At 45.5% G+C, this 72089-nt stretch overlaps 1 protein-coding gene across 1 annotated transcript; it reads left to right on the forward strand.

Annotated features, from left to right (window-relative positions):
• Positions 1–3592: 3592 nt before the first annotated feature.
• On the forward strand, positions 3593–33378 carry LOC146058750 (myeloperoxidase-like). The gene is made up of 13 exons (XM_083170983.1): positions 3593–3697; positions 9131–9224; positions 10213–10391; positions 12989–13109; positions 14421–14550; positions 15748–15954; positions 16374–16689; positions 18257–18417; positions 19767–20019; positions 26115–26285; positions 29024–29261; positions 31949–32162; positions 33064–33378. The coding sequence occupies exons 1-12, from the start codon at positions 3631–3633 to the stop codon at positions 32145–32147; spliced, it is 2136 nt and encodes a 711-aa protein (XP_083027109.1). The 5' UTR covers positions 3593–3630; the 3' UTR covers positions 32148–32162; positions 33064–33378.
• The last annotated feature ends 38711 nt before the right edge of the window (positions 33379–72089 follow it).

The following is a 72089-nucleotide window of genomic DNA, read 5'->3' on the forward strand; positions in this document are numbered from 1 at the left end:
AGGTCAAAACTCTCTATATACTGTTTTTATATATGTTTAGCAAATGCAAATGAGCTATTGTCCAGTATATTCAATTATATTGCAGACTAGAGCTAATGACAACAGTAATAAAAGTGGTCTCCACTTGTATTACTACAAACAAGTCACAATTGGTGGGTAATTAAGTACAATTACATTTCAACTAAGTATTTGATGAACAAATAGCTACCAAATCCTATCACCATTGTAAATGAGGAAATATAAATTTACAGCCGTATATGTCTATGAATTTGGGCATTCGTATCCATTTGTATTTTAGTAAATTTCCCCCACAGTGACAGATGAACCGAGATGAGAGTCACAAACGTCAATCTTGTAAGGAGCCAAAGACAACACCAGGGCCTAACACTACCTAGTGTGACACACAGCTAAGCTATAAAACAGAGGGGGAAATTTACTAAGGTGGGGATAAGATTTCACATGTGATGTTGCTATGGGCAACCACTCAGAATCTACTTCTTATTTATTTAGCACCCTCTAGAAGATAATAGACAGGATCTGATTGGTTGCCCATAGCAACATCAAATGTGAAGTCTTAGTAAATTTCCCCTAGAAATTTCCCCCAGAGCCGTTAAACTGACAGTGTGTGTAGTGCTGCACAAATGCTAACAATTCTAAAACAACCTCTGCCCTGCACGGGAAACATACACCATAACATCACAGTACAAGAACAACCATCTCTATAAGTTTGGTATCCAGCTCTGTGCTTGTATCCCTAGGTGGCGCTGCTTAGCCAAAAAAACAATTATTCATTCAAATACCAGATTTGGATAAGCATAAATTTATTAAAAAACACAATTCATCATAAATATAAAAAAGGTTCTCCTAGACATACATAACATACAACATGAAACACATAATAGTATATATTAGCTTTAAGTGTCTATATAATGAGGCTTAGGTTATGGAATGACTGGTTATCATATCATAGAGGCTTTTTTATATATTGTAGAGGCTTTTGTATTAATAGTTACCAGTCCCAAGGGCCGTATATATAGGATGGGTCTCACAAGTTTTTGCTGTAGTATCCTATTGGACTTCCTCCCTTTATCTGAGCCAGAAATAGATTTGTAATCCTTTTTGGATGGTCAACCTTTTTTCAAAGGGACCGGCTTCAGGTGGTGTCCGTCCAGTGGATCTAACCTGCTGCACAATCACCCAGCTGATGAAGCCGCTGATCTATTAACAGGCGGAGAAACGCGTATTGAGAGCCCCGCGACAGCCCGGAAACAGCACAGCGCCGTTACTACACTGGCACACAGCCTTCACCGTATTTTGCAGCAGGTTAGATCCACTGGACGGACACCACCTGGAGCCGGTCCCTTTGAAAAAAAGTTTGACCATCCAAAAAGGATTACAAATCTATTTCTGGCTCAGATAAAGGGAGGAAGTCCAATAGGATACTACAGCAAAAACCTGTGAGACCCATCCTATATATACGGCCCTTGGGACTGGTAACTATTAATACAAAAGCCTCTACAATATATAAAAAAGCCTCTATGATATGATAACCAGTCATTCCATAACCTAAGCCTCATTATATAGACACTTAAAGCTAAATCAGCTTCGCCTATACTATTATGTGTTTCATGTTGTATGTTATGTATGTCTAGGAGAACCTTTTTTATATTTATGATGAATTGTGTTTTTTAATAAATTTATGCTTATCCAAATCTGGTATTTGAATGAATAATAGTTTTTTTGCCTAAGCAGCGCCACCTAGGGATACAAGCACAGAGCTGGATAACAAATTTTTATTTTTTTGATCTATAAGAGGTACACAATTCCTCTGAATAGGAGGCTGCAGCTTGGTCAAAAAAGACCATCATCCTTGCTATTGCACTATAGAAACCAGCGCTTTTGGGTGACCTTAGTGGCCACAAACGTGTCATCTCTATAAGTGCCTACCTAACTACCTGGCTAGAGCTGGCCAGCTCACACACTCCCCTGTATGTTCCTGTTAAGCCTACTTGGGGACTGGAAAGGTGACAGCTGCATATCCCAATTACCCATGGGGAAATACATGCTCCTTCACCTGGTGGGTATGCTTTGCTGAACCTAGTAGGGGGGGGGGGGCCTTTGTCAGTTGTGCATTCTACCCCTGCTGGCCTCTCCTGCAGCCCTCTTCAATCTTCTGCCGATGGCCGCCCTGGCCGCACTTCTACTCCACCAGCCAGTGACAGAGATCTTCATTCTTGATCCTGGCATCTTTTGGCCTCTTTGGCAGCCACCGGAACTCTTCAGTCCACCTCTGCTGACTTTGGGTCTTCCGCATTCTGTCTTTGCCATTGGACTCTCTTCTTTCAATTTCAGGCGGCGTCTGACATCATGCCGCCAGGGGCCCGAAATAACGCCAATTTCAAAACATGGTTTAATCTGTCGCACTACTCCCCACAATCGCATCCAGTCTAACACCAGGAACTAAAGGCTGGACCAGGCCCTGGACTCCAGACGCTGCACCACTGTCGGCACGGGGATCAGTTAAATTGTGGAACTCTCTTACTGGAGAGATGGTGTCAGCAGACACAATACCAGGGGCGTAACTATAGCACCGCAGCCCCCGAGACCACGGGGGGGCGCTGTGCATGTGCGGGCGCCAGGGGCTGCAGTGCTATAGTTACACCCCGCCGCCATCCCCCACAGTCTTACCTGTCAGTCTTCAGTACGCGCTGGTCCCGGCTCCCTTCTTCTGCTATGAGGACCACAACAAAATGTCCGCCCCCATGTAGCAGATAGTTCTCTGAAACTGTCTGCTGCATGGGGGCAGACATTTTGTGGTGGTCCTCATAGCAGAAGAAGGGAGCCGGGACCAGCGCGTAATGAGCGTAGCCAGGTAAGACTGGGGGGGATTGCATGGGCGGCGAGGCGGGGGTTGGTGCGGCGGGCGGGCGAGGGTTGGTGCGGCGGGGCGGGCGGGGGTTGGTGCGGCGGGGTGCGTGGGTGGGTGGTGCGGCGGGGTGCGTGGGTGGGCGCCCTCCCTTTAACGGCGGGGTGGCGCCCGAAAGCTAGTTACGCCACTGCACAATACATACATTTCACATTACATTTGGACAAATATCTATTGGGTAAGAACATCCAGGGGTACAACCAACTATGAAAAATGATCTAAAATTAAATCGGAATAAGCACCTCATATAAAGGGATGTAGCACATAGATCATACACTCTAACCAAAGATTGAACTTGATGGACGTAAATCTTTATTAATCCTTATCTACTACAGTATGTATCTAGGTAACTTTGTTTTGTTAGTTGATGTTAAGTTTTGTACAGTATGTAAATACTCTCCTTGGGAGTTTACACAGGTACATTAACTACCTATCTCCATTTGCTGACTGCCTTTCATGAATGCTTTATTTGTTTTATCAATTGCTTGCTTCAGGAACTCCAGGAACCAAACTTTAGGTACTGTCCCCGTCCCAGCCATCACTATAGATGTCACTGAGCTGTGGACCCGCCCACAGGGTGTGTCTTTCACAACACCCTGGACCCTTGCATATAAAATGTGCTTAGCATCTGCTGATGTACAGTAGTGCATGTACCAGTGTATTCCCTTCAGCCACTTACTGCATTTCTTCTGAGATATTTCAGAATGAAAGTTCTACATATCTGTGCCGTGGTCCTGTTATCCAGTCTGCTCCAGGCAAATGCCTCATCTGGTAATTTTACACCTATTATTTTACTGTATTTCAGCATTGTAATAGCGGACCAATTATGTTTACTGTAGATGGAATATATGTTTTTTTAGACTAAAACACATAGGCAAAACAATGTAATTAGTATTTTTATTTAATTCATTTGATAACTTGTTCAATATTATTGCAGCCATTTGTATGTCTTAGGTAAATATTATATTTTCACTCAATTGTAGCTTTGATGCCAAGATTATAGAGAATAGCAATGAGTAAGTAATGATGAAGTCATTTGATAATGTTATTGAAGTAATAGGCTATTTGGTAAATGCAGTTACATAATTACATGCATAACTATAACATTCATGTTAATTCTTATTGTACAGTAACTACCATTTTCTAGGAATCAATAGAGAAATGATGACTAGAATCTGATTGGTTGCTATTGGCAACATCACTTCTTTTCATTTTTAGAACCTTTCGTAAATTGACCCCTTAGTATTTACATAGTTTGCAACATATTTATTGTTTATTACCAGTTATTTCTATAGCGCATACATTCTCCACAGCGCTTCACAGAGAATATTTGGCCATTCATATCAGTTCCTGCCACAGCTGAGCTTACAATCTACCGAATGGTACACACACACACACACACACTAAAGGGGCATACACACGGTGCAATTTTCACCCCATCCTTCACCGCTCTGACTAGATCACTTAGAATTGGAGCACTGATCACTCTGTGTTTATAGCACTGGGCGACAGCGATGAGCGGTTTCACACTTCGCCATCACTGTCTTTCCTGCTAGATCCTGGGACTTTGTTTATAAACAATAGGCAAAGCCCTGCTCTACACACATGTAGGTGTGCATCGCAGGTGTACCACGATGTGTGGTGAGCGATCGTGCTTAAGTCCATCGCTCTGCAGGAGGCACCAGTTTCCCTGTGTGTTACCCTCCAACATGACCCATTCTATTAGGTCCGACATGGTCCTCCAGCTGTTGTGAAACTACACATCCCAGCATGCTCTGCAATAGTATTAGCATTCCATAATAGCAAAACTGTGGCAAGACATGATGGGACTTGTAGTTTCACAAAAGCTGGAGGGCCACAGTTTGGACATGCCTGCATTAGGTACAAAATGCTCTGCTCCTGGACTACCGACATTACTGCATGATTGCCATCACCTGTGTTAAACTAGTTAATTTCTGAGAATGGTGTTTCATCACAGGTGACGGCAATCATGCAGTAAGAACAGAGTATTTTGTACCTAATGGAATGGGTCATGTTGGAGAGTATGCCACCAGGGTTAATTATTTTAGTTGTGAGCCAATTAATCTACCAGTATATTTTTTGGTTGTCGGGGGAAACATACATGCCTACTTGACCCTCTCCATGAGGGAGAAAACGCTCTGTTCCTGGACTTCCCTGGTAATGTATGATTGCCATCACCTGTGGTGAAACACCTTTCTTATCAATTACCTATTTGACCACAGGTGATGGCAATCATACATTACCAGGGAAGTCCAGGAACAGAGCATTTTCTCCCTGAAGGAGAGGGTCAGGTAGGCAAGTATACATAACATGCAGCTCTCCTGCTGTGCTAGTACTACACTTTGGGCCAGATTCTCTAAGCTTCAAAAGTGATAAAATGGAGAGTGATAAACAGCCAGCCAATCAGCTAGCAGTTGACAAATGCAGCTGCCAAGGCATACTGGGATTTGTAGTTCCACCCCAGTCAGAGAAATAAATGTTGCCTAGTTATATGTGCGTTCAGGAAAATAGACATAACGGTACTTGTTTCCTAGCACGGCGCCCACAATTTATTACTTATTACATCTTTTTGATCGCATCGATCGCATCGCATGCGACCAGATTGCATGCGATGCGATCGATGCGATCAAAATGATGATTTCATGATTACTATGTTATATGCACCCCCATTGTTAACTCCAACGCCACTATTAACGCCAACCCGAAGCATGGCGAGCGCAGTGAGCCCACGAGGGGTGGCGGTACGCGTCCTACGACCTTTTCATACCCCCACTATCCACGTCGGCGTGGAGTTGATGTTATATAGTGTGGCGAGCGGACGTGGATAACTTCACATGTATTCTGCATTCGCTCGCCACGCTTCGGGCTCGGTAGCTTGCTGCGCTCGCCACACTATATAAAATCAAATCCACGCCGGTGTGGATAGTGGGGGTATGAAAAGGTCGACATACCGCCGCCCCGCGCGGGCTCGCTGCGCTCGCTTCGGGTTGGCGTTAATAGCGGCGGTGGCGTTAACAATGGGGATGCATTTAACATACTAATCACCCATCAGGGTGTCTGTACAATTAAATCATCATTATGATCGATGCGATGCGCATGCTATTTTAATGGCATGCGATGCGATTTTAAAATTGTACAGTGCGGCTCTTACAATTTTAGCCACATTTAGCCACTAATTAAGGCATGAGATGGTATGCGATGGGCGCTGTGCTAGGAAACAAGTCCGACATAACAGATAACAAATACATATCTCCCAACATGACCCCCTCCAGGAGGGACACAATGCTCTGTTCTGGACTTCCCTCTTAATATATGATTACCATCACCTGTATTAAACAGGTTAATGCTAACAAAGGTGCTTCAACACAGATGATATTAATCACAAATTGAGGGGAAGTCCAGGAATAGAGCATTGTGTCCCTCCCGGAGAGGGTCATTTTGGGAGGTATGCAAATATATCTGAACACGTATGCTGGAATTTGTAGTTCCACAATAGCAGAGGGTAAATTGTGGCTAATCTAGCACATTCCAGAAGCTTTGTAGTGTGCTTTGTGTGAATGTTTTCAAATGTTTAAGTACCATACCTCCCAACATGACCCTCTCCAGGAGGGACACAATGCTCTGCTTCTGGACTTCCCTCATAATGTATGATTGCCATCACCTGTTTTAAACAGGTTAATTGATAAGAAAGGTGTTTCAACACAGGTGACGGCAATCATAGATTAAGAGGAACTCCAGAAACAAAACAATGTGTCCCTCCTGGAGAGGGTCATGATGGGAGGTATGAAGTACATCAATTATTTTTGGGGGACAGAATCAGTAACCAGACAACTGCACTCGTATTTACATACCTGTCAGTCAAAGATAGACAGTACTCTGCAGTTCCTCCAACAAACATTCACTGGTAATGTAGACATACTTGTCTATTTTGATTGTCTCCTCTCCGGAAGAAGCCCAGAGAGGAGACTCTGCACAGTCTTTTTCCAGGGGCAGGGCTTTCTGTCATTAAACCCTGCCCCATTAAGCCCCACCCCCATTTTGGTAAATGCTGCTAATTGCGGCTCTTTGAGAAGGGGTGGTACTAAATAATGCGATTTGCATCATTTTAGCCCCATCCCCTTCTCAAAGAGCTGCAAATGCTTGTATTTGACCGTCAGAGGGAGGGTGTCCGGGGCTGGAGGGTAGGTAAATATGGAAATAGGCATAGGCGTGCGCACATTGAGTGTTAAGGGCGCACAGGCACCCCCTAATGCTGTGACCTCCATTATGAACACCTCTGCCGCTAGCAATACCAGAAATATCTTTTTCCATTGTTAATTGTACTAGACCATTGTCATATCACTACACACCTGTGTCATCCATATATGTCTTTTACTTTATTTGCATGGAGTAAATGAGAAGATTAACCCTGAAATAGGCAGGGGATTATGGTGTGGCTGAGAGATGTTATATATTGTAGCGAGTGCCAATTGATGATTGTAGACACGCCTGATTGGTGGTGTTAGACAGACCCAATGGGCAGTAATAGATATGCCCAATAGGTGGTGCTAGGGACACCCCTTTGACGGTGCACCCCCTAATAAAATGTGCTGCGCACGCCGAAGGATATAGGACAGGGATTATGTTACAGCAGAGCAAGTAATCGGGTATCTGCTGTGCATTCCCATTACACAGGATCCCACATGATTCAGGGGAGTAGAATAGGAGTAGATAGGGGTTTTCGGTACTTATGTAGTAACTGGGCTGCCGATTTTTTGATTGTATGCCTTAAGTTAAGGCATACAATCAGATGCGATGCGATGCGATATCGCATCGCATCGCATCCGATATCGCATCCGATATCGGATGCGATGACCCGATTTTTCCATAGGAATCAATGTTAAAATGATTCCTATGGAAAAATGGGTCCTTTTCATACCCCTACTATCCAAGTGGGCATGGAGTTGGATATAAACCTGTGGCGAGCGTAGCGAGCCACCGAGCCCGAAGCGTGGCGAGCGAAGCGAGCCCCGCGAGGGGACGGTATTCGTCCCCTCGCGGGGCTCGCTTCGCTCGCCACGCTTCGGGCTCGGTGGCTCGCTACGCTCGCCACAGGTTTATATCCAACTCCATGCCCACTTGGATAGTAGGGGTATGAAAAGGACCCATTTTTCCCATTGAATTCCATGTTAAAATGGACTCAGTCCATTTTAACATTGATTCCTATGGAAAAATCGGGTCATCGCATCGCATCGCATCGCATCGAATCGCATGGTCGCATGCGATGCGATGCGATCTCCCGATCCGACCCGATTTAGAAATCGGCAGCCCAGTTACTACATAAGTACCGGGTTTTCTTTTTTTTTATATTTTTCGTTGAATTTCAAGATTTGAAGATGCTCAAATTAAGACATTTACAATATTGATAAATAATGTCATTCTCCAGGGAAAATGTATTTCTATAGGTTTTACCACATTATTACCATACCTCCCAACTGTCCTGTACAGTCCCGCTAATTGGAGACTGTCCCGCTGTCCCTCCTGCAGGCTGGGAGGCAGTTATATGCTTTGTAGACACATGCTATTAGAAAATGGTTACCAATGTATCCCCCCCAACTCCTTTCTTATTGTACACTTTTATAATGTTTTCCATGTGCTTCACATGCTACTTAAACTATTTATTGTACTGATAGTTGTGCATAAGAACTGAGCCATACATGTGGCACAAATCCCTGGGCATGCCCTCACAACGGTGAAAAAATGGGGGAGTGACTTGCCCCTGTTAAGCCACACCCCTCAAATGAGGACACACCCCTTTTTTTGCAAATCCATTTTATATAGTCTGGGACCCCTCATTAGCATATTTCTAGATTCGCCTATGGCTGTCAATGCAATACATAATGCATCCAACCCTTAGTGGCCCAGCATTCTGTACTTTGGTGTAGCTTGACAGAGGCAGAATCACAATCAGCAGCAATGCTAAATAATTCCTGTAAGTAGAAGAGAAAGGGCGGGATGTTCTAACATCCGCACCCCAGCTCTGCCCCCCTTCGCATAACTAAGGAATGTACCTCATTAGTGATTTGGGGGGATATTCTCTAAACTAAATATGCGTTAAAAACCAGTTATGCTTTACAATATATGTTAGTTTTGCTTGTCTGGCTTCACAATTTTATGATCTTTTGTGCTATTTTTTTTTACAAGATGGACCGGTAGAGTTGGATAGTGGCATTATTCCAGACTGCGTAAGAGAAGCAAAACGCCTCGTCGATAAGGCCTATACGAAGACCAGAATCACGTAAGCTCATTGTAGGCACAACAGGGTCCCCATGGCAAAGAGCTATGGGTGATCTGATGGCTGAACATCTGGAAAGTGATAAATCATAGGGCAAGAATAACCTGAATGCAGATGTAGCCGTTATCTGTTATGTTTTCTGATGTTCTGATATCCTGCTATCTAATTTGCTGCCCTAGACTGTTTTTGGCATCTGCATAAGACCTCATTAAAGAATTCCATGGTTACTACCTTAGGGCTCTGAGAAAATTGCGGGAGACTTGCCCCCGGTGGGCTGGGAGGGGGACCCGATTTTCAGGAGACTCTCGGCCATTCCGGGAGGGTAGGCAAGCCTGCTGGATGCTATACAGAGTAGCTGGGTGTGGTATGGGGGTCCGACAGTCGGGATTCCGACTGTCATTAGACGGACTTCGGAATCCCGACTTCCAGTACTCCGAAAGCGGGGCAAGCGTGGACCCCCATGAGGGAGAATAGCCGGTGGCTGTTGGGAACCCGTCTGTCGGTGTTTTAACAGTCGGGATCCCGACGTCGGGTAAATGACTGTCGGGATCCCGACTGTCGGGACCCCGTCCGTCACCCACACAGTTCTGTGCATGGTGATATATTATGTTATTATTTGTGGATTTAAATTGCCTGCAGGGCTTTGGATAATAAAAAAAACTTATTCTGGTTCACTCGCAAAGGCAAGGGGGCAGATGTAACATGTGCAGAGAGATTTAGATTTGGGGGAGTTATTTTGTTTCTGTGCAGGGAAAATACTGACTGCATTATTTTTACACTGCAATATAGATCTCACTTTGAAGTAAAACCCCACCCAAATGTAATTCTCTCTGCACAAGTTACATCAGCCCCACCTGCAGTGCACATGGTTTTGTCTATTTGAGAAGGAATTTGCCTTTGCGAATAAACCAGAATAAGGGCCTTTATATACAGTACATTGTGCTAAGTAGTATTTATCAACAAATAGATAATATGTAGCCTGTCACTATAGGTTGAAGTCTCGTGTGAAGAGAGACAATGTAAATCCAAGAGATCTATTCGCATTCTTCAAACAACCTGTTGCAATAAGCAGAAATGCAATCCGTGCGGCTGACTACATGGACCTCACTCTCCAGCTTGCAACTGAGAAATTGAAACTGATCTATCCACGGCGCCCCTTCAATATCTCAGGTACTAACAAATAACAGAGTAAAGCAAAGTGAAACAATACTGCCCTCTTGTGACAGAAAACCGCTAAAGCATAATTGCAAATAGCCATATAATAATATCAGCAATGGTCTGTCCTGTCTCCATCAGTGCACAGTGGGAGCTGCAGCACCCAAACTACTACAATGTTCATAGTGAAATAATTGCTTTATGTGGGTATTTGCAGAAATTGAAGTATGAATGTAAGGCTCAAACTCTGCGTGTTGTGTAACTACAACGTGGCAACTTTGTTTTAAGGAGGAAAAAGTTTATGAGTTTATGAAACAGCTACCCTGTTTCTATCAGAAACCTCTACTCCCTGTTATTCAGGGAACATCTATATCAGACCTGGACAACCTGCCTGTGGCTCTCAGCTGTTGTGAACTACACATAAATCAGCACTCTGTGAATAGAGCCAAGTTGGAGCTACCGGGTCTATTCAAATCAGCGTGCTTTTATATTGGAGAATGCAGGTACACGCAGACATTCTCTGACTGAACTGCGCACCATGGTGCCAGGGCACAAAACAACATCCCTGACCTAGTTTTGTCAGAAATCCACTAGCCAGACTTCAGCAAGCTGATTTGAATAGCTCTGGGAGCTCCCTACTGGCACTATTCAAAGAGCGCTGAACTGAATCAACTTCAAGGAGGATGTCGGGATAAGTGAAAGAGAGAGTAAAAGAGAGAGGAGCTAGAGATGGAGAGAGGGGTGGTCAGTGAAAGAGAGCTTAATGGAAAAAGAGGGAATGAGAGAAAGAAGGTATTAGAGAACGAAAGGGGTAAGAAAAATAGAGAGAGGGGTGAGAAATAGAATGTTAAGGACGCAAAGGAGAAATAAAAGAGGGGAGCAAGATAGAGGGGGAGATTCTCTAAGAATCTCCACCCCCCTTCGCCGCCCATCGCATATTTAATTATCGCATATGCTGTAACATAAGCGATAATTAAGGCAAAGCACAGCTCTTGCGTTAAGAGCTGACCTTTGCGGTGAGAGTCGCCGGGTCCCAGCAGGTCCCGGCGGCTCCCCCCTCCCTCCCACACCCAGCACTGCTGCTGCTGCGCTGGGCTCTCCTCCTCCCTGCACCCGGAAGAGGATCAGTGCAGGGAGGAGGTCACAGGTCCGGGCAGCACTGCGCTGTGCTGCCCGGACACAGGTGAGGGGGGAGGGGGCGATGCGGGGGGTCGGCGCGGGGCGGCGGAGGGTTGCGATAGAAGCCCATTGGCTTCTATGGGGCATCGGCAGATTTTTCTGGCGATGCCCCCCGCCGGGTTACCCGATAACGGGGTTTTTACCGCATTTTTAACTTAGAGAATCTCCCCCAGAGTGAGAGTGTCGGGGATACAAAAGGGGGAGAGACAAGAAGTGAGAGTGGTAGAGGGTGTCATGGAAAGAAAGGGAAAAAACAAGGAGTGGGAGGTGGGCGTAAGGGAGACAGGAAGTGGGAGAGGTCATCTGATTAAAGGGAAGAGACGTGAAGAGAGAGAGGGTGTGAGGGTGTCAGGGAGCGAAAGGGGAAGATGCAAGGAATGGGCCAGTGGGAAGAGTGAACACAAGAGAGAAAAAGAGGAGAGGAGGGGAGGAAGAGGATATGGTGGGGGATGAGGAGCGTGTTAAAGGGGGTGGGAGAATGAGAAGGGGACAAGGATGAGGAGGGTGGTCAAGGTGGGTGCAGATTGAGGGGGGAGAGGAGACAAGAAGGAGGGCTAAGAACAAGTAAGGGGGACAAGAAGGGGGATGAGGGGGGCACGGAGAAAGAGGCAGGACAAGAAGGGGGAATGACAGAGATGGAAGATGGTGGTAGGACAAGGATGGGGAGGGTGACCGGAGGGGGTTGAGGAGGACAAGAAGTGGATGGAGGATGAAGGGGGATGTGGATGAGAAAGACAAGGGGATGAGGGAGGGGCAGAGGAGGGGGGACAAAGAAGACCAGGGAGGGGTTGAGGAGGAGGGATGAGGAGGTAGAAAGAGGAGGCTGGACAAGGAGGAGGAGGTTGGAAGGTGAGCGGGGCGGAGAAGTTCAGCCTGGTACTGAGTCCTCTGCACCCTCTGTCCGGTGCCGGGTCCCCTGCTCCCCTACATTTTCTGCAAGGTTTCCTGCTTCCTAGCAAGATTCAGGATCATTATTTGGTAAATTGTACATTCACCTAATAACTAATAAGGCTACTTTTTCCAGCATCAATAATTGACTTGGATGTTTTTCTTTATATACAGTATGCTAGGTCTTTATTATAGGTCTTTCTTAATAAATATTGATTTATTTATGCTAAATGTGCTCTTTCTATTGATAATATAGATAATATAATACAGCATGATAATATATTATATTATTCCTAGCACAGAAGTGGCAGGTCTCCCTTTCAAAAGTGCCAGGCTCTCTCTCTCAGTGGCCCACCTGCTCCCACCCTCACCAGCGTTGCAGGGCCCTTTAATTGCATGGCACTAATGAGAAAAAAATCGGCCCCATAGCAGCTGAATCCTCTGCTCCCACAGTTATGCCACTACATCTAAGCATGCCCTGCCACCGTTTTTGCCATGACATTGTGACAAAGTAATAATTGTGATGTCTACATGTTGTTCTTCAGATATACTCACAGCTGAACAGAAGGGAATTATCTCCATGCTAAGTGGATGTGCCTACCAGTACCTGCCTAAGATTTGTGATCCCTCACCTTACCGCAGCATTACTGGAGAGTGCAACAACATGTAAGAGACTTCCTCAGAGACATACACATTGGGGAAAATCATAGATGTGTACAGATGGGTTCTCATGAAATGTTGCCTCAGTCTCACCACACAGCCCCTCTCAGCGGGTTGGGATCATTTGGTCTACAGCATGATGGTCGACAGTCATTAGGCCAACACCATTGGGTCGACATGGGAAAAGGTCAACATGGGTGTAGGTCGAAATGGGAAACGGTCAACATTTTTCTAGGTCGAAAGGTCATTAGTTCGACAGGTCATTAGTTCGACAATGTCTAGGTCGACAGTCAAAAGGTCGACATGGGGTTTTCCACTGTTAATTGAGGATGGGATACTCTAAAATGCGACTTAATTAAAATAGAAAGGTGGCCAGAAAGCTGGAAAATGTGGTTTAACGCGGCAAAATGAAAAGTAATAAATTATGAGAATAAAAATGAATGAGCTACTTCCAAAGTAAATAAAGATAATAAAGAAATAGGTGGTACGCTACACCTCTTGGAGCGACAAATGAAATGAAACCAGCATGCTGAGAAATGTGTGTGTTAAATAACTGAGGGGCAGATATATTAAGCTCGGTGAAGTGATAAAGTGTCTGGTTTTTATCACCGGCTAATCAGCTCTTAACTATGAAGTTACAGGCTTGGTTTGAAAAATGACAGGTAGGAGCTGATTGGCCAGTGATAAAAACCAGACACTTTATCGCTTTACCGAGCTTAATAAATCTACCCCAGAATGACAAATGACACTTAAATTATGATGATAACAGTTGGAAGACACCTGCCGGCAGCTCTGATTGTCATTGTACATTGGAGTGGCCGGGCAGCATACTAGTTCCCTCTTAGAGGCAAATTCCTTCTTAGCTGGACAAAACCATGTACACTGCAGGTGGGGCAGATGTAACTTGTGCAGATATAATTAGATGTGGGTGGGGTTTTCCTTCAAATTGAGATCTACATTGCAGTGTAAAAATAAAGCAGTCAGTATTTTCCCTGCACGGAAACAAAAGAACTCACCCAAAGCTAAATCTCTCTGCACATGTTACATCTGCCCCCTGCAGTGCACATGGTCTTGTCCAGCTAAGAAGGAATTTGCCTCTAAGAGTGAACTAGAATAAGGCCCTCTGTCTCCAATTCCTGATTACATCACATTTTTCAAAAGACCTGCAGGAACAGCATTCACCTAAATAGCCCCGGTTACACTATAGTGTATTTATTTGAATCAATGTTTAGTTTTTTAGTTGCTACTTTTCTTCTTCTTATATGTGATATTCCCTAATTTGCCTGGTGACACACTACCCATTGTTGCTGTTTACAGAAAGAATCCCACCCTTGGGGCATCCAACACAGCTGCTAAACGTATGCTGCCGCCAGAATATGAAGATGGAGTCTCACTTCCTAAGGGTTGGACTCCAAACCTGCTCGTCAATGGATTCCCTCTACCTTTGGTAAGAAGTGATTTAGTACCATGAACTATATTCATGGGGGGAAAACTTAGAATTAATGCTTATTCCTACTCATTGTTCATACAAGTTACATATTTATTAATGGACTGGCAATAGGCACTGCAATTGTCATTTACACTGATAGGGTTCAGCTATACTTATCAACCTTTGATGTCAGCCAGAGGATTAATTTTCTAAGTGACGGACAGAAATCAGTTGAAATGACACACAAACACACACATACGCACACACCAATGGAGTATGCTAGTCAGACAGTGATCTGAAGTTTATTCTCAAGGTGCTCATAGTTATACCCAAAATGTGGAATGCAATCCACATCAGTGCTCATTATATATTTATTTAGAAGTTTTAAGCTGAAGCAATAAATTTATACTTTTTAATGAGATATCAAAACAAAAGTTTGTTTATAATTTAAATAATTGGATCAATGTTAATACCCCTTTTACACCAAAATCCCTGGTCGGACCCTGGTCTTTGAACAATGCTTTACTGTATTGTAAGGGTTGGTACCCCTAATTGCTCTCCAGCTGCATTCTGGGGCACAGGAGGTTATTGTAATTGTGTTTCCATGCTGCAGCTACTGCATTAGATCAAAACACCAGGAAAATGGCCACAGCGCCTTTTTTCCAGCAACTTGTGGATAAGTATTTAAGACACTGTTTTGCTGAACCCAGAGGCCTGTGTACACCGCACACCTTGCACCCATTATAGAGAATTATATCCGAATGACCGGTTGGTGGGTCTATACTATGACCGCCGGCATTCTGTCTGAATGAGAATATCCCAACAGGGGCCCTCCCCGCCACCCCTCACTCTGCCTTCGTACAGCATAAACATAAGCTTCCCAATCCACACCTTAATACTAACCCTCCTACGACATAACCTAAACCTATCCCCCTATTAAGTGCCTAAACCCACAGCATAATTCTAATGTGGGGAAGTAAGAAATTCGGGAGATGCAGGGCAACCATAGTAGTGCATGTCAGAGGTGTGACCTCTCTAGCTGAGCTCAGGCAGGTTCTAGTGACTGCTGCAATTGTCATACCACCGTGGATGTTGGAGGGAGGCATTATAGAAGTTTAATACGTACTTCAAAGACAGTGAATTTGTAGGATGAAATTTAGAATATAATTTTTTTGCCACTCAATTCTAATATCTTTATTTTAATTTTTTTTCCAGCCACGTAAGGTGTCAAATGAAATTGTAAGGGTCAAAGTGAACACCCTGACTCTAGATGATGATAGATCCCTCATGTTCATGCAGTGGGGTCAGTTCACGGATCACGATGTTGGCCTTGCTCCAGACACCCCCGCAACAACAACTTTCTTAGAAGGCACGGACTGCGAGACCAGTTGTGCCCGCTCACACCCCTGCTTTCCCCTGATGGTAAGAACATTTTTCACAAATCAATTCACTAGTCAGAAGTCTTACTTCTTGGAAAACTAAATATGTGTGTTTCGTTTCATCTCATTAAGAGCCATAATTATTAGTGTACAGAGAATTACACAGCCGGAGCCCTGCTGCCAGCATCACCCTAAAACATCAACATATTGTAGAACATCATCGTCCCTTATTATTATTATACTTTATTTCTATGATGCCACAAGTGGTCAGTGGTGCCATACAGAGGGGCATGTACAGCATATGTGCATTCAAAGTGAAGTCAGAGATTGTGTATTGGAATAAGTTACATGGGCTGTCAGGAAAACGTATATCAGATCACTATCATTTTTGAGTACTGACCATAGATATACAGTTACACGTCTTATATTAGTAATGCTATTCTATTATTTTTCTATTTGCAGATCCCACCAAATGATACTCGGGTTACAAACACGAATGACTGTTTGCCAATGTTTAGATCGGCACCAGTGTGCAATTTAGTAACTCCTTTACGTGAGCAGATCAATGTCCTGACCTCATTCGTTGACGGAAGCCAGGTCTATGGCAGTGATGCTGTAGTTGCTAACAAGCTTCGGAACAACACAAACCAGCTGGGCCTGTTGGCCATTAATCAGAACTTCACAGACAATGGGTATCCATTTCTGCCATTTACTGGGGATCGGGAGGACACGTGTACCACTACAAACAAATCGCTTGGAATCCCTTGTTTCTTGGCAGGTGAGGTTTATACATGCAGTAAAATTGTGGTTTGGGAATCTTTTTCCATAATTCAGGCATCCCCACACAAGTGCTTCTATTTCTTGAACAGTGTTTTTGTTGATTTGCTTGTTTTTTTTTCTTCCAATGGCTATTTATGAAGGGGCAGGTTCTAGGACACCTTGGGTGGATCTAAGATTTAGTCCGGGGAAGAGTAGCAAATAATGGGATAAAAACTGCTGGTCATCATGCCGCTGTGTACAACGCAAATCACTAACAATGTGCCGCAGGAAAAGTGAGCTAATGCTGGCCATACACTATACTTTTATCCAAATTGCTGGTAGGTTGGACTGAAAATCTGGTATTGTAGACAGATTCAACTACAGTACCTTGTCTGAATGACAGTTTTTGTCCGTTTCCAGATTTTGGCAGAAAAATTACTTAATTACAAATGACATTTTCTTCCATTCAGTACCAGATGTTTATTCCATCCAGCCAGATAGTTAGATGTTTGGATGAAAGTTGGTCTAGTGTGTATCCAGCATAACTCTATCTTCTGCTCATCATTCATCATTTCAGAGCTCGATAAATAGTCCCGTATTGATGTCCCCATGGAGATCTATATAGATGCTGTTATGAATGCAGGAGATATTTATATCTTCTGCATTAGTCTTCTGAATAGCATGTCTGGCTTGTGGAAACAGACGTTTACATCTACATATACGTATAGTAAGAAAATAATTACTTTGAAAAATAAGCTTCAAAGGGTAGAGCACATCTGGAAGCTATGCCATTTGTAACTCATAATGATGACTTTTATTAGAACTTGTTGTGGCACAGCAACCCAGCTATTTGCAAAAAAGGTATGTTATTGTGAAATATTATAAGGTCTATCAATAACGCTCAACAACCATCAAAGCATACATCTAGTATACTATATATAGTGTATATATATATATTTTGACCCTGTCGATCTTTCCCACGTCGAAATGTTGACCCAGTTGACCTATTGCATGTCGACTTTTTTAAGATCGACCTATTGTTTATCTAGACACTGTCTATGTAATAATATACACACAATAGAAAGTTCACAAAGGGGGCCATTGGCAATACCAATGCCTTTCTTGCCAGCACTTTTTGGCCTTGACTGAAGCAACACATACTGGAAAGGAGGTACAACAGGAATGCAAGAAAGCAATACTGTAGTTTAACTTAGTAAGCTCCAATGAAAACAACCTACAGTATATTTACAGTACTATTATACCATAAGGGCTATTTCTCACACTTCGGCTACTGCCGGACGGCGAAACGTGCCGCACTCAGCAGTTTACAATGGTGGGGATGGCCACAGCCCAGCAGCCGTCCCTTCCAGTGGTGGGATCCGGCTGCAACGGGGGGGGGGGGGGGGGTAGGGGTAGGGGGGGCATGGCCGTCCCGTGTGAATGGACACATTTGTGTCCATTATTAACTACGGTGTGTGACACGACTTTCTGGCCGTGCGGGTTTTCGCCGTCCGGCCGTAGCGTGTGAAATAGCCCTTAAGCTTACTGAATGTTGGTGTAGTTGTCTGATGTTTGATCTGTTTTAGGGGATACCCGCGTCAGTGAACAGCCTGGTCTCACCGCATTCCACACGCTCCTCGTGAGAGAACACAATCGGATTGCGAAAGAGCTGCACGTCTTAAACCCATATTGGTCAGGGGAAACGCTGTACCAAGAAGCCCGGAAGATTGTAGGAAGCATCATACAGGTACAATATAATGTCTTCTCTACAAAGTGCATGTTGGGCGCTTGCCAAGGGACCCCCACACCCCGGGCTACATCACCAGCATGGGTAAAGGCCTACATTCACTATGCAATTCAGGCTCTTTTCCTACAATTGCAGCCATCAATTGCAGAAAAAGAGCCCAAATTGCAGGTGAATGACAGTAGGCAGGCTTGGCTAGGATCGCATGTGATATATGGTGGAGCTCGGGACCACCTGTAAAACATTTTTTTCCAGAACTGGCAGGTTAGTTGACACCTGGATATCTGACAAATGGTACAATAATCTAAGATGCAAAAATCTTGAAATGACTCTAAAAAGCATAGGTTCTGAAATACAGTCCTTGGGACCCCAAACAGTTTAGGGGCCAGATGTACTAAGCTTGAAAGTTGATCAAATGGAGAGTGATAAACCAACAGCTAATCAGCTCATAACTGTCATGTCACAGGCTGTGTTTGAAAAATGATAGGTAGGAGCTGATTGGTTGGTAGTTTATCACTCTCTATTTTATCACTTTTCAATGCTTATTGCATTACTTGTGATTCTTTTAGCAGGTATGGGATGAGATGTACTAAGTTCTACCTGTGGATCTTTCAAAATGTATCAGTGAATAATGAGTACACCGGTGCACCTGCTGGGTGACCTGGAAAACATGACCTGTTTGGGCTCCTGGGTTTGAATGAAAGATTTATCTTTACACTGGTTAGTTAATTTGCAATTGGGCAATTGGCTTGTATTATTGTGCTTTATGTAGGCATGATCATTTTGCTCTCTAAACCAATAAAAAAATGACTACAAACACTCTGATTATCATATTGGTCAGACTTGGCAAATTATATTAGTGGAAAAAAAGGACTTGATATCCTGCAGTGTGTGGGCATTCTGGGTAATATGACTGTATTTATCCTGAATTTCCCTCCTCCTTGTGGGTGGACATATGCAAATTATAGATCCATTATCCAGAAATAGGGCAAATTTGTAAATAAAATTGTACAGTGTGCAGCACAAATATTGGGAACGTGTCCATTTGACCGAAAAATTGCATTGTGTGCACCTAGTTTAAGAGCTTTGTCTAGATTCTCATCAAACCAAATTCATACATATTTGCTGACATGTCTAGCCCAAAAGCAGAAAAACTACAGTACAAACACCAACACATCTGTGGTAGGTCAGCTAAAAAAATCTGCTTACAAGTAGATATGTGCATGCATATTTTTTCACAAAAAAGTTAATGTACTGTACATTATTCTATTGTCCATTAGGTACTTTGAAAAAAAATGTTTTTACTTGGCGTTGCATTTTGAGTTAAGCATCCTTTCTTTTTTTGTTTATAGAAAATTACATACAAAGACTGGCTGCCACTGCTGTTGGGCAATGAGTTGCCACGAGTTCTTCCTGCATATACGTCTTACAATGAGAATGAGGACCCACGGGGGTCCGGTGTCTTCACTCTTGCCTTCAGGATGGGTCATACTCTGATACAGCCATTTATTTACAGATTAGCAGATGGTTACCGTCCCTACAGCCCAGAACCAATTGTTCCACTGCATCAGACATTCTTTGCCAGCTGGAAAGTGGTGAAGCAAGGTAACAACCTGTTATTATCATGCAGTTTATGTGTGAAATACATATGGTCCTGCAAACTGTCAGCACTTACCCCAGTTAATTCACAGTCATCACCTAAGTGCCCTAGTTATAGACAATACATTCTGTGAAATGTAAAAGGCAGACGAGAACGATATCATTAACACTGTTATTGTGTATATTGTTTAGTGTGTAGGACCGATAATGATACACGCTTATGCTGGTTGTTATTTACCTCCGTCTATCTAGATTTTGCCTTTTTGTGCTAAAGATCTGAGTGGGCGATGGCGACCAGCTGGACAGCGCATCACCATCGCTATGGGGTGTACACACGGAGCTATTTGTGCTTAATTTCGAAGCAATCTAGAAAGATCGCTTAGAAAATAGGCAAGAGTCATGCTATGTGTATGCATGACACTTGGATAGTACACATACACATTGTGCCTGTGGTAAGGCATTTCCCACAATGTGGCATACAGTATACTGTAGTTATCCTTTGTAATATTTGAGAAATGCATTTTTGCTTTGAGTAGATTGTGTCAGACACAGCCACACACACAGGCCGAGAAGCAGCAATCATCGCAAAAAAACTTGCGATTCTTGCCGTCAGTCTGCTCATGCCATATGCATGAATAATTCTGAAAGGACAGCTCTTGCGGTAAGTGCCGTCCTTTGCGATGGTAGGACTTCTGGGTTCTGTACCCGGAGTCCTACAGTATCTGCACGTGTCCAGTTGGATCCCTCATAGCAGGGGAAGTGCAAAAGAAGCCCATATGGGCACCGCTGCTTTTAAAATTGCATTGCCCACCACATCCAAGCCCCAGAATGTACCGCAACGAGGCTGGGGCAAATGGGAGCTGCAGCCAAACATCCAAAAATGGCATTTTAAGAGGTTTGGTCGCATTTTTTAGTTTGCTGCATCCAGTCCACTGACTCTTCTACAGTAATTGTATTTTGTTCCTACTACTTTTACTCTACAGTACCTCCATTATTCAAACATATTTTTATTTTATTTTTGTACTTGCAGTAGTTGTGTAAATGTAGTTGTAGATAATAGATTTACAGGGGGGAATTTACTAAGATACTGGGTGACATTCTATGCTATGCGCTAAATGCGCATGTTTAATTCGCACACCACATCGCCGCAAATCGCCTATTTTGAAATCGCATTTTTCAGCCTAAATGCGCATATTTAATGTGATGCGCATTGGAGGCTGAAAAGTGCGAATAGGGGCGATTTGCAGCGAAGTGGTGCGCTGTTTTTAGTCCTGAAAATGTGCGATTTTCATGTCTGAAAATCGCACATTTGCAGGACAGCGCAAGGTTGTAAAAAAAAGAACCGAGCGCGGGGTCCCCCGCCCGAGTGTAACCAGCCCCGGGCTCACTGAGCCGGTGCTGGTGACATAAAATCAGGGTCCCCGACAAATAGGGGTCCCCTTGATTTTATGAAACCAGCACCGGGCTCAAGGTCCGGCGCTGGTTCCCAAAATACGGGGGACAAAGTGACTAGGGGTCCCCCGTATTTTAAGAACCAGCACCGGACACAACCAGCCAGCAGGGTAATGCCACAGCTGGGGGGAGACTTTTTATACAAGTCCCCCCGGCCAAAGCATTAACCCCCTGGCTGGTCAGCATGGGCAGGGGTCCTGGGGAAGTGGGGACCCCCCCAATGAAGGGGTCCCCCCCCTCCAGGACTTACCAGCCCATGCTGATAGTCCGGGGCTGTCCTCCATGCCCCTGGGCTGTGGGCATGGAGCTGATGCTTTGTGTAAAAAAAAGAATAACTATTGTTTTACACTGGCGAACTATGAGTCCCAGCAAGCCTACCCCGCATGCTGGGACTTGGGGAACCACAAGTCCCAGCATGCGGGGCATTAAAGGGCCCGCTGGCACTTGTAGTTCTGCAGTGTAAAAAATAGTGCACAAAATCACACTGACACCCTGTAAAATAAAACTTTAATACACACAAAACACACACACACTGATACTTACCTACCTTGAGCCCGTAGGTCGGTCCCTGGATCCTGGATTCTTCCTCCGGGGCTCCAGGGCAGAAGAGTCCGGTTCCGGGGCCTTGGTCCTGGTTCCGGGGCTGGTCCTGGGGTTCCGGGGCTCCTGGCGTGAAGAATCCGGGGTCCGGGATCCGTGGTAGTCCAGAGGGGTACCTAAGGAGGAAAATCCAACTCACCTGCTCCCCGGCGGCGACCTCCGGTGACAGCGCTGCTCCAGACTGGTACCCGGCTTGCAGGAGGTTGTCCGGCGCTGAGATGTTTCCTCCTCGCCGTCTCTGAACAGAATGATTTCTCGGCCAATCAGGAGCCGAGAAAGTCGGCTCCTGATTGGCCAGAAATCATTCTGAATATAGACGCCGAGGGAGTAACATCTCAGCGCATCCAGAAGAATCCAGGATCCAGGGACCGACCTACGGGCTTAGGGTAGGTAAGTATCAGTGTGTGTGTGTTTTGTGTGTATTAAAGTTTTATTTTACAGGGTGTCAGTGTGATTTTGTGCACTATTTTTTACACTGCAGAACTACAAGTGCCAGCGGGCCCTTTAATGCCCCGCATGCTGGGACTTGTGGTTCCCCAAGTCCCAGCATGCGGGGTAGGCTTGCTGGGACTCATAGTTCGCCAGTGTAAAACAATAGTTATCATTCTTTTTTTTACACAAAGCATCAGCTCCATGCCCACAGCCCAGGGGCATGGAGGACAGCCCCGGACTATCAGCATGGGCTGGTAAGTCCTGGAGGGGGGGGACCCCTTCATTGGGGGGGTCCCCACTTCCCCAGGACCCCTGCCCATGCTGACCAGCCAGGGGGTTAATGCTTTGGCCGGGGGGACTTGTATAAAAAGTCTCCCCCCGGCTGTGGCATTACCCTGCTGGCTGGTTGTGTCCGGTGCTGGTTCTTAAAATACGGGGGACCCCTAGTCACTTTGTCCCCCGTATTTTGGGAACCAGCGCCGGACCTTGAGCCCGGTGCTGGTTTCATAAAATCAAGGGGACCCCTATTTGTCGGGGACCCTGATTTTATGTCACCAGCACCGGCTCAGTGAGCCCGGGGCTGGTTACACTCGGGCGGGGGTCCCCGCGCTCGTTTTTTTTTTTATTTAACCATTTGTTTTATTTTTTTACAGCAGAACCCTGCACGGAACATTGCGATCTGTGCAGGGTTCTGGCTAATTCGCCTAACAGACCCAGGTCTGAAATTAGTGCGAAAATTAGTCACTTAAAAAATGCGATGTGCAAATGCGCATAGCATTAAATAAGCGACTTGTATACTTTTCTGTGCGCAAACATCTGGATGCGATAAAAATGCGAATTAATCTCGCATTTTTATTCACCAGACCTTAACGCACAAAATATGCGATTTCAGCTCCTATGCGCATCCCATTAAATCAACGATTTAATGGGAAAATGCGATATCGCCATTTTGTGGTCTAATTACCGCAAAATAACGAAAATCGCATAGCATAGAATGTCACCCGTGTATTCTACTTCACATGTGCTGTTGCTATAGGCAACCAATCAGATCCTGTCTACTATCTTCTGGGTGCTAAATAAATGAGACGTAGATTCTGATTGGGTGCCCATAGCAACATCACATGTGATGTAGAATACACATCTTAGTAAATTCCCCCCACAGTGTCTAGATAGGCAGTCAATAGGTCTACCCTAATTGGTCCACATGCAATAATGTAGGGTACACACCAGGACGACCCGCTCACGATGCACATCGTGAGCGGGTCGTCAGTGTCTCGTCCGACCCGCTCACGGTGACGTGGGGGGGGCATGACCCGCTCACGATGTGCACCGTGAGCGGGTCCGATCCGATGGCGACCCGCACCCGGCTGTATGGTCGTCATTGAGATCCTACCTGCAGCAGGTAGGATCTCAATAACGACCGACTGACCCGCGGGACAGCGCATCGGATCGGTATCGGTCCACACCAGGACAGAAAAGGGCCCAATCAGCACACAATCTACATCCAATTGGTCGGAATTGGATCTAGATTGAGGGGATCGGGCCCTAGTCGTCCTGGTGTGTACCCAGCATTAGTCAACATGTTCAAAAGATCGTCAGGGTCAAAATGTCATCAAGGTCAAAATGTAGACACTTGACCAGGTCGAAAGAGTTTTTCTTGAGTTTTCTTTAAAACGACTTGCTCTTACTTCACCATCCATGTCGGCATAGAGGGTGAAAATTCTAATGTGCAGAATGCAGAGAGGCACCAAGCCCGAAGCACGGCAACTGAAGCGATACACGTTACACTATTTGGGGGTCTGTGTCGACATTGAAACCAAAAAAATGGGGAATATCCACATTAACCTTTTCATGTCTACATTTTCATGTTGACCTTTTCGCTTTGCCCAACCGGTACTTATACTGTATGTTAGTTGGGCGCCCGCTAAGCTATTTGCTTAGTTTTACGCATCCCCTTGCGGGGCTCGCTACACTCGCCACACTATATGAGATCAACTCCATGCCGACATGGATAGTGGGGGTATGAGCGTACTAACTATAGTGAGCGCCCAACTAACATATAAATACCGCCCAACCTTTTGACGTCAACCTTTTGGGGTCGACCTATTGATTGTCTATATAGGGGGGAATTCTCTAAGATGGGAGTTCTATTTCACATGGCATGGCAACTCATCAGCTATTATCTTCTAGAACAGGGGTTCTCAAACTCGGTCTTCAAGACCCCACACAGTTCAAGTTTTCCAGGTTACCTGCCAGGTGCACTGCTGCCTCCATTACTCATTGACATGTTTTATAAGATCCACAGGTGGAGCTAATTATTTCACTCGTGATTCTATGAGGACACCTGCAAAACATGCACTGCGTGGGGGTCCTGAGGACCGAGTTTGAAAACCTGTGTTCTAGAAGTTGCTAATGCTAAATAAATAAGAAGTTGGGTACTTGTGAGTTATCCGGGCTGCCGATTTTTTCATCGCGCCCGAAATCGTGGGCATCGCGTCGGTCGTGGCCGTTATAAGGAGCCGCGACGCGATGCCCACGATTTCCCATAGACAGTAATGTTAAAAGACACGATGGACCCGATTTCCGACACGATTTCCCATAGACAGTAATGTTAAAAGACGCGATGGACCCGATTTCCCATAGACAGCAATGTTAAAATAAAATGACAATGTGAAATTGGCCAATATGGCCATTTCACATTGGATATGTTTTAAAAAAAAATGTTTCATGTCCCCCCACCACCGTTAACGCCACCCCGCTATTGACGCCAACCCGAAGCGTGGCGAGCGCAGCGAGCCCGCGAGGGGCGGCAGTACGCGTCCTCCGACCTTTTCATGCCCTACTATCCACTAGGGCGTGGAGTGAGAATAGAATAGTGTGGCGAGCGCAGCGAGCCACCGAGCCCGAAGCGTGGCGAGCGCAGCGAGCCCCGCGAGGGGACGCTGCGCTCGCCACGCTTCGGGCTCGGTGGCTCGCTGCGCTCGCCACACTATTCTATTCTCACTCCACGCCCTAGTGGATAGTAGGGCATGAAAAGGTCGGAGGACGCGTACCGCCGCCCCTTGCGGGCTCGGTGCGCTCGCCACGCTTCGGATTGGCGTCAATAGCGGGGTGGCGTTAACGGTGGTGGGGGGCCATGAAACATTTTTTTTAAAAACATATTGGCCAATTTCACATTGTCATTTTATTTTAACATTGCTGTCTATGGGAAATCGGGTCCATCGCGTCTTTTAACATTACTGTCTATGGGAAATCGGGTCCATCGTGTCTTTCAACATTACTGTCTATGGGAAATCGTGGGCATCGCGTCGCGGCCCCTTATAACGGCCACGACCGACGCGATGCCCCCGATTTGGGGCTAAATCGCGGGCATCGCGTCGGTCGGGTGTCCTTAAGTTAACCAAACTTAAGGACAAAATCGGCAGCCCGGATAACTCACAAGTACCAGAAGTGGATTCTGATTGGTTGCCCATAGCAACATCCCATGCAAAATAGAACTCCCATCTTAGTATTCTCCCCATCTAATTATCCACACGCATGTAAATGATGGTCACTGGTTTATTGCTGAGCCTTGTACATTACAATCTTATTTACAATACACTAAATGCTTTTTGCAGGTGGAATTGATCCTCTGCTCCGGGGCTTGATGGCCAATCATGCCAAATTAAACCGCCAGAACCAGATTGTTGTTGACGAGTTGAGGGAACGACTCTTCCTTTTGATCAAGCGTATCGGATTTGATCTAACTTCTCTCAATATACAACGAGGACGAGAAAAAGGATTGCCAGGTAACATAAACAGTTAGCTTTACCAGGTCCGGCCCAGGTCGAAGTGCTGTGTAAATGGGGTACAAAGCACGGTCAGATCCTGGAAACTCCAGTGTTCAAAGACCAGGGTCCGACCAGGGTTTTTGGTGGAAAAGGGGTATAAATTGGGCTATACCCATTCTTTATGATACCACACCCTTTATTTGTGTGTGCTGTCCCTTTAGCAGAGGGAAGGCGCAAATATAGATTTTGCAGGAGGACGCCGAACACCCTAGCACCGGCCCTGCTAGGCAGGGGCATTTTAAGAAAGGAGGAGGCCCAAGTTCAGCCTCCTCCAGCCAGACCCCCTCCCCTCTGCCAGGAGAAGTAGGGTCTGAGCACTAGAGCGCTCAGACCCTACTGCTCATGCACAAACCTGCGGATAAATGGAGAAGCGGGCGTTTTTCCAGCAATTTTCATAGCACAGCAGCACTGCATTGTGAGAAAAGGAGAGCACAGACTGGAGGGCAAGTATTACAAAGATGGGTGCAATGTGTATGGTGTGGATCCTCCCGGGACACAGGGGCTCGTGTGCACAGAGTACACTGTCCCCATTATAGATACGCCACTGTATATAGGTTTCAGAAGGAGTAAGGGAAACTGAATTGCCTATGTATTTATTAACAGTTTCTTATATATAAACACATATTCCGCAGCGCTTTAGAGAGAATATTTAAACACTCACATCAGTCCCTGCCCCAGGGGAGCTTACAATCTATATTCCCTACCACATGTACAGGCACACACACACATTCTAGGGTTCATTTTGTTGGAAGCCAATTAATCTGCCAGTGTATTTGTGAATTGTGGGAGGAAACTGGAGTACCCGGAGGAAACCCATTCAAGCATGGGGAGAATATACAAACTCTGCACAGTTAGAGCCATGGTGGGAATCAAACCCATGACCTCAGGGCTGTGAGGCAGTAATGCTAACCATCACACCATCTGTACTGCCCTATTAACTATTCTATCAACTATTTTAAAAGTAGTGCTCATCCAAGTGATATTTCTTTTAAACTATAATTTGTGAAACCAACTCCTACAGCTAAATACCATTAGTGCTAATACACAAGACCGCTACAGGTTTTGGGGGAGATTCTCTAAGCAAGAAATGCGGTAAAAACCCCGTTATCTGGGTTTTTACCGCATTTTGGGATGCTGTAAGCATCCCCCGCCGGGTTAACGCGGGGGGGGGCATCGCCAGAAAAATGTGGCAATGCCCCATAGAAGCCATTGGGCTTCTACCGCATCCCTCCGCTGCCCCGCAACGACCCCCGCCGCCCCGCACGAACCCCCGCCACCCCGCATCGCCCCCTCACCTGTGTCCGGCCAGCACAGAGCTGTGCTGCCCGGACCTGTGACCTCCTCCCTGCACTGATCCTCTTCCGGGTGCAGGGAGGAGGAGAGCCCGGCGCAGCAGCAGCAGCGCCGGGTGTGGGAGGGAGGGGGGAGCCGCCGGGACCTGCTGGGACCCGGCGACTCTCACCGCAAAGGACAGCTCTTAACGCAAGAGCTGTCCTTTGCTATAATTATCGCATATGTTAGAACTGTTCCATATGTTATGGATCATTCATTACTATCCAAGTGGACATAGAGTAAGAATAGAATAGTGTGCCGAGCATAGTGATGCACTGCACCCGAAGCATGGAACCCAGTAGTGCCATTTACAGATGTGCCCAGTAGTGCCAGTTACATATCATGTCCTCTGTATTGCCAGTTACATATTTACAGAGTAGTGGCAGTTACATGTCATGTCCCCAGTAGTGCCAGTTACATGTCATGTACCCAATAGTGCCAGTTTCATATCATGTCCCTAGTAGTGCCAGTTACATATCATGCCCAGTAGTGCCAGTTTCATATCATGTCCCGAGTAGTGCCAGTTACATATCATGTACCCAGTAGTGTCAGTTACATGTCATTTACCCAGTATTGCCAGTTACATATCATGTCCTTAGTAGTGCCATTTACATATGTCTCCAGTAGTGCCAGTTACATATCATGTACCCAATATTGGCAGTTACATATTATGTCCCCAGTATTGCCAGTTACAGATGTCTCCAGTAGTGCCAGTTACATATCATGTACCTAGTAGTGCCAGTTACATATCATGCACCCAGTAGTGCCAGTTACATATCATGTCCTCTGTATTGCCAGTTACATATCATTTACCGAGTAGTGGCAGTTACATATCATGTCCCCAGTAGTACCAGTTACATATCATGTCCCTAGTAGTGCCAGTTACATATCTAGTACCCAGTAGTGCCAGTTACATGTCATGTACCCAGTATTGCCAATTACATATCATGTCCCTAGTGGTGCCATTTACAGATGTCTCCAGTAGGTCCAGTTACATATCATGTACCCAGTAGTGCCAGTTACATATCATGTACACAGTATTGCCAGTTACATATCATGTCCCCAGTAGTGCCAGTTACAGATGTCTCCAGTAGTGCCAGTTACATATCATGTATCCAGTAGTGCCAGTTACATATCATATACCTAGTAGTGCCAGTTACAGTACATATCATGTACCCAGTAGTTCCAGTTCCAGTACATATCATGTAAACAGAAGTGCATTCTGGAAACTATGGTTTTCGGAATCATTTGGATAACGGATATCAGGATAAAGGATACTCAACCTGTAATGTGTTCTCTCTGTCTTATGCTTGTAGTGTATTAGTTAGTTAAGGTATATCTTGGTTTTGTTCTTTTCAATAAAGGATACAACTCATGGAGGAGGTTCTGTGGCCTTTCTGCACCACGTAATGTTCAGGAATTGGCCACTGTGCTGAATAATAGGACACTTGCAGAAAAATTTATCAGTTTATACGGAACACCTGAAAACATTGATATCTGGGTTGGAGGAGTCTCTGAGCCCCTGGTTCCCAATGGAAGAATTGGAAAGCTGCTATCTTGCCTGATTGGAGATCAGTTCCGTAGAGCCCGAGATGGAGACAGGTAACTTTTGTCATATAAAGGAAAACAATATACAGCCATGCATTCTCCTGAAAGATCTGTTACAGTGTCCAGTAGCTGATATGGTATTCATATCAAGGAGAGATACTACAGTATAATAGGGACTTCATTATTTGTCACTCCAGACCCCTCATACTGTACAGTATGTCCCTCTAGGCCAGCCCTATGTGTCACTCCAACCTTGGGCCCCCCATGTGTCACGTCTCTACAGCCAGCCCCCCCCCCCCTCCCCGCCCTCATGTGTTACTCCTCTACAGCCTGCCCCTGTCATCTGTCACTTTGGACCTACTTTTTTTTTTATTTCAGCTTCTCTTTTAAGCAACCCAGTGACTTTGTTGGAGCTAAACATTTGTTACCAATAAATCTGTGCTGTCTGGTTCCTTTAATATGGGGTTACATCCAGGTCTGGTGCATGTGTAACCTGCTGGAGAATAGTTACCCGCTCCCTGCATCCCCTAATTGCATTGCAATTACCGGTGGCACAGCAGGTTGCAGGGAGTCCCCATGGGTTTCCTTGGGCCCTAGATGTCTGTATGTACTCCTATAAGTGCCATGGTGTCCATGTTAGCTGTATGATGGTGTATGTAAGACAGGCCTGTTGGTCTGCTTGGGAACAGCTTGGTGCTAAGCTCACATCTCTCAGCCCCAAGGCTTTACCATGAAATCACAACACATTTGTTGGTAAGCTGCTCAATCAGAGGTGTGTCACTCAGGTGCCAAAAGGGAGGGGTAATTCTGGCTAGGAAAAAACATTTTGTATCCCAATTGCACACTGAGTGAAAAATATCTACATAATAATCAGATAATACAGAGATCTTGGTTGCATATATCTGCAGATATAGGGCTAAACCCCCAGGCCATACATTAAGGCGTCTCTGTGTCACTGGGGGTTCCTAATACTGGGTGTGGGCCCCCAACATGCCGACACAGGTACTCCAGGGCAGCACACAAATGAAAATTAGTAAGGGTTAATAATAAGCACATAAGTGCTATGTAAGGAAGTGAAGGTGGGATTAAAATAAATACAATGTGATAGGGAAAACATAAGTGTTAATAAAGTGTTAGGGTGTGCTAACCTGGAGCAGACGAGCCATACCAACATAAAGGGGACCACACTCCCAATCCCATACCATAAGCAGTAACATATATGTCTGGGCTTAATAGCCCAGTGTAAGGCCACATGATAATGGCGTATAACATCTGAGAGACAGCTTACCTGGAGATACCCCTGGCTTCTCCAATGGCATATCATGTAGCCTTACATTGGCTACCAGGTAGGATCTGAAAATGACCATACACCCGGGTGCGGGTCGCGATCGGATTGGAACCCGCTCAAGGTGCACATCGTGAGCGGGTCGTGCGCTCCGCGTGATTGTGAGCGGGTTGGAGGACCCGCTCACGATGTGCACCGTGAGCGTGTCGCCCTGGTGTGTACTGGGCATTAGTACTCAATCTCCCATACTGGGCTCCTTGCCAATCGTCACTTGTTACATTTTATTATGCTTTGTTACTATTTGCATTGCAGAGATGTGTGCATGAATGCATTGCCCCATAGAGATTAATTGGAGGGATATATCTGAAATGCAAATAGAAACAACGCAGAATAAAATATAACAAGTGACGATTGGCAAGGAGCCCAGTATGGGAGAGTGAGGAAAGGTATCCAGCTAAAGTAACAATAAGCCAGACACTGATATCTCTGTCAGTGGTTAATTGCTGAGTTTGTATGTAGGAAATGTGCGTGTCAGGGCATTGGGGGTTATTCTGGTTCACTCAGAAAGGCACAATCATTCTCTAATGGACAAGACCATATGCACTGCAGGTGGGGCTGATGTTTAGAGAGAGTTAGATATGGATGTTTAATTGTTTCTGTGCAGGGACAATACTGGCTGCTATACTCTTACACTGCAATATATATATATATATATATATATATATATATATATATATATATATATATATATATATATATATATATACACAGTTTTTTGGAAAAATGCAGCACACCTAATTAAGCAGTACTAATGAGGGGGCGGCACTTAAGACCCTATCCCTGGTATATATACAACCCTAGTCATTCTGTCCCTCACCCCTGACGAAGTCCTGTTGGACGAAACATGTTGGGATAACTTCTGACTCCTGCTCCTCACCGCACTGCTATAAGATAAGCTAACCCCTGGTTTTACTGCATTGTCTCTCTTTTTATTTTTTTGTAGTAAATTGAAACCTTTATATGCCTTTTTGTCAGGTAGCACAGTGTTCTTTTGCTTTTAGAATGCAGTTTTAGTGCACACGTTGTGTTCTTTTAGTTTGGTCAGTTTGCTGCACTGACAGGACCGCCATCCCATTCTTTTATAGTGTACATAGCCGAATTTTACCATTGTATATCCCCTTTTTCATGTATAACTCTTTTTATTGTATACCCATTTTTATCCATATATTTTGTTACCATTTTTTTCTCTGCTGTGTTCAATAAATTGTTTTTCTTTATAAACTCTGTCCCATGTGAAATACGTGCATATTAGTCGCTATTCAAGTCCAAACCAAACTCTTTTCACACACACACACACACACACACACACACACATATATATAAAAGGAATTTTACTTTTCATAATGAAACTGTACACAAAAACAGATGAATAATCGTTCATTACTTTTCTATTTAGGTTTTACTATGAAAATCCAACGGTGCTTAGTCCAGCTCAAAAAGCATCAATAGAAAAAGTGACTCTGGCCAGTGTCATATGCAAAAATACTAACATCAAACAAGTCCCACTAAATGTCTTCAAGGGGAACACATACCCTCAAGATTTCATCAGCTGTTCCAATATCCCGTCCCTAGACCTGCGTCCTTGGAGAGCTTAAGATAGAGAATATACTGTAAGTACAGAAAACAACTAAACTTGTCATTAATGTAACATGGTTTGGTACTTATGTAATATCTGGGCTCCCGTTTTTCTTATGAGACCGCATCCCCTCGCGGGGCACGCTGCGCACGCCACGCTTCGGGCACGGTGGCTCGCTGCGCTCGCCACACTATATAAAATCAACTCCATGCGTAGTTGGATAGTAGGGGTATGAAAAAATGTGGTGCATTTAACATGGGAGCACAGATAATACATAAGTACCCATGGTTTTTATATAAGGTTACATGTGCAGCTTGGTTTCAAACATTTACTGAAGACTGATATTTTTAAAACGGCTTCTTCCCTAATAATACCCAACCAGAGCTGCCTACCTTTAGGGTCTTCTTACTGGGAGGAGAACCTGTTTGCATCACCAGGGGGTGGGGCTGGGCTATCATTCACTCGGGTCCACCCCAAAAACGCCATGATTTGCGTGCCTATTAGGAGAGTTGGGCTAAACGGCACAAATATGGATCATTGAGCCCCGCTCCTCACATTGCAGACCCGAAATTCCCTGTAAAATCTCCTCATCCTGCTTCACCAGGAAGCCGGCGGAATGTGAGAGATTTGGCCACTCTTCTGTGAGGGTGGGTGACTGCAGGGGCAGAGGGAAGTATGATTTAGGCTACAGTAATACAGATCAGCTCACAGGCTAGAACATTCTGCCCTTTTAGGTCTTTGAATAATAGAAATAAAGACTTGGTTTTTACTTGTAAAATGCACCGACAGCTTATAAAGGGGCCCATATGCACAAAAGGAATACTACTAATACAATGCTTATTAGAAAAACAAAACAGAACAGGGAAAGTACTTTACTAAAAAGAAAAAAATACTTTTTTATTAATTGTTAATTCGTTTTTTTATCTGCATTCTAGGTCCTGGATTCTTTTTGAAAACACTAAGATAACCTGACATATCCAACATGGAGAGATAAAGAAGATGCCTGTAAATGTTCATGCTAATCCTACAAAAACCTTATACTCAGGGGTTAAAGTGAGGGGGAACTGGGTCGAACTGAGTTCCACCACCTCTAATGGTGAGGTGGAACATTTTAACCTCCACATTGGCTCTGCACAGTAATTCTTACAGAAAAGCATTGTAGTTTGCAGGGGTATGCTAAAAACCCTACCACTGGCCCTGTCTCTGCCTAATGTGGGGAGGGGAGGGGGTGTAATTAGGTGGCATAGAGAAATGAGTTCCCCCACCTCTGCATAACCACTTTAAGCGTTGCTTATACTGTACATGTTCTGAATTTCAAATATTATTTTTTTTTATTAATAAAATTGTTATTGCTTATAGTGTTATCATGTGTCTGAATACTGTATGTTGATGTAAAACTGTATTTTATTTAATGTTTATGTTAACAATATGCATAACAGGTCAGAGTCAGAGTGAACTACTCAGGGGTGCCATGAGCCCCTCAGCCAGGAGCAAATCTGTTGGTGTGGGTGATCAGTGTGATCACTCCCCCACCACACAGGCAGAGGTGACTACTGATCTCTCTGGTCCCACTTCAACACAGCACACAGCAGTATGTTCTGGGCTAGGGAGAGAGGCTTCTGCCATTACTGTCAGGTAACCAGGGAATGGTTACCTGACAATCTCCAATGAGGGGGCAAACGTGTCATCATTTCGGCATTTTAGCTCTGCCCCCTCCATGGAGATAGGCAAATCGGGTCATTATCCATCGTGGGGGCGGGGCTTAATGACATCACGCTCAAGCCCCCGAACTCCCGCTGAAAGTCTCCTCTCCGGGCTTCTCCTGGAGAGGAGATTAAAAAAGTCAACAACCCTGGGTAAGATATACCTCCCAACTTTGTGTAAATATTTTTGCAATAATAAAAACAAAACACATTCAATATGTAATAAAAATCCACTGCTGAAGGGCGGTTGGGGAGCAGAATGGGGGAGATCATGATATCAGTGCACCAGGCCCAAAATTTCAATTGCTGGCTCTACAAATATTACAGCAAGTATTAGATGATATTCTCAAAACTTCCCAACTCTTTCCATAATTCTTAATGCTTGTGTTTACATTCACTCCATATAGTAACATAACTTATAATTTCCCCTGCTTAGCCTTTTTATTTATATTGCAAGTCAGAAAATTACCAAATGCAAAACAAGACAGAAACACTTCATGCATGTAAGTTAAATTAAATATGTGCAGAAGGATCGCTTTCCCTCTGCTCCTCACCATTGTGCATGAGGGTGCTGCCAAGAAGATGCTATATATATATATATATATATATATATATATATATATATATATTTATATATAGAAGTCCAAATCGGCTCCTCACCATTGTGCATGAGGGTGCTGCCAAGAAGATGCTATATATATATATATATATATATATATATATATATATATATATATATATATATATTTCTAAGAGAGGAAAGAGGAGCGCTCCAAATAGTGCTTTATCTTTTTATTTCAATCAAAAAAATAATATCATCCACAGGTACATTGTAAATGGTGTCACGTACCACAATATACGGTTAGGCACAACCGCGGGTGATAAACAGCATGAACTGGGGCTGTCTCCGACAGCAAACAGATTGGCAAACGGGTGCTCTCACCACTCTCACATCCACCACGGAGTTCAGACCGACGCCAGGCCACGCCCCTACGCGTTTCGTCACGAGGACTTCGTCAGAGGGCTGGTCCTGGCGTCAGTCAGCAACCCCTTTTAAGCCTGGATACAGCCTGCGTCACCTTCTAATGACTAACAAGCTGTTGCGGCTGATATCAATTAAAAGTGCCTGTGCATAGTAATATATAGTGAAAAAAGGTTTCTTAATACCAAACAAAAAGTGCTTACATTAATATAAAAACTGTTTCACAAGCAGTAAATGCAATATAAAGCACTTATTTAAAAATCTCTATAAAAACTCAACAATATATATAAAACATAATGTATAAAAAACATCATAAAAAACATCGAAAAACATCGAAAAACATCGATGGCATCTTTAGTTGATTTTTGTAAATTTTGCGAAGGTAGTCCTGAGCTTGGTCGAATTCTCAGACATTTAGAAGACGGGAAGACAGGATAACTTTAAAAATGATGAGTTTCTTCATATTATGATGCACTAAATGCACAAACACTGGAATCGGTGATACATACAAATGAGAATAAAAATATGATGAAAAATACAAGTATAAAAATACAAACATTATAGAAAATTACAAATGATACTATAGAAAAAATGCACGTAAAAAGATGCAAAAGTACAAATATACAAAAAACACACAAATGTACAAAAATATCTCAAATGTACAAAAATAGAAAAATAGAAAAATAGAAAACTCTACAGTAATGCGGACAAATGGATATCAGGTTATAATTTTACAGACTCATAGAGTAATCCCTGAAAAAGGCAGACGGGCAATTGGTAATAAATGATAGGTATTAGGTGACCCTTAACTGCGATATATTTTATAGAACCATTGTTGTTTCACCATACAATCGAAGCGGCATTTCTTTAAGAAGATAAAGATAATAAAATATGGTATATTAAGTACTAAATATTCGTATAGACGCATAATCCTATATAAATGGTTTTATAACACTTAAACCATAAGCAATAGACAATAAAGTAGAAAAAAGCAGAAAAAGCAGCATGATAACTTCAAAAGGATAATTACCTTAATTAACACAAGTTTTTTCTCAGTGAACATACAAAACGGGACGTCTTTACTAAAAGGATGTTAATCTCGAAACAGAGTATTTATCTTAAGAAGGGGGTAATTTCTACTCCTTCATTTAAACCAATTGGGCACAAGGTGTTTAGAGTGACAATCCAAAAGGTTTCTCTTTTTGCCAGTAAAACATCTCTGTTACCTTTTCTAATATCCAGAGTAACATGTTCTAATCCAAAGAAAGACATCCCCTCCGGGTTACTGTTTTGACAGGTTTTGAAATGCCTAGGCACACTATGGTTATCCACTTTGTTTTTTATATTTCTGTAGTGCTCTAGGATTCTTATTTTCAAGCTTCTCTTGGTTTTACCTATGTAAAGTTTCCCACATCTACATTGTAGCACATAAACAACATAGGTGGTGTTACAATTGATAAAACCTTTTACCTCAATTTTTTTATTATTCCTGTCATTAAATATTTTCAGTCCCGATTGTGCATGAGAACACATTTTGCATTTTCCACAGCTAAAAAAGCCCTGTGGTTTTGAACAGTTAAAAATACCTGGTGTTGCATTAATCAATACAGGCAACATACTAGGTGCCAATTTGTTTTTCAATGTGTTGGCCCTTCTAAACACTAATTCGGGTTGAGATGTTACTTTATCCTTTAATATTGGATCCATTTGAATTAGATACCAATATTTGTTCAAAATCCTACGGACTGTCTTATTTTCTGTGTTATACTGTGTTACAAATGGACAATAAGGTGCATTTCCTTCATCGCTGTTGTTTGGAGTCTTATATTCTAAGAGTTTGTTTCTCTCAAGAGTTTTAGCTCTCTCCATAGCGTCAGCGATAATGGATTCTGGATATCCCTTCTCTCTGAAGCGTTGTACGTAAACCTCAGACTGTTTTATCAATGTACTCATGCTGCTACAATTTCTGCGTAACCTATACAATTGAGAGTATGGAAGATTCACTTTCCATTTAGTATAATGGCAGCTCTTAAAATCAAGATAATTATTGCTGTCAACTGGTTTGAAATATGTGCTAGTTTCCACATTTGTGGATGTGGAACTCACCAGTTTTAAATCAAGAAAATCCATTTCTTTACTCTCAAATTTTGAAGTGAAACTCAAATTAAATTCCACATTATGAATAAAGGTTACAAACTCATTAAAAACCTCCTCTGTGCCACTCCAAATTACCATAATATCGTCTATATAGCGCTTATAAAGCGCTATATAGTCAATATAGGGGTTTTCTGTGTATATATGGGATGATTCCCATTCCCCCAGGAACAGATTTGCGTACCCCGGTGCGCAAATCGTCCCCATCGCTGTCCCGTTCAATTGGATGTAATAATCCCCCAAGAAAGAAAAATAATTATGCTGCAATACAAAAAGAAGGCAGTCACAGATAAATGTTGTTTTTTCAACTGAAACTTCAGTATCTCTGCTTAACACTGCCCTTATACACTCCACCCCTTTTATGTATCCAGGCTTAAAAGGGGTTGCTGACCGACGCCAGGACCAGCCCTCTGACGAAGTCCTCGTGACGAAACGCATAGGGGCGTGGCCTGGCGTCGGTCTGAACTCCATGGTGGATGTGAGAGTGGTGAGAGCACCCGTTTGCCAATCTGTTTGCTGTCGGAGACAGCCCCAGTTCATGCTGTTTATCACCCGCGGTTGTGCCTAACCGTATATTGTGGTACGTGACACCATTTACAATGTACCTGTGAATGATATTATTTTTTTGATTGAAATAAAAAGATAAAGCACTATTTGGAGCGCTCCTCTTTCCTCTCTTAGAAATACCGTTTACCTGAGAATCCAGGTGCCCGCAAGGGTAATTAAGAGGAAGCTGCCGGTTGTATACCTGATCTAAAGTGCTGGGAATTCATCTCCTTCTCCCCCAAAGCTAAAGGACTGACTTGAATCCTACTGAAAGGATAAGGACTTGCGCGCTATTTGGACTTTTCTTGTGATATATATATATATATATATATATATATATATATATATAAGAAAACTGTGTGACCGCTAGGGCACAAATATGGCAGCACTCCGTTGTAAAGATGAAAAATCACTCTTAATTTATTAGGCTTCAAGCCATCAGCATAGCAGATCAAACAGTATTAAAGAATAGTGGGACACTCAGTATTCACCCATCCAAATTCCGACTGTATGTAGCTGTATGGCAGTTGTGGCAGTCAACGAATCCGTTTCGGCAACCTGTGCCTTCCTCCGGACTGACTCACATACTGAATAGCCAACAAGCTATATAAAGCCTCCATATAACCAATTATCCAAATCACCTGTGAGAATCAAAATGTGCCGACCAATCAGATGAGGACACCCAGTGTCGTCATAGCACCGGAACTCCACATATGGTCATACCATTACAGACATAGTTACAGTGCAAAGTACCTTAATCAGAGCCATGTCGTGTCTTAGTCACAATCAGCAGAACTGGTCTCATGAGCGGGCGCCATTGTAAAACACGCGGGGATCGTGGGGACGGTGTAGACACGCTGGGCAGTCATGACACATCGTGCCGTGACGCCCGCGTCATCATCCAGCGTCCCTGCTGCGTCCTCGTCACCATGGCAACACCAGTAGGCGCCGCACTACGTGCAGCGTCTCTGGTGAGACAGGTGGAGCGCAGCGTGACCCGCACCGCCATATTGAAAACCCGGAAGACCAGCGCTGTGTGTGACACGCACAGTCGTTCTGGTGGCACACAGAGCCGCTCGCGCGACTAATCATATAGATGCACTAGATAAAGGCTGCAGGATGCCACTGTAATGTGGGTTGGGCACCACACTGGGATTACCTCAGGACCGTGTAGCACATCGGTTGGAACATAGTGAAAAGTGATATCAAAAAGACAAAAATACAGTAAAATACACCACACAAATATATACATGTAGAATTACACAGAGCCAGACAAGAGCATATAGTAGAAGCACCCTGCGAAAAAATATATCAAGGGATCACTTGAAAAATGGACAATGTCATAGATAGGAGGACAGGGGAAACTCCTCGTTAAGTCCAGTGGGAGACAGTGAATTCAATTTATAAATCCACTGGCATTCCCTTTGTAATAAGAGTTTGTGTCTATCACCGCCCCTCCGCAGTGGTGGGATATGGTCCACTGGCATAAAGCGAAAATCACGGATCGAGTGTCCAGCCTCAAAGTAGTGCCTGGCTACAGGCGGAGTGCTGCCATCTATGCCAACTAAAGCTTTCTTAATAGATGACCTATGCATAGCTATTCGTTCCTTGGCCATGCGTATGGTCTTCCCTACGTACAATTTGTTGCAGGGACAACTGGTAACGTAAATTATGAACTTAGTTCCACAGTCCAGATGATGAAATATTGGAAATTTAGTCCCAGTTATAGGATGGGTGAATGATGTGCCCACTACAATAAAGGAGCAGTTTACGCAGCCCGTACATTTGAAGGCTCCTTTCTTGGGTGTCAACCAGCCTCTTGAAGACGATGTGGGGCTGATATCTGAGTAGGTGATCCTTTGTTTTAAATTGTTGCTACGTCTATAGCTTAGTAGTGGAAGATTTTTGCATTCACTGCCAATCACAGGGTCGGAACTGATCACATGCCAGTGTTTATAGATGGTTTTTTTCAGATGTTCTGATGATGTAGAGTAAGTACTTGGGAATACCACACGATCAGTCTTGGACTTGGTCGAAACAGGTTTTAATAGGTCATCACGGTCTAGGATCAAGCATTTCTGCATTGCCGTTTCCACTTCATCCTTGTCGTATCCGCGATCAAGGAATCGCTGGGCCATGTCTTGTAGATCGGTCGTTAGATCGTCGCGGTTTGAGGTGATGCGGGCGACCCTTACTAATTGGGAGAAGGGCAACCCTCTTTTAAGCGGTTGTGGGTGGAAGCTATCAAAAGCAAGCAAAGTGTTTTTGTCAGTCTCTTTTCTAAAGATCTTTGTGACAAACTGACCATCTTTGTTCATAATGGTCACATCCAAGAAGTTAATTATGTAAGGATCACATGTATGGGTAAACCTTATGCGTCCAGGCAGTGCATTGAGTACACAGACAAATTCATCAAGTTCACTTTGGGAACCAGTCCATACCATAAATAAATCATCTATGTACCTCATGTATGTTGCCACATATTTTGAATATTTTATGTTAGACATGATGTATGTTCTCTCATAGTTGTACATAAACAGATTGGCGTACGATGGGGCCATGTTGGACCCCATCGCCGTGCCCGATAGTTGCAGAAAAAATGCATTATTAAATAGAAAATAATTTTTATGGAGTATTATCTCCATTAGTAACAGTAAATAGTCTATTGGTGGACCATCATAATCCTGGCTGTGAGTCAAGATCTCACGTACCGCCATCAGACCTTCCTCATTGGAGATGTTAGTATAGAGGCTGCTCACATCGAGCGTCACCAATAGACTATTACTATATATATATAGAAGTCCAAATCGGCTGGCACTCAAATAATATCAAAAGGCCCCGGTGCCTGGACGAAAAACTGCATTTAAGCCTGCAGCAGCCCCCTTCACGGGACCCCACTTTTCTGCTGGTCCTAACACTATTGCTCAAAATTATTACAATAAACATATGTGTACCAGCCCAGGAAAGGGGTGTTCTCATATTTACCTAGACAACTGTATACAGTTTAAAGACATTTTACCTCAGAAAAACTAAAGTCAGCTATATTTATACACAGCCACAGACAGAAAATATACATTTTACCTCAGAAAGGCTGCAATACGCTCTTCTCTCACCCAAATGTATATACAGGTTGAGTATCCCTTATCCGAAATGCTCAGGACCACGAGCATTCCGGATAAGGGAATATTCCGGTTTTTTGAATAATTTTAGCCATAGTTACCTGCCCCTGGTGAATTCCCGATGGTCCCTCGGCATCCATGGAGTCCTCCGTCATCCACGGCAGGCCACCAGCACCGCCTCCGGCGTCTCCAGCGGTCCCAGGAGTGCTTTGCGCAAGTTCCCAGGCGTGCCGGTGACGTCACCGGCGCGCACCCGCGCAAAGCACTCCTGGGACCGCTGGAGATGCCGGAGAGGATGCTGAAGGCCTGCTATGGACGCCGGAGGACTTGGTAAGTATTAAAAGAGGGTTAGAGGGTTTTTAAAAAAAATTGAATTATTCCAAAAAAACACGGTTTTTGGAATAATTCGGATACGGGATGCCCGGATTCGGGATACCCGACCTGTATTGAAAGATGTACTATCCCAGGAAGATTAAAAGACACTAACACCCTAATGCAGGGGTAACACAGAGACTGCGTTTACCTCCGATGATAACTGTACGACAGGCAGACATTTATAAACTTACCATCGGCAATCTTTATGCCATAACACTTTAATAACTTATCTAATCTTATCTAAACTTAAAACTAAAATAAAGAGACAGACACAAGTGCTGGCGTTTTAATATGAATGTCAAATTTATTGATTGACAACTATTTATATTGATTCTATAAAAGAGGGTGGCGGCCCTAAAGAACGGTCATAGAGAAAAAGAGGGGTAAGATGACATCACACCATTCACACATCGTTGGTGTTCAACTCTCCCACGCAACCCACCCGTGCGGATCACTTCCATTTGAACAAGGACCGTTCTTTACCAACGCCAAGAAAAGATAGAAAAATAGGGAGGGAGGGTGGGGAAAACCAGGCCAGAGAGGCAGATAACCTGCCTCTCTGTCTATTCCTAACTACAGGAACTCCTCCCCATCTCCTTAATTGACTATTGCTGCAGCATCATAGCCCCTAGCAAACCACAACTTAAAGTGCAGGCATCTCAGAATCCTTCGGTAGTTTATGTCACCTCAAGCTTAATCAGCCCTCAGTTTTCTTTTGGTTCCTCATCAGAAGGAGAGAAGAAGTTGTTTTCCCTGACTCATATTATTTGATGGAGAAATAGTGACTGTAACAAGCAATAAGGTGTCAAGACTTTATACAGTGAGTTACACGCTTAGGCAAAGGATATGAAGAAAAGGGAGAGAGGAAGTCACAGACATATTTAATTGTATCTTTAGACATCTAATCAGGCATTGTTGAAGAGGAAGACTTATACCCCTTTTACACCGCCAAAAAATCCGGGTCAGCTGCGGGTCAGACCCGGATCATCGGCGGTGTAAATGGGGTATATCCGTGTCCATTTACACGGGTCCTCTACCCAGGTCCTGATCTGGGTAGAACCCGGATAGGACCCATGTAAATGGCGGTGTAAATGGTCCCGCTGCGGGTGCAGGAGGGGGGGTCCCTGCGGCTGCTGAGGGGAGGGGGGGTACCTGTCCTGTCAGCCTGCGGTCGGAGCTCAGCGGAGGGGATGATGTGCGCCGCTGCTGTACCATCCCCCGGCAGCCGGTCCCTGTGGCGAATGGACAGTCAGTGTCGGCGGTCCCTCCAGCGCATAGGAACTAGTACTAGTTCCCATTTGCCAGAGGGACCCCCGCCACTGACTGTACATTCGCTGCAGGAACTCCGCGGCTGCGGGGAGTGGTGCAGCAGCGGCGCACATCATCTCCTCCGCTGAGTGAGCTCCGACCTCAGGCTGACAGGTACCCCCCTCCCCTCAGCAGCCGGAGGGACCCCCCTCCTCCCAGCACCCGGGGACAGCACTCCCCATCTACCCCCTAAAAAACACTGAACCTGGGTCAGCCCTGCCTTAAATATTATATATATATATTATTTATAAATATATGGTCCTATATTATTATTTATAAATATATGGTCCTATATTGTTGCTCAATAATAATATACAGATGGAGCGGGAGTCATCTTTGCAGGGGATGGCGGAAGAGTCGCCATCTGCCATCCCCCGCCAGCCGCCATAAGGAGAAGCGTGCGCACAAGATCCGCGTGCGTCCCCTTACAACAGGGCTCCCCCCGGGTCCCCGCAGCCTCACCGACGATCGCCCTGGGTCCTCGCCGCCTTGCCGCACCCCCCCCAACCCTGTCCGTCTCCCTGAAGATGGACAGGGTTCCCGTCCCCCCACCGACTTGAAACTGGGACGCGCGTCCGTGTGAGACGCACGTGCATCCCAGTCAAATGGAGCACCTCTCCGCCGGCGATCGCCAGCAGACAGATTCTGGTGATCCCTGGGCAAGAATGAGAGGCGCTCCATCTGTAACAGTTATTTCAAAGGTAATCTCTTGTATTCTTGTATGCAATTGTTTGGTGAAAGTTTTATCTATTATCTTTAAGGATCTATTGGGAACAAAGTGCAGGAAGACGAACAACCGACTTCAGTTCCAGTATAATAAAACATGAATTGTAACTGTTGATCTATTTTTATACATATATTGGGGGAGATTCTCTAAGCGAAAAATGCGGTAAAAACCCCGTTATCGGGTTTTTACCGCATTTTGGGATGCTGTAAGCATCCCTGCCGGGTTACCGCGGCGGGGAGCATCGCCAGAAAAATATGGCGATGCCCCATAGAAGCCAATGGGCTTCTACCGCAACCCTCCGCCGCCCAGCATCGCCCCCTCCCCCCTCACCTGTGTCCGGGCGTGCTGCTCGGACCTGTGACCTCCTCCCTGCACTGATCCTCTTCCGGGTGCAGGGAGGAGGAGAGCCCGGCGCAGCAGCAGCAGCGCCGGGTGTGGGAGGGAGGGGGGAGCCGCCGGGACCAGCTGGGACTTAATGCAAGAGCTGTCCTTTGCCTTAATTATCGCATATGTTACAACATATGCAATAATTAAATATGCGATGGGTGGCGAAGGGGGGCGGAGATTCTTAGAGAATCTCCCCCCTAGTCTGTTGTGTGAATCCTGATAATATCTATTGTTCTTAAAATAAATTGTTCATTTTTTTATTAAAACTGTGGATATCTGCATCATACTGTACAATAGTTGGATAAAGATTCTTAACACCTGAAAAGAATAAAATACTCACCTGAACTGTTACATACTTACCTTTGGAAAGCATCACACATAGCTATCACATTAATGTTTGATTCCAGGCATGCTACCTAGTCTAAATCTCACAGCAGACTATGCTTTTATAGGTGAGCAGTTTCCAGCACATCTGTCACTAATCATCTAAGGAAGTGGTTAACATATGCTATGAAATATAGGTTAAAGCAGGGTGCATGAGAGAATGTGACCACAAATATACACTAAACATCGGCATACACCTTTCCTAGTTTTGGGGTGCCCTATGGCTTGTGACCACATTGTTCAAATAGAAATTGTAGGGGCTCTGCACTCACTAAATTAACTGATATTAATAAATAGTGGAGAAACTGAATGAGCGTATAGCTCATAAACCTATGAGCGTATAGCGCTGCAAGAAGGGACCCGACACCTAGGCACTATAATATATTATAATAGAAAGAAAGATTTCAAATAAATATATCGTGCGCTATGACAGGCAGCCTCAGAATAAAACAGTAGATTGAAGAACCACTTCAATCAAAAAGGACATACAATACCACAAGTGTTTTTGGGTTATTCCAAAGCGCTTTGTCCAAGATGAATATTTTCTCTCTCCTATTTCCTTAGGATATATTAACCCAAAAAGCAGAGAGAGAAACAAATATAGTGTAATACAATTTAAAATAAGTTTCTAAGATAAGCCAAGGTTTAGAAGTTTTTAAACCCGTACCAGAATATTTTGTCTACTAATTTTGTAGACTTTTGCGTTTGATTGAGTGGGGATAGTAATTTCACCCAGAATAGATCCTTCTCTCCTCCTTTTTTCCTTTCCCCGAATGTGATGGTAGACACTCAGGGCCTTATTTTGGTTCATTCTTTCTGACAAAATCCTTCTTAGATGGGCAAAACCATGTTCACTGCAGGTGGGGCAGGTGTTACTTGTGCAGAGAGAATTAGATTTGGGTGGGGTTTTACTTCAAAGTGAGATCTATATTGCAGTGTAAAAATAAAGCAGTCAGTTTTTTCCCTGCACAGAAACAAAATTACTCACCCAAATCTAATTCTCTCTGCATATGTTACATCTGCCCCCCCTGCAGTGCACATGGTTTTGTCCATCTAAGAAGGATTTTGTCAGAAATAATTAACCAAAATAAGGCCCTCAGAGAGATAAAATAAGAGAATCTTCTTGGTGCAATAACGTTTTAATAAAGACAAACAGTGCAGTATAAAACAAAGGCAGAGGTAGGATCACCGGACTCTCACCATATATTATTGTCCACAAAGAAAATGCAGACAACAAAGCATAGTTGGTATACTCAACAGGCGTCCCTGGATGCAAGATATAGATGTTGAATGTCCTAATAGCCTCCTCTGTATCCACAAATGTATCTTTCTCAAGGCATGTGGAACCGGTGTATTAGCTCCGGTTCCACATGCCTTGAGAAAGATACATTAAACAATATCCCAAGACAGATGTCACTCAGATTAAAAGACAGACAATGCAAGTGTCTATATATATATATCTGCACCTCTTCACGTACACATCACTCAGCCACCCATCCCGACAGAAGGAGTCAGGGGACTCCGACCCGGCACAGCCGCAGGAACAACATGGCGGGTTTACCATAACCTATGGACATTCTTATTTATTTTTCTTTGCACCATTAGACACAGGTGAAGGATGACTGTAAATTTTTTTGTCGCTACATGAAGTAAAGGATTACATTTAACTGAAGCAGTGACTGGCGTCTATGTTGTACATGGGCAGTGCATCTTATATATATATGTATATATATATAGACTCGTCACGCTGTTCAAGCAGTGAAGGCAGCACACGGTCAGGAATGAAGAGGAATAAGCAGGTAACTTCAAGCAACGTTTCGATTTTATTTACAAAATCATCATTAGGCATGATGACGATTTTGTAAATAAAATCGAAACAATGCTTGAAGTTACCTGCTTATTCCTCTTCATTCCTGACCGTGTGCTGCCTTCACTGCTTGAACAGCGTGACGAGACTATATTTGCGTGTGATCAGGCTAATGGTTTGCACCGGGACTCTTATATTTCCAGTGGATGTGCTTGGCCGTAGGACATTGTATATATATATAGATAATTTTCTATTTATCATGAAACCTTATTCGCAGGTTTTCTTATAATGATTTTTCTCTGTATTCATGACTTCTCAATAATAACATTTATATAAACACAATAAATAGTGGAGATTTAGATCATGAATTGATCAATGCACTCATCAGGCCGGAAGCTCAGATAGCCTGCCTGGAATCAAACATTAATGTGATAGCTATGTTTATTGTAATAATTTTGAGCAATAGTGTTAGGACCTGCAGAAAAGTGGGGTCCCGTGAAGGGGGCTGCAGGCTTAAATGCATTGATCAATTCATGAACTAAATCTCCACTATTTATTAATATCAGTTAATTTAGTGAGTGCAGAGCCCCTACAATTTCTATTTAAACAATGTGGTCCCAAGCCATAGGGCACCCCAAAACTAGGAAAGGTGAGTGGTGATGTTCAGTGTATATTGTTTATTAGATTATTTTTTTAGGCAGAGGCAGAAGGAAGCCCATATTAGGAGGAGATGTGGGTCCTGATATGCCACATGGAGTGGTCTGGGGTTGCTCCAAGGTAGGTAGCTTTTAGTTTGTATATATCAAGTAAGGAGCCATTATCATGTGGCTCTTTGCTGGTTAATCGTAGACCCAATTTAGGGTAACCGTGGTGTGGGGTGCGGTGCTCCTGGACTGGATGGGCTGGGTGGCTTTAGTGCGGCATGCCCTTACATTCTATTAACACTTTTCCCTCACTAACACTATCTCTTTCTTATTTTAATTACATTTCATTTATCTCTTTATATATAGCTTCGGCTTCTTATCATTAATTATTAACACTTAGTATCTCACTGGCGTGCCGCGCTGGGCCTCCTAGCTTATGATAGTTTTTTGGGGTGTCGCACCCTGCACCTAGATATAGCGCTAGGGACCCCCAATATACAGAGAAGCCTTGACGCGGCTTGGGGGCATAGCATACACCTGCGCAGGTATATGTAACCAATATCTCTGAATTCTATTATCATGTAGTGTTCTAGATTGGTTACTAATACTACTCAGTGTGCTGAGGGAAAAAATGTCTTGTTTACTTACTCAGTATCCATAGTGGTCCTATCCTTTCATCTGTTCCGTCACTCTCCGGGCGTTCCCCAGGAAAACCCTGCTAGGGTTCACTAACACTCCCTGGTAAGTGTAACAGATTTGTATGTAATGCATCACGCTCGCCATTAATCAATTTCTGATTCTTTCATTAAGCTACACTATTAAAACTGTGTATTTAAATGACGTACATGACGATCACAAGGCATTAACAACATAGAGGTGCAAATTCAACTTCAACAAAGCCAACAGATCACAGATGAGGATGGTTACCTTTAGTAGCCATTCAAACCAGTTTGTGTCGACTTGTGTGCATGTTATCAGGCCAAAATCTCCAGGGTATGTAAACTTTTGATCAGGGTCATTTGGGTAGCATCTGTTGTCATTATGATTTGAAAAGAGTAAACACAGTTTTTTGACAATAAATGGCTTCACCCAACCACTAACCATGAGTGAAAGAAATGTTTATGCGGTATCATTCATATTCTCTGACAAATGGCCTGAAAACCACATATTCTGCTAAGGTATGTAAACTAAAAAGCCTGTGCATGTTTGTTTAACATTGCAGTGAATGGATTACATATCACAATGCCCTGTAAAACACTAAAGTGACATTGTAAATAAATAATAGTTGCCTACCCTCCTGCATTCTGCAGGAGTCACCTCGGAAATAGCAGCAATCTCCCTCTCTCCATGAGTAGACTAGCAGTGTCCCTCATTTCACCTAGCCCACATTACACTGTTACATTTTTTTGGTACTCTTTACCTATCACGGCGCCCATCGCGGGCATCGCGGGTACATTTATGTCTGGCCGCGACGCGACCGACGCGATGCCCGCGATTTCCCATTGAAACCCATGTTAAACATGGAAATCGCGTCGGTCGCGTCGCGGCCGGCCATAAATGTACCCGCGATGCCCGCGACGCGATGCACCCGATTTCCCATAGGAATCAATGTTAAATGGCCCGACCGACGCGATTTTACTGTTAAATGCCTCAATGGACCCGATGTGGCCATAGGAAACAATGTTAAATGGGCCACAGAGGCCAAATAGGCAACCTTGACTGGGAAATGGCCCCCCCAATTGTTACCGCCACCCCACGATCAACGTGAACCCGAAGCGTGGCGAGCGCAGCGAGCCCGCGAGGGGCGGCGGTACGCATCCTCCGACCTTTTCATACCCCCACTATCCACGTCGGCGTGGAGTTGAGAATAGAATAGTGTGGCGATACCTTCACAGCTATACGCGTCCCCTCGCGGGCTTCACAGGTGTCCATGGCGATGCGGACACCTGTGAAGCCCGCGAAGCCCGCGAAGCCCGCGAAGGGACGCGTTTACCTGTGAAGGTATCCGCGTCCCCTCGCGGGGCTCGCTGCGCTCGCCACGCTTCGGGCTCGGTGGCTCGCTACGCTCGCCACACTATTCTATTCTCAACTCCACGCCGACGTGGATAGTGGGGGTATGAAAAGGTCGGAGGACGCGTACCGCCGCCCCTCGCGGGCTCGCTGCGCTCGCCACGCTTCGGGTTGACGTTGATCGTGGGGTGGCGTAAACAATTGGGGGGGCCATTTCAGAGTTCAGGGTAAGTATTTGGGCTCTAAGGCCCATTTAACATTGTTTCCTATGGTTAAATCGGGTCCATTCAGCCATTTAACATGAAAATCGTGTCCATCGGGCCTTTTAACATTGATTCCTATGGCAAATCGTGGGCATCGCGTCGCGGCCATCGTGTGCACATTTATGGCCGGCCGCGACGCGACCGACGTCCATGTTTAACATGGTTTTCAATGAGAAATCGTGGACATCGCGTCGGTCGCGTCGGGTCCGGGCATCTTTAGCCCGCATACGACGCGACCGACGCGATTTTTTACCTCACGATGCCCACGATCAAGATCGTGGGCGCCGTGCTAGGTAAAGAGTACCATTTTTTTTTTTGGGGGGGGGGGGGGGGGGGGAATGAGAGATAGATACATTTACATTGAATCATCAGCACCATTTCCCAGCACATAACCATGTATAGTAGCTCTTACTAACTGCTTTGTGGCTCATCTACATTTAGGTATAAATCATTTTAAAAGATTCAACTCAGATGTAGCAGTACACACCCACGCTTCTAGGTGCCACGTTCACAATCTCTTTTCACAATCTCTCCATATATGGAACTAGACGCGCCCTTTGGGTGGAGCATGACACTCCTCCTCAATGGGGCACTGTGCAAAATTCTACTACCAACTATAATCTCCCTGAAACTCATTTTCAAAAGTAGGCAAGTATGAAAAAACACAATATGAAGGCCATGAAAGCATTCGATTTTTAACATGAAAATATCCTAATAACAAACACATAAAACATCCCAGTATTCATTATCATCAACACATTCAGGAAAAACAATCTTCTCATATACAGATGGAGCTTTGCTCATCCATTGAATGGGGAGACAATTGCTTTATTAGTTCCAATAAACACAATGAATTGAGGTAAATCATCTCAATAAATGGTTTGGAAATGTGACCTTTCGACGCATGTGAATGAACCAACCAGAATAATAGCCAGTGTGTATGGCCTGGCGATGAGCGGTGTGCGCTAATGTGCGCTCCCTCATCATTGCCAGATGCCGCTCATTGCAGATGAGCAATGGGGTGGACAGCTTTTCGTAGCTATTTGCTATGAAAAGCTGTCAACCCGCAGTAAAATTGATTAGAGAGGTGAAAATCACTCAGTGTGTATGCACTGAGCGATTTTCAGACCAGCGATTTTCCCCATCATTGCTGTGCATACATGCTGGGCAAATATGCGCAGTGTGTATGCACCTATAAAAGTGGGTTAAACTATTTTTCTAGAAGATTTTCACCTTTACAAATATTCTTTGAGTCTGAAAAAACACTCAATTTGGCACAGAAAATGTAACAATTGTCGCTATTTGTATGCTATTTGTATGCCATCTGTCATTCTTGGTGACTTTAACATCCCCTTAGATAACCCCGCTGATCCTGGCACCCTTCGATGCTCCAACCCCCAACCGTGGCACTCACCTATCACCCGATTCCTTAAAAAGTGCTCTCGCACTGCTGAGCGCTTCTGGAAGAAATCACGCTCCCTTGCGGATTATCTCCATTTCAAATTCATTCTTTCCTCCTTCAGCTCTGCCCTTGCTCTGGCCAAGGAATCCTACTTTAAGTCCCTCATCCTTTCCCAATCATCCAATCCCCGCAGGCTCTTCGCCACCTTCAACTCCTTGCTCTCCCCCCCTCCTCCAGCTCTTCCGTCCTCCATCGTAGCCGCTGATTTTGCTACCTACTTTTCAACCAAAATCTCCTCTCTCAGGACTGCCATCACTGCTGCCATGACCTCACCCTCTCCCTCCTCCCCTCCTACATCTCCACTCCCCTCCTTCCAACCCCTGTCCTCATTTTACCCCACCACTGCTGCTGAAGTCCACTCTATCCTTCAATCTGCTTCTCCCTCCACCTGCCCGCTTGATCCTATCCCCTCCAATATTATCCGTCGTCTCAGTCCATCAGTCTGCTCTCACCTGTCTCACCTCTTTAATCTTTCCCTATCCTCTGGGATCTTCCCTTCCTCCTTCAAACACGCTCTTGTCTCCCCAATTCTCAAAAAAACAAATCTGGACCCCAACTCTCCATCCAACTACAGGCCCATCTCCCTCCTCCCTTTTGCCTCCAAACTCCTAGAACGTCTGACCTATAATCGTCTCCTAAGCCACCTTACTGCTAACTCCATTCTAGACCCTTTCCAATCCGGGTTCCGCCCTTTACATTCCACTGAAACTGCCCTGACCAAAGTCACTAACAAACTACTATCGGCTAAATCCAAAGGCCTCTTCTCTATCCTCATCCAGCTTGATCTGTCGGCTGCCTTTGACACTGTTGACCACCCTCTCCTGCTCAACACCCTCCGCTCCTTTGGCATCACTGGCACGGTCTTCTCCTGGTTCACCTCATACCTCTCCGATCGCTCCTTCTCCGTCTCCACTCCGAGCTCCTCCTCTCCTACTACCCCCCAGCCAGTCGGTGTTCCCCAAGGGTCAGTCCTTGGCCCTCTCCTCTTCTCCCTCTACACCACCTCTCTGGGCACCCTCATCAGCTCCTATGGTTTTCATTACCACCTTTATGCTGATGATACCCTAATCTATCTCTCCTCCCCCGACTTATCCCCATCACTTCTGTCCAAGGTCTCCGAATGCCTCACGGCCATCTCAGCCTGGATGACCCAACGCTTCCTGAAACTAAACATGGCTAAAACTGAACTTTTAATCTTCCATCCCCCGAACATCCCCTCTTCTCCCACTATCTCCATCAGCATTGGTGAAACCGAGATCACGTCCACCGACCAAACGCGCTGCCTCGGTGTCATCATTGACTCCTCCCTCTCTTTCACCCCCCACATTCGTGCTCTCTCACAGTCTTGCCGCTTTCACCTACGCAACATCTCACGCATCAGACCATTCCTCTCCACTGACGCGACCAAAATTCTCATTCACTCTCTTGTCATCTCCCGCCTTGACTACTGCAACATCCTTCTCTCTGGGCTACCTCTCACCCGCCTCGCACCTCTCCAATCCATTCTTAACGCTGCTGCTAGGCTCATCTTCCTCTCCCGCCGCTCTACCTCCGCCTCCCCCCTCTGTTTATCTCTTCACTGGCTCCCCATTCCTTTCCGAGTTCTCTTTAAACTCCTCACCACCACCTACAAGGCTCTCTCCTCCTCCACAGCTCGCTACCTCTCTTCACTGATCTCTATCCACACTCCCTCCCGTCCTCTTCGCTCCATCGCTGACCGCCGACTGACCTCTCACCTAATCACCTCCTCCCACTCCCGTGTCCAAGATTTCTCTCGCGCTGCCCCCCTGCACTGGAACAACCTCCCGCCACCCATCAGGCTATCTGATTCCCTTACCTCCTTCAAGCGCTCCCTCAAAACCCACTTTTTTCGACTAGCCTATCCCTCCTCCTAACCTCTTTTGATCCTCCTATCCTGCCTCCGTTCCCCTCCGTTCCTACTTATCCTATTGTATTTCGTTCGTCCACCCACCTATTTTTAGTATGTTAACTCTTATGAGCAGGGCCCTCCTTCCTCACGTACTCACCCTACCTCATTACCTCACCTGTGCTCCTGTCCTGTTCTTCCCTTCCTCTACTTCATCTTCGGTCTCCTTGACTATTTTGACACCTACTTCTGAACTGATGCTGATTTTAGTTCTACCAGCTATACCCCTATTTATACTGTATCTTTCTACACACCCTGTACGTTACCTTGTAATTTTTTTTTTTTTTTTTGCTATGTACGGCGCTGCGGACACTTTGTGGCGCCTTATAAATAAACGTACTACTACTACTACTACTACTATGATTAACTCAGGATACAAACATGATCTGATACAGTACATGTATCTGTAACTATATTAGAAAATAGTGAGGCGAAGCAATAAGCCATTAAACTTACTGACATTTCTCTGGAAAAAGGGTGAAGCTATGGCAGTTGAATATGAAAAAAAAAAAAACGCTTGTGCCAAAGGACTACAATATATACATGATTGTTTTGTTTTTCTTGTTTGTATGTCTTGTTTAATAACTTTAGTATCTTTTATTGTATGAGATGATTAAAAGTTAAGTTTTAAATTCATCATTGTATCACATTTGCAAATTCGTGCCCCGCAAACAATTTTCCTTGTTTGACTCTTCAATCAAACATTTTTTGAGTAATCTCACACCCTGACTGGATGAAACAGTATTGTCGTGAGCTGTGGGGTGGTTACAATTGACTGGAAATGAGTGGACATTAATGTTATAATTGAGGTTAATATCACTGTAGGAACAAAAACAGGCCAACATTCTGTGATTTTTAGCTTTTTTTAGCATATTTGCAAAAAAAAATACAGATCCAAAACCAAAACCCACTAGGTGATTTTGGCAAAACCAACTACAGACCCGAAACACTGAAGGAATCACAGATCCCAAACCAAAACCCACGTCAAAGACTGATGCACATCCCTATCAAATACTATAATTGATGCAGGCATAGAAATAGAAAGGCATGGCCATCTGATATAGGATACTGTAGTGCAAACATAAAATCATTCAGCAACAGAGCCGCCGACAGGGGGGGTGCTATGGGTACAAATGTCCTGGGCCGGGCCGCTCTGACAGAGAGTAGGGCCCGGGCAGCAGCCCGCCAGCACCCTCATTCACTGCAGCCACCCTCCCCCACTACAAAGCGTCGGGCCACAGGCCCTCCACAGCCTGCCGCACATAGACAGTCCCCTGGCCCGGCCAGATCCTCCTACTGCTTGCTGTCTGGGGACATACAGGCAGTGCAGCGAGCAGCAGGAATGCTGGGTGCTGGGTGCCCACACTGTAAGCCACGCGTGGTGTAGTGTCATCGCGCAGCTTACAGTGCGGGCGCCAAGCATGCCAGATGCCGAAGGAGGACGAGCCTGAGAAGCCACTGCCGCCAGGAGACGGGCTTGGTAGGGGAAGGGGGTGGGGGGGGGGGGGGGCAGGATTTTGTCAGTCCCGGACACCACAATTTCTGATGGCAGCCCTGTTCTGCACAGCTACATAAATGAAATAATAGCAGAATAAAGAACAAATACCATCTCAGTAATACAATTGTGTACACAGACAGAGTAGATCAGTTTTTCATGATACTGCACCTTATCATTATCACTTGTAACAAGGCTATATTATGGAGGTCATTCTGATTTGATTGCTCCCCTGCGCGTTCACACAGGGGAGCAATGTTTTGCACATAAGCATTTATGCGCATGTGCGAATGTATTATTCGCCGGCCCCTTCGCACCAAGCAGTGCGGGTGGGGGTGTGTGGCCGCACACTGCAGTCACGCCCATGAAAACTCTGGGCATTCCCATTGAAATATGCCGTAGACACGGGTGCGGGGGGCAGACAGCTGATGTCAGCAGATGTCACCTGCCCACCCTCTTCATCTTAGATCTGTGAGTAATAGAGAAATGATTTGAAGGCAAACATGATTTATACAAAACATCCATGGGTGCAGCCAGGTGTAATCTGTGGGCGGGTGGTGGGCGGATGTTTGTGCAGCGTTTAGATGACCTACAAAGTTGCGCATTTAATAGCTTTGTGGGTCAACCAGAATGACCCCCTATGATTCATGTTATATTGTAAACTCTTTTTTTTCCTACTTCCTTTTGGCTAAGCAGTATGCAAACAAAGTCATTTCTGGTAAGTTTAAGCTGTCAGATGGCTATTACTGTACCCAGGGCCGCCGAGAGGGAGGGGGGGAGGGTACATTTTACCTGGGCCCGGGCCTATCAGGGGGCCCGGGCCAGGGGACACAAAGACACACTTTAAAAAAAAAAAAAAAACTTTTTTAAAGGCAGCGGTTTAGCGGGGGTGCGGGTCAGCAGCGGCAGCCTGTGTCACACACACTCACTGTGTGCAGATCTGCAGTCTGGCATCCAGCTGCGGAGCGTCTGCAGAGAAACTGTGTCTGCTGCAGAGCACAGCTCTTGAGACGCGAGAGGGGAAGGTCAGAAGGTCAGGTGACGTGCAAGGACGCGCGGCATGTGACAGGGGAAGATGAAGTGCAGGCTGGAGCCAGAGGAGCTCCTGAAACTGGCTGCCTCCTGGTCATGCCCTGTAAGTACATTTTTTTCTGCCCTGCCTCTTAATACTTAATTATTCTCCATATCTATCTATCTATCTATCTATCTATCTATCTATCTATCTATCTCTATAGATCTATCTATATCTATCTTTCTATCTATCTCTATAGATCTATCTATCTATAGATCTATCTATCTATGTATCTCTATAGATCTATCTATCTCTATAGATCAGGGGTGGGGAACCACCGGCCTGCGGGCCAGATACGGCCCCCGCACCCAGTATGTCCGGCAGGTCCACCTATATTACTTTTTAAACAGCCACCCGCCCGGCTATATTACCGATTAATCAGCCGCCCGCCCACCTATATTACTGAAGTATCAGCCGCCCGCCCGCCTATATTACATACCAGCCGCCGGGGATGGCTGCTGCTGCTGCCGCCAGGGAGATGTGCATAAGACGCGCCCGCCAATCACTGCTGGTGCATCACCTCCACAGCCAATGTGATTGGCGGGCGCGTCTTCTGCACATCTCTCCGGCGGCAGCAGCCATCCCACGGCGGCTGGTATGTAATATAGGCGGGCGGGCGGCTGATACATCAGTAATATAGGCGGGCGGGCGGCTGATTAATCGGTAATATAGCCGGGGAGATGTGCAGAAGACGCACCCACAGTGGCTGTGGAGGTGTGTCGCCGGCAGTGATTGGCGGGCGTGATGCGGGCGGTAGGGAGGGGGACTCGCGAGGTTTGGGATGCGCCCGCCATGCATTGCACTGCATGGGCGGGAGCATCGGAGGTCAGAGTACAGCAGCCGCAGCAGCAGCAGCCATCACGCTGTGGTGCCGCAGCTAAATCAGTGTAAACTTGTAAAGGTAAATGCTGCTTCTCTCACCTTCCCTTCCCCAGTGACTGACACATCCAGGGGTTGTCATTTACCCCTGGATTCACCCCCAAACAGGTTAATGTGATTATGTCTGATTCTCATAATCAGACATAATCACATTAACCTGTTTGGGGGTGACACCCCCCCTTCCTCCACACTGTCACTTTTTATGGTGTCTCTGCCCACATGTATATGTCGCTGCCCGTGTGTATATGTCGCTGCCCGTGTGTATAATGCCCACATGTATATGCCGCTGCCCTGTGTATAATGCCTACATGTATATGCCGCTGCCCGTGTGTATAATGCCCACATGTATTTGTCGCTGTCAGTGTGTATAATGCCCACATGTATATGCCGCTGCCAGTGTGTATAATGCCCACATGTATATGCCGCTGTCAGTGTGTATAATGCCCACATGTATATGCCGCTGCACTGTGTATAATGCCCACATGTATATGCCGCTGCCCTGTGTATAATGCCCACATGTATATGCCGCTGCCCGTGTGTATAATGCCCACATGTATATGCCGCTGCCCTGTGTATAATGCCCACACGTATATGCCGCTGCCCGTGTGTATAATGCCCACATGTATATGCCGCTGCCCTGTGTATAATGCCCACATGTATATGCCGCTGCCCGTGTGTATAATGCCCACATGTATATGCCGCTGCCCTGTGTATAATGCCCACACGTATATGCCGCTGCCCGTGTGTATAATGCCCACATGTATATGCCGCTGCCCTGTGTATAATGCCCACATGTATATGCCGCTGCCCTGTGTATAATGCCCACATGTATATGCCGCTGCCCTGTGTATAATGCCCACATGTATATGCCGCTGCCCTGTGTATAATGCCCACATGTATATGCCGCTGCCCGTGTGTATAATGCCCACATGTATATGCCGCTGCCCTGTGTATAATGCCCACATTTATATGCCGCTGCCCTGTGTATAATGCCCACATGTATATGCCGCTGCCCTGTGTATAATGCCCACATGTATATGCCGCTGCCCTGTGTATAATGCCCACATGTATATGCCGCTGCCCTGTGTATAATGCCCACATGTATATGCCGCTGCCCTGTTTATAATGCCCACGCGTATATGCTGATAATTGATAATTTTTATATGGCCCCCGAAGAGTTTTAAAATTTTCCAAATGGCCCTCGGTAGAAAAAAGGTTCATACTTTTTGTACTGTACTTTTGTACTGTACTATGTGATGCGCGGGAGTGCGCATCGCATAGTACTAAACGGACTGCAGAAGAACGGAGCGTCTATGGGCTCCTTAACTCTGAACGGTCTTCTCCAAAGCATAAATATACACTCAAAAAGACATTCACTTTCCCATATAAATACCCCCACTGTAGTCAACGCTGGGCGCCCGGATCCATCCTCCCAAAAGTGCTCGGCACCTTACTTCCCACTTATCCTGGAGCAGGATAAGTGGAACGCACGTGAGTGTGCCCTGACTTCCTACCGGAAGCCGGGCGCCCGGCGGGGATGGAGAGATGGGTCTACAGTGGAGGTATTTATATGGGTAAGTGAATGTCTTTTTGTGTGTATATTTATGCTGCCATGCTCCTGGGAGTGGGTTCTTCTAATGTGCTAAACACACCCTTAACATGCCGTGTCACCCCCATGGGGGCCCCTGGAAGTTGATGTACCGGGGCCCAGGATTTCTCTTGGCAGCCCTGACTGTACCTGTTGTGGGAATTTTAGCCTAGCGTGCCTTTAATAGGCTGCAACTCCTTCTGATAATGTAAATGGAATGTGCAGAATCAGAAATATGTTTATTTTCTTAATCTGTAGACATATTGCTGTTGTGTTCAACTATTTTGTTTTTCGGTCATCAGTTCCAGTATATTTTATGTTGTGTTGTATACATTACAGTACTATATGTCCAATATTGTTATTAGATAGTGGACAGTATGGTAGGAATAATATGGTTTATGGCCAGTCAGCCAGCATGTGACACTGCTTCCTGCATCTTGGAATACAGTTTCCCTGGCAACCAAGGAAAAAGTTCCAACTGAACTTCAGCCGGAGCTCGTAAAGAGTTAAGATGAAACAATGTTTAATGCTGTAAAAATCAGAAAATTATGTGAATAATAATTAAACATTCATTCAATAAAAAGGAAATTTGAATTCGTTAAAACTATTCATCCTAAAAAAAGCTTATGTAAATTGATTGGCTTCAGCTAAAACAAATACTGTTTTTATAGAGATACAGGTTAAAGATGCAATGGTTGTAAATCCCAATAAGGTACAGTGTTACTTTATCTTTCATAAATGCAACAGTGTACTGAGAAATATATTTGGTCGGTATTGTAAATAAAATAATGGAGGCCCTATTTAACAATGAGACATAACACCTTCAGTGGTCACTGGGCCTTATTCAGCATGGAATGCTAATTAGAGAAAAAGAAGTTGCCTGCAAATCAAAAAGTCGCTTCCTAGAAAAAAAGGATAAGCGCCCCCTTGAAAAATTGCGAGTGCATTGCAAACAGTGATCCCTAATATATTTAAAAACAGCACCAAAATCTAGGTGGACAATCAATGACCAGACTAATAATCCATTTGGGGCGAGCCTGGTGTCATGGACCCGCTACATAGACGATGTCCTGTTTTTATGGAAAGGGGGTTAACAACTTTTAGAAGATTTTTGTGTACACCTTAATGCCAATGATTTTAATATTGAGTTCACATTTGACGTTAGTGGGTCAGCTTAAAACAAAAACATATACTCTCAAAGCTACATCCATGTTGACAGTTGTCACCATTAGAAATGGTTAGATTGCATCCCACAGGGGCAATTTAAACATATTAAGAGAAATTGCACAGATGAGGAGACATACAAACTCCAAACCACTAACATGATAACCAAATTCACGGATAGTGGGTACAACCCAAATACCATTCAAAGGGATAAGGAGAAGGTGGACTTAGTACCACGAGCCGCCCTCCTACAGGACAAAAAATAACCCACTCAGTCTGACATGAAACAATTTGCTTTCATCTCCGACTACAACTGTCATCATAAAAAAGTGGAGAGCTCATTTAGGAAGCACTGGGACCTACTCAGAAAAGATCATATTATAGGTAAAGACCTTCCTGAAAAGCCTTCTTTCATCTATAGAAGGGCTGCCAATTTAGGCAACCAACTCACTTCCAGCATGCATGTTTCCAACACAGTGAGAAGAGAAATTAGGACCAAAGGGTTCCACAGATGTGGAACATGCAGTGCTTGTATTAATGTGAAAGGAGAAAGAAAAGTGGAAAAAATATCCATTAATGGTACTGACTACCATATAAGAGAATTTATAACTTGCAACATCAAGAACGTTGTTTATCTCGATGGGTGTACTTGTAATTTATTTTATATTGGGAGAACATCGCGGCCACTAAAAGTACGTTTAAGTGAGCACATCAGAAATATTAAAAAAGGAGTTGAGACACACTCACTCTCCCAGCATCTTAAAGAACACCATTGCAGTTCCCTCAGCCATATAAAAATATTCTTAGGATTGAAATACGTGGAGGGACACTGCCGCAGGAGAGATATAGATGTGCAACTTGCTAAACTTGAAATGCAGATGATTTACAAGTACAATACTCTAAAACCCAGCGGTATAAACACAGACTTTGAACTAAGATGGTTTTTATGATTGGTTTTATAAAGCAAAGTCTTTTAAGGTATTTATCTGTCATTTTCTATTTCAAAGGTATTTATTTCGCAATGCCCACAGTGTGTAAGGGCGGAAGCTAAATGCGGACTCCATTCAGAAGGCAACAAACTCCGATAATGTGCTCCGGAACGTGGTCACATGACCGGAGCCCAAGACTAGATGCCTAGATCACCAAGGAAACAGAGACGCGGCGAACCACGTGATACACGGGACCCGGAAGTGAGAGATCCGGAGACCGCGTCATGTTTGCTGAGGAGAGGAGTCAAGTGACGCGCGGCCCCCGGAAGTGAGGTGCCGGGATGACGCGTCACACCCACAGGTGTGTAATCTTTGGGACATCATAAAATGGACGTTTGGACACACACACTCATTAAGCCTGGAAAAAGGACCCAGACAGGGTTCGAAACGCGTCGGCAGGCGAGAACAGTGGACATTGGTGTGGAGGTGTGGAGCCAGCAGCAGCATCTGAGATCCAGGTTGTACCCGGGCGACTTGGACTTTTCATGCATGCGAACTGTAATCATTAACAGTTCACATACCATCTGGTAACTACACTACAGCACTTTATTTCCATTGGCACTCGTCACTTTATGTATTGGATTTTATTGTGTGTGCTTTTATCATTGTATATTGTGAATAGTGTTCTTCTGTGATTCATTGTTATTTTCACTGTATGTGATTTTATCTTTGTTGTGTGCGAGAATTAAAAAACAGTAAACACTATGAGATATATATGCTTACATGTAAACCTAATGAGTGGAAGGAGCTAAAAGTGATACCGGCCTTTTTGAGAGGATCAAGCACACATATAGAAAGGGAAGTAACATCTTATTGTTATCTAGCGCTGGTGGAGGGTTACCCCAACCTTTTGTTGTAATCAACGACCAGAGCCTCAGATTTCATCACATCCATCTAAATAAATAGGACATATCGAACATAAATATCGAAATAATAACATAGCATAATGTGCACAGTTGCCGACAGGAGAATCTCTGCTTATACATAATGCACATGGTTGGCGACAAGAGAAGCACTGCTTATAAATAACATGCACAGTTACCAACAGGAGAAATGCTGCGTATTCATAACACGCATGGTTGCCGACAGGAATAATGCTGCTCATATACAAGTGCACATTTGCCATCAGGAGAATCGCTGCTTGTACATAACACGCACATTAGCAGACAGGAGAAGCGCTGCTTATATATAATGTGCACAGTTACTGACAGGAGAAGTGCTGCTTTTACGAATTCGGCCCAGTCCTTTGAAAACTGAATCATCCCATAAAATGCACAGTTGACAACACAAACAGTTGCTGACATGAGAAGCACAGCTTATACATTACCCGTGCCCACGACAATGCCCAGTGTTTCATGGGAGCTCCCATGAAAATGCTGGGCGTTCCCATGTTATTTCACCGGTGATGCGGGTGCGCGGGGGGGGGGGGGGGGGGCAGACAGATGATGTCAGCGCACGTTTGCTACCAACCCGCTTCCCGTACAGGGACCCTCAGATCTAAGGCACCAGAAAGGTTTTTTTTAGATTTGTGAGCTCTGTACAAATCATTTGATGGCTACCATTGAATGATTTCAGCCCTGTGTGTGAGGAGGGGGTGCGGGTGCTCGTGCGGTCACCAGGCGCCGTTTAGAAGACCAGCAAAGCTGTGAATTCCGCCCACAATTGCGGACATGAGAAGCGCTGCTTATACATTACATCCACAGTTGCCAACAGTAGAAGCACTGCTTATACACAATGGCCCTGATTCAGGTGCACGTTCGCACAGGGGAGCGATGTTTAGAGACTGCACATGTGCATAAACTTTCATCTGCAGCTGCTTGGTGCAAGTGGATGTGGCTAATTACTTATTTGGCAGCTTGTTCACGCCTAGCACTGTGGGCGGGGGGCGGTGACGAGGGGTTGCACCCATGGAATGGCCAGCATTTCATGGATGTTCGCATGAAAACGCTGGGCGATCCCACGGAAATGCGCTTGGGCCGGGGGCTGGAAGCTGACGTCAGCGGATGTTATCTGCCCACCCGCTTCACGCACAGGGACTCCTTAGATCTAAGACACCAGAGAGGTGTCTTAGATCTGCAAGCACTGTACAAATCACTTGATGGTCGACGTGTGAGCGGGGGCTGACTCAGGGCTGGTGCAAGGGTTCTTGGCACCCTAGGCAAAACTTACCCCCTTCACCCCCCCCCATAACCCTTTTCCTGATCAGTCATTTCCATCACCTATACATTATTGTGAGGGCACCCATAGACAACAGAGGGGTATCTGGCACAGCCGCTTACCGTGTACACACAGGGTTATAGGGTGTGTTTGTGTATGGTAAAGGGGTTATAGGCTGTGGGGTGTGTGTGTATGATTAGGATTATAGGCTGCATGAAGTGTGTATGGTTAGGGATACATAACTTCCAGGGTGGTAGAGGATGTTTAATATGCAGAGGAGGGGTGTATAGTGGAGTGGGCTTATTATTCATAATTTTCTGGTGGGAGGACAGCTTGCTTGACTGCAGATATCTCCAGTTCCCGGAAACACATTTCTTAGATTTTAATAGAATTAAAAACTAGAGAATCCCACCTACCAAACGGTATTTGGGACTAGGTGATCAGAGTTCAGGAGGCAGAGCAATCTGCCAATGAGAATATAAAACTACATACCAGGTGTGTGGAGCTGAGCGGTAACCAGCTGCTGGAAGGCTGATATCTCTGGTTTTGGGAGCAGTAGAGGCAAGCTACTAGTGTCCATCAAAGGGGGAGAGTCCCAGCTTTTGTAATGTAACCTCTAATAAACTCTAAGTCAGACAGAACCTGAAATATCTGACTGGGAAAAGCAATTAACAGGCTTGGATGGGGACCACTACTTTGAAGTCAGATATCTCCGGTTCCCAAGGGCTGATTTTCAGAATTCTTGTACCTATGGAAAGAGGGGAACCTCAGCTTTCAGACTAGGGCCCTTAGACTCCTGGGAGGGTTTCTGGGTACTTAGACCCCCCCCCCCTGCGTGTGCCACTGATGTGAAGGCTATGAAAGGTAAAGAATTATCATTTACAGTTGACAGCAAAACCCAGTGGAACTCACTTTTTGCAATGCAGGAATAAAGATTTCCTACCTTTCAAAATGCCCTGTTTCACTTGCTCTACTCGGTAACTGTACAAGAATACCATTTCAATCTACTGAAATAGTGACTGCAATATATATAGTTGTAGCTATAGCAATTAGGCTCTAAGAAAACATGTCAGCTATCTTCAAATATTTGCATATTTGTATATATGAGGAAGAGCATACTAGTACAGCTAGTCATACAACAAGGAAGTAAATAAAAAGAGAGACATTAAACATTCCATCAGTAGATGTGTGACCCATAACATGTAGGTGGTGCACTTATACTTCTAAATAAACTTATCTAAAATAAAGACTCAGAGACATAGGTTTGGCAGAATTTGTTAGCTGAATTTATTTACAACGTTTAAACTAATTTTTGTTTGATTGTTAATTATTTATTTTAATGGTGGCCAGAAAGAACGGCTTAAAGGGCTAAGCTCCACCCCAAACTGAATTACGTAAATCAGCCTAACTCAGAAAAAGCGGTATCCACTCAACCTACCACATTGACTACCCACCCATCCGGGTGGGGTCGCTGTCCCCGAGCGGGTGATCCAGCGAAGGCCTAAGCCAATGAGAGGCGAGCGCACCGAAAACAAGCCAAATCCGCAACTAAGAAAACTTAAGATATAAGCTAAAACCAACTTGCCGTTCTTTCCCGCCAATCAGCTAACGCGATTGAACACCAACCCCACCCCCCAAAGAACATTTGATTAGGGAAGGGAGGGCGGGAATTTTTTTAAACTTGCCGTTATTTCCCGCCAAAGTGGGGCTCCGGTCCCGGAGACCCCGCCACCAAACTAAAGCACCGAAGCAACCACTATCAACAGATCCTCCACAAACAGCCACAAACCTGCCCTAACGAGATGTATCCCTGTTATATAACTGTTACCTACCTGGCTGCTGCAACGACCAGTGGTGCCGCTGATGGCAGCCTAGGCGCTATGCAGCTTGGCAGGCATATGTTCTTTGTGTGATAACTGTACTGTCCCCGCTTATGTCGCTACCTATCTGGCTGCTGCAATGACCACTGGCGCCGCTGATGGCTGCCTAGGCGCTGTGAAGCACAACAGGTATGTGTTCGACATATGTAATGTCCCTCCCCCCCACCCACTCCCTCCCTGGTTGATGCTGCACTATAATCTGCAAAAAATTCCTAGTGTGCGCAAGCATACATGGCCAATAAAGTTGATTCTGATTCTGATTCTAACGAGATGTATCCCGTCAGGCCGATAAAGCTGGTGGTACCTAAACCTAATTCTCTCGTGCGGCACCACCGCACCACCAGCTCGCAGAACCCAATGAGCTACCGCTGAGTTCAGTTTTTTCCTGGCCTCGTCAATGACACGGCAATCTCTCGCACCTCTCCAACACAGGCGGGGAACTATGAATGACCATACTAAGGTGCAGGCAGGCCATGCTGCAACAATAGCTGGGACATCTTTCCCAAATCATTGCCGCCCAAGTGAAGTACCAAAACTTCCGGCAGACCAAATCGTTCATCGTTCACAAGGAGGAAAGCCCTTAGCTCGTGCCAGGACATCCCCCTAACTCCCAGCCAATGCACAAGGTGGCAACCATCAATCACCGGGCCATCCCCTGCAGCTACTAGCCTGCCAGCCCAATGGACAAATAAATGGCCTACCACCCACACCTTAAGGTTATCGTTGCCCACACCTGAAGTACATTTTAAGGAGGATCTGCCAAAAGAAAAAAAAATTGAATGTTGCACAAATGCCAATTGAAGCCACTCCTAGACACAAAAGGTAAGGATACTTACAGGGGGAGGGAAGGGGAATGGAAGGGGTATCGGTAAAAAAGGGGATTACTCGGCCGGAGAAAAAATGTCTGGACCTGCTGAGGGACTCTTAATTGTAGCCGAATTAGCTGAATTGAGTAAGCCGAATTCAGTCCATCAGGTCAGGCAAAAAAGCGTGAAAACTCCGGACGCTGGCCCAACAACAGAGCGTAACTAATCCCAGAGTAGGAAACAGGCGGTATGGGGTAACACAGGAGTACAACCAAACAGCTGGAAACCAAACACGCACAGACTAACAGGGTAGGAGATGTGGTCGAATGTACTTTTTGTAGCTCGCTGAGCGCCATCTACCTAAGGCTTTGATGTCCTTAACCGGACAAAATGCTCTAGCTGCTGATGTTGCTGCGCCTATTCTGAAGGAATGAGTGCCAAAGTCGCCAGGTGCCAAGCCCAAGCCTTCCAAACAATGCTGAAGCATCCAACCAAATTGGTACCTAGTCAGAGGTAACCCATTATAGTGCAACAGCCACGACCGATCCGATTCTGGTCTGACCAGAGCATACTGCCTTGCATGAGCCACTGGGTAGATAGACACGGGCACCACAGCAGGAATTGACACCCAAGTCCCTTTTGCTATCTGATCTGTTTTTGAGCGCCATATCCTACATCAAAGCGTCTGATCGTCCACACGAATGTCTGAAGCCAGCATACTAGAATCTCAATGTTTAGAAGGGGCAACCAGCTCTAAAATTCTCAAAGCCCCGTGAACTGCAACAGAAAAAGCCAGACGAAATAATAGAGTCTCAAACGCGGACTCAGCAAAACTATCAACCTTATCTAATAACGCAGGGAGAATTGACGCATCAATGGGGCGCCTGCTATCTGGAGCTACCGGAGCTTTGCGCGACCAGCCTTTCATAGCCTTCCGCACAAGGAACCCTTTAGTGAAGTCAGGGTGTCCCTTCAACTGCGCAAAAAATGCTATACCAGCTAAGTAACTAGCTGCTACCGCCCTGGATTTGCCTGAGTTGTAAAGTTTCCAGAGAAAAGATAGCAGAAGTTTCTGTCCTCACCTACCTTGCTGCGCAGACCCTCCAGCAAAAGCTTCCCACTCCGACCAAGCTTGGCGATACCTCCCAAGCGTAGATGGCGCCACCGACAATTGTGCTAGCCCCTCCAGTCAGGCCCGATGACCTGCCAAACATAAAGAGGGTACGAAACCCCAACAGCATCAGCCCCAGGAGCTAGCTCCCAAAAACGTTCCCACTGAAAGCGAGAAAGCGCGTCAGCAACCTCATTCTGCACGCCAGGAACATGCTTTGCCTTAAATAAGATGTTAAACCATAAGCATTGCAGTGACAATTGTCTCAGAACTCGCAGAACTAGCAGAGATTTTGCCTTCTGATTATTGATCGCATGGACCGCGCTGTAGAAGAGAACGCTGCGATTCGCCAAGCGGGCGCCCCAAATCTCCATGGCCACCATGATTGGGAAAAGTTCGAGAAGCAGCATATCCCTGTTAAGGCCTTACCTACTCCAATGCTCGGGCCATGCCTCAGCGCATCCACTTCCATCAAGGAAACACCCGAAGCCAGTAGAACCCGCTGCGTCAGTGTACAGTTGCAACATGGAGTTATCAACCACTGGAGCCAACCAAATGCGAATGCCATTGAAATCCTCGAGAAACGAGGACCAGATGACAAGATCACACCTAATCTGGGCTGACAAGCGCACAAAATGGTGAGCTCTTTTGACTCCAGCGGTGGACCACTCCAACCTGCGACAAAACAACCGCCCCATTGGTATAACCTTGCAAGCAAAGTTAAGTTGCCCCAGAAGCGACTGCGCCTGATGCAATGTAACCTTCCGAACATTGATGCAGTGCGCAATGGACTCCCTAAGCTTCTCAACCTTTTCAAGAGGCAGACAACAACAACCTGATCCTGTATCAATCTGGATCCCCAAAAAAGACAGGCAGGCAGGCCGTTGGACCCTCAGTCTTCTCGTCTGCAATGGGTACGCCAAAATTTGAAAACAGAGACCGCACGTTGAACAAAATGCGCTCACACTGATCCGAGTTGGCAGGCCCTACACAGAGGAAGTCATCAAGGTAGTGAGCGATCCCGCTCACACCCGAAGACCTCTCCACACACCAATGCAGGAAGGTGCTGAACTTCTCGAAGAATGCACAGGAAACCGAGCCTCCCATCGGCAAGCATTTGTCGATGAAGTAATCGTCACCCATGCAGAAGCCCATGAACCTAAACGCATCGGGGTGTAAAGGCAAAAGGTGAAAGGCAGACTCCACGTCGATCTTGGCCATAAGCGCCCCAGGGCCAAATGACCGGACCATTGCCAGCGCATCGTCAAAGGATTGGAAAGTCACTGAACTTCCTTCTCCACCTTTTCTCTTAAAACAGAAGCAAGGGATCTAGCAGACTGTAAATTCCTAAAAGATCCCCTTTAACCTCGCCTTGAATGGGCAAATTAAAACCTTCAGAAAAACCTTTAAACAAAAACATAGCAGCCTCTCTGTCAGGATAGCTTCGAAGCCATGGAGACATAGCCCTAGCGAGTGGAGCCTGAAGAGGAGGGCCTGGCGGCTGCCGTGGTACCCGCCCCTCTCGAGGGGCGGCCACCCCGAAAGCAATTAAATGATGGATGGTTGCCAGAGCAGGTGATACAGATGTGCTTATACCGACAGCGCTGACCCTGATTGCAGTAGGAATTATTAAAAGCATAACACTTCCCCCTGGCTGAACCCGGCGTAAAAAACTTCCCTCCAGGAAGGAAACGCTTACTTGCTGTGCTATCCGTGATAGCCCGCTGTGGTGTATAGGCCAAAAGGGCCACAGCAGGAGGCGGGCACACGCTCTCCGTTGCTTCAGAATGTAGTCTGGCAACCTCCATCCAGACCTCGACATCTTTACAGCCAAAATCGATTATGTGAAAGCCTTCCTGCTTGCGCCTGAACTGCTCGTCATAAGTCCTCCAAGCCACTCCCCCGTACTTTCTATACATGTCATGAACCATATGAATATAGCGAATATTCATATGTTCTTCAGGCCTATCCTCCAGGTAGCATGCTGCAAAAACGCAAAACCCTGCCAACCAATTGTCGTATGATCTGAATGCATCAGAACCAATACCACCCTTTGCCTTTGCGGCCTTATGGGCCTTCTTAGCCTCATCTGTCAGGCTGAATAAATCAACAAAATCACACTTCTCGATTTTTCTTCCTACAACTTTCCCTAAGACCGCGAAGCACTGCGGTATAGTCACAGTGCACAACGCTTGGCAAAATTTTGCGCTTCCTTTCCCTCCTGGACATGGAAGCTAAGCGCTTGTGCTTACCACTCCTAGCTCGCCTACCCGCCTCCTTCTTTGCATATTTTGCCGCCCTCTTGCGGGCCTTCACCGTACTGCCAACATCAGAGCCCCCAGCAGAAGAAGAGAAAGAGTAGCACGTAGAATGTGAGCCCTCAGAAGAAGAACCAGCCCGGGACCCCTTATCCTCATCTGAGGAATCCTCACCAGGCGATCCAGGCTGCTCCTCCCATGTGTCGTCATCATCGTCGTCAACATCGGTGTCAGCTTTGTCGACTGCCGCATCCTTCTTCCCATAACCACCAGCAGAATCAGCACCTGGGGCATATAAGAAGGGGGCCTCGGGGAACACGAGCGCCTATTACTCCTTGTCTGACTGCGCCTAGTGCCCGGCACTACTTCATCCTGAACATCCCCCCAATCAAAGGGGTTTGTAAGCCCCTGAAGGCATTAACAAATTCAGAGCAGCCAGGTACAGGCTCAAAACTCCTCTGCCTACTGCTACTTGCACCCCCTTCCCCCGCAGGCCTGCCCTCCAGCAAAGGAGCCAGAGCACCAGCCATAGATGACAAGGCAGCTGATAGCATAGCCGGGTCAAAACCAGCAGCAGGGGGTGCAACACCGCTAGCCACCCCGGCAGCTGAATCAGCCCCATGGTGACCTCCAGGGGATGAAGCACGCCCCCTGCCTTGCACACGCCCGGCTGCACCCGCTGTCCTGCCATCCCTCTGAGCCGGCGATGCCTGCCTCTCCCAGGAAGGCCTATAGCCATACAGCGGGGTCTCAGAATCACCAGCTAGAGCCTGTCCCTCCCTGGCTCCATCTCTCCCTAAAGCCGCAGCCCCAGCACCAGAACTGCCCCGCCCCCCTGCGCGCCCAGGCCTAGCCGCCATTATCCTGTGCCGACCACTCGTCGCGGCAGCAGGTAATGGCCGCCGCCCACCCGCAGCAGCATTTGACGGGTAGCAGCAGGGGAGGACACTGTACTTCCACTGCGGGCGCCTCGAGTGCTCGCGCGCCCGCCGCGTGGCACAGCCGCACCGCGACCTCTCCCCGGACCCCTCGCGGCAGGGGAAGCAGCCACAGCCCCTCTCCGGGGACCAGCAACCGCCGCCCTTCTGCCCCGCGAGTCCGTGGAGGTCACAGGATGCACCACAGCCAGCCCAGGAGCCTCACCCCCGGCAGAGCCCACACCGTCATCGGCCGCGAAACGAGCCCGCCGCCTGGCAGCACGCCTGGGATGCTGAGGAGCGGACCTGGGCATGATATGGGGCAAGCAAAAAACAATAATCACCACAGAAACTAACTGGTAAGCAGCGCACAGACGCATGTCTACTCACCTCAATTTTTCAAGGAAGAGAGGGAGACTCCTCCCACTCGAACCACTATTATTCCAGCTAACAGGCCTTTCCCCATGTCCCTATTGGATACCCCGAGTCACATGTTCTCCCTAGGTCTACACCCAGCTTAGAATGTTTAACTCACTGCATGTCTATGCAGCCATTCCGTTGCTCATTATGCACTAATGAGCCTTAAGCAAAAACATTGGGGAACAGGAGGCTCAGCACAGTCTGTCATGCTTAGCGGCACTAGGAGGCCAGTGCCGCCATCTTGGTTTTGAGCAACTGAGCAAATGAACCAGGCTAGGTTCTTTCCTGCCTCCCTGCCCTGTCAGCCAATGACAGCTGCCCTTTTTGTATAAAGGGGATCTGCCTAGGCTAATCAGGGTCAGTGCAAAAAGTCTTCTGGGCCGTGCACATCATTTGGGAAGACTCCTGGCTTTTCCTAGTGCCTGCTGCTGCTCAGCCCAACCTGTCAGTTTTCCTTTGCTGGCCTCTGACCCCATCGCAGTCTTCACAGTCTGGTCGGTCCGTTCTTCTGTCTCCAGTCCTACTGGTACCCTGTGGTCTCCGTCAGTACCCTCCAGTTCTAGTTCCAGGTCCAGCACCAGTCTACCACAGTCTTTAATTTCTTTCTCATTGGATCCAATTGTCTTGCCATCAAATCCATTATTCTTTTCGGATACTACCTCCAGCCTTCATTGTCTTCTTCAAGCTTACCATCTATCTTCAGTGCAGCTCCACCCCTCAATTGCCAGTTTTAACCCTTCATCTCCTGGTCATCTGCAGTTCCTGAGCACCACGCAATCCCATCAAATCCCTCTCCTGTGACTTAATCAGTCAAGCAGATGTAGCAGCAATATTGGATACCTGCCAGACAAGGAAGGGTTACATTACTTAAAGATCCATATTTCCCCCAAAAAGGTTAATAAGTTATTAACAAGACTGAAAAAGACTTTGTGTCATGGAACCAATAACCCAGGGAGTGTAAGATTCAAGTTAATTTGTTACAACATATAAAAAGATTCCAGGAAGTAGTTATTATTTTAGTTAAAAAATCTTCAAATCTTAATTGCATAAATAGGTAAAAAGTTTTTTTCGGTGCACATAAAAACTGAGGTTGAACAAATTGCACAATAGAACAAGAGAAAGGTGAATATATTTTCTTGTAAATCTTATTGTTACTCTTTAACAGTCTTGGATTGAAACTTTGAAGTTGTGTTTATACTAAACCAAATGTTATATTCTAGCACAAGGACTACTCAGTAGTCAGGAAGCATGCGATGCGACCGACCCGATTTTTTTATTAAATCAAATGTGAATAGGGTCCCTGGGACCCGATTTGACATTGGATTCAATGTAAAATATTCCCTAGACCCCCAATTTTACAGCGTAAACCCCACCCCACGATTGACGTGAACCCGAAGCGTGGCGAGCGCAGCGAGCCCGCGAGGGGCGGCGGTGCACGTCCTCCGACCTTTTCATTCCCCTACTATCCACGTCGGCGTGGAGTTGAGAATATATAGTGTGGCGAGCGCAGCGAGCCACCGAGCCCAAAGCGTGGCGAGCGTACGCGTATAACTTCACAGGTATACGCGTCCCCGCGGCAGGCAGTACAAAAAAAATGTTTTATTAAATTGTACAAGAGGCTATAGAAGCAGTTGTTATACATGTTATTGTAAAAAGGTCATCCTTTGTTAAAAAGATTATCTGTACAAAATCTACATAACATTTTTTTAAAGAAAATAATGGGTGACATTCTATGGGATGAGATTTGTGTTATTTGGCGAAATTTTCGCAAAAAAACGCCCGAAATCCCGTTTTCGCATATGCGAAAAACGGCAAAAATCGCAGATTTTGCCACAAAATCGCACTTTTACAAACTCGCATCTGCAGCAGAGCCGGCTACCCCCGCACTGACAGCGGGGACAACCGGCTTTCTCCGATGCAGCTAACAGCTTCTGTCGCTTTGTCCCAGCGCGACAAAGGCTGAGAGCGTGATTGGGCGATGCGTCTCAATGGAGACGCATAGCTCAGCCCTGATTACCGAAGACGCTCTCACCCTCTGTTGCGCTGGGACAACGCGACAGAAGCTGTTAGCTGCATCGGAGAAAGCCGGTTGTCCCCGCTGTCAGTGCGGGGGGTAGCCGGCTCTGTTGCAGAAGGGAGACCAGCGCTGGATCCTGGATCAATGAGTATATTGTTGTAAAAGTGATATGTGTGTGTGTGTATGTAATAAAGTTTTACTTTTCTGTGTGTGTGTTTTCTTTTAACATTCTTTTTACAGGTGGACTACAAGTCCCAGCGGGCCCATTACTGTCACGCATGCTGGGACTTGTGGTTCTCCAAGTTCCAGCCTGCGGGGTTAGGTCTGCCGGTACTTGTAGTTCTCCTGTATAAAGCAATGTTAGGATTGAAAGATTTAACCCCATCAGGCCGGCGTCCACTGGCCAGTGACGCCGGTGACAGCCCTGGGCTTCAGCCCTGTATGGGTGAAGCCTGGGGGGGGGACCCCTTTATTGGTGGGGTCCCCACTCCTCCAGGTACCCCGTCCAAGGCTGACCAGCCACGGTGCTCATGGTATGCCCGGGGGACCTTATGTAAAAAGTGTCCCTCGGTTGTGGCTGGTTTCAAAATACGGGGGACCCCCAGATTTTTTGGCCCCCGTATTTTTGGAACCAGGACCGGTCCAAGAGTCCGGGGCTGGTTTCAGAAATACGGGGGACCCCTACGCTTTTTGTCCCCCGTATTTTTGGAACCAGGTCCGGCTCAATGAGCCCGGGGCTGGCTATGCTCAGGAGGGGGGACCCCACGCAATTTTTTTTTTTTTATACAAACCCAAAATCGCACATAAGCACAAATTCGCACATTTTCATGCCTAAAAATCGCACATTTTCATGCCGAATATTCACCCATTATCGCACTCAATCGCATTTTTTTTGTCGGAAAACGCACCTCATTAAATATGCGAATCCAAGGCAAAAATGCGATTTGAAAAAAGTGCGATAATGGGCGAAAAACTGACGTGCGAAAGACTCTCATCCCATAGAATGTCACCCAATGTGTTTAGAGAATAATTAGCTAACAAGGAGAAGAAAGAATAGACTACTTATACTACTTGTACTTATCTGTTCACTATTTCACCAAGTGAACTAAGTTACTCAATTTAGGCTATTACATTTTGTGTCATCTGTGAACAGGATCAGAGAAATGTCGGAACCCCAAACCCCTGCCGAGAGGTATGCCAGGCCCTGGTAAAATTTTGGGCTTGGACTAATCGTGGGAGGCGTGGCCACCTTCCGTGAGTAGGCCACACCCCCAAAATGTTTAGAGGGCGTGTGAAAAAACACTTTAAAGTCGAGAAGGTGTTATTGTCCCACAACCCTCAGCCAGGGTCGCTGAGAGGGGAGGGGGGCGGATACAATTTACCTGGGTCCGGCATGTCAGGGGGGCCCGG

The sequence above is a fragment of the Crinia signifera genome, chromosome 2 (assembly GCF_055691185.1).
Source record: "Crinia signifera chromosome 2, ASM5569118v1, whole genome shotgun sequence".
In the NCBI taxonomy this organism is placed as follows: domain Eukaryota; kingdom Metazoa; phylum Chordata; class Amphibia; order Anura; family Myobatrachidae; genus Crinia; species Crinia signifera.

Bases quoted from the DNA above. Each gene is read 5' to 3' on its own strand.
- LOC146058750 (XM_083170983.1), top strand. From the start codon at position 3,631: ATGAAAGTTCTACATATCTGTGCCGTGGTCCTGTTATCCAGTCTGCTC. The intron at 15,955-16,373 runs GTAAGAACATTT...TTCTATTTGCAG, and splicing joins ACCCCTGCTTTCCCCTGATG to ATCCCACCAAATGATACTCG. The intron at 20,020-26,114 runs GTAACAACCTGT...TGCTTTTTGCAG, and splicing joins CTGGAAAGTGGTGAAGCAAG to GTGGAATTGATCCTCTGCTC.